This window comes from Coregonus lavaretus, assembly GCF_964263955.1.
Source record: "Coregonus lavaretus genome assembly, chromosome: 2".
NCBI lineage: Eukaryota > Metazoa > Chordata > Actinopteri > Salmoniformes > Salmonidae > Coregonus > Coregonus lavaretus.
In genome coordinates this window covers 2,142,429-2,214,517 of record NC_139989.1, presented here as the reverse complement: position 1 = coordinate 2,214,517, position 72,089 = coordinate 2,142,429, and the positions used below count along the sequence as shown (strand labels likewise).

General features: G+C 47.7%; 2 protein-coding genes across 2 annotated transcripts in view; both read right to left on the bottom strand.

Annotated features, from left to right (window-relative positions):
- LOC311099731 (kelch-like protein 40b) overlaps positions 1–363 on the bottom strand; it is a gene marked incomplete at its 5' end in the record, with an annotated part of 22,100 nt that extends 21,737 nt beyond the window's left edge. The window contains one exon of the mRNA XM_084140469.1: positions 1–363. This exon is cut by the window's left edge and continues 342 nt beyond it. Within this exon, the coding sequence (XP_083996595.1) occupies positions 1–363 (363 nt within the window).
- Positions 364–13,625: 13,262 nt separating this feature from the next.
- On the bottom strand, positions 13,626–65,643 carry LOC311100097 (protein-cysteine N-palmitoyltransferase HHAT-like protein; the record flags this gene model as incomplete). The annotated part of the gene is made up of 11 exons (XM_084140842.1): positions 13,626–13,840; positions 15,234–15,375; positions 15,797–15,998; positions 16,259–16,294; positions 16,384–16,528; positions 20,694–20,865; positions 21,423–21,632; positions 36,844–37,038; positions 37,633–37,746; positions 37,855–37,922; positions 65,538–65,643. 11 exons carry the CDS (start codon positions 65,641–65,643, stop codon positions 13,626–13,628), a joined length of 1,605 nt encoding a protein of 534 aa, XP_083996968.1.
- Positions 65,644–72,089: the final 6,446 nt, after the last annotated feature.

Here is a 72,089-nt window from a genome sequence, read left to right as displayed (position 1 = left end):
CACTGTGAAAATAGAAGGAATCTGGAACATGTTGGCGACAGAGAAGATGTCCTGGACATTCTGCTCTGTCACATTAATGGTGGAGGTGTAGAGGTACTTCAGAATCAGACCCATGACCCCCGGCTCTACATCCTCCAACACCACCTCTTGCTTCTTCTCCTCTTCCAGGTCTGACAGGAACAGGGCCCTAAAAAAGGAGGAGCAGGCACACAGCACCAGACGGTGGCAGGGGAACTCCTTGTCCTTGATCTTCAGGACACAGTCCACCAGCTTGTCATTCTCCAGTAGATCATAGAGACCGTCCTGCAACAGGGTCTGCTGGTACATCCTGGGCTCCTCGGCCGGGTCGATGGACAGAGCCATGGTGCCTCGGTCCAGGGGGACAACTTCCAGTCAATAAGCAGGAAACGAGAGGCCTAGGGCGTCCTGGTCCTTGGTGTCTGTCCTGTCTGTCTCCTGTCCACACAGCAGAGCTCCAAGATCAGGCTCTCTTCACTGTCCAGCCTGGAAAGAGGAGGTAGGGGTTCGGTCTGTGTGTTTATAAGTAGCCTGGGTCTGTGTGGTTTGAACCGTAAGGAGTGTACTCTGGGGCGGCTGGTCTCACTCCCTCAGCTGTCCCGTCCTTTTAACTCCTGCTCCAACTGGTAGTTTATATATAGGCTTGTCCTCAGTGTGGGGCACTCTGTGGAATCCATTCTGGAACATGTGAAATGTAATACACCCCTCACCACCACCCGCCGTCCCCCTCCCCACTCGGACAGCTGACACAATGCCTCATGCGAGATCAGTTATTTCTGAGTCATGTGGGGCTAAATTGGGTTCATATCAATAGTCTGAAGTGGCTTCCTCCTTCTTCTTCTCCCCTCCCTGCCTCCTTCCACACGGCTTCCCTGCCTCCTTCCTCAACTCCTTCCCTGTCTCCTTCCTCCACTCCTTCCCTGCCTCCTTCCTCAACTCCTTCCCTGCCTCCTTCCTACACGGCTTCCCTGCCTCCTTCCTCAACTCCTTCCCTGTCTCCTTCCTCCACTCCTTCCCTGCCTCCTTCCTCAACTCCTTCCCCGCTTCCTTCCTATACACCTTCCCGGCCTCCTTCCTCAACACCTTCCCTGCCTCCTTCACTCCTTCCCTGCCTCCTTCCTTCACTCCTTCTCTGTTTCCTTCCTCAACTCCTTCCCTACCTCCTTGCTCCACTCCTTCCCTGTCTCCTTCCTCCACTCCTTCCCTGTCTCCTTCCTCCACTCCTTCCCTACCTCCTTCCTTCACTCCTTCCCTGCCTCCTTCCTCCACTCCTTCCCTGCCTCCTTCCTCCACTCCACTCCTTCCCTGCTTCCTTCCTCAACTCCTTCCCCGTCTCCTTCCTCCACTCCTTCCCCGTCACCTTCCTCCACTCCTTCCCTGCCTTTTTCTTCCACTCCTTCCCTGTCTCCTTCCTCCACTCCTTCCCTACCTCCTTGCTCCACTCCTTCCCTGTCTCCTTCCTCCACTCCTTCCCTACCTCCTTCCTCCACTCCTTCCCTGTCTCCTTCCTCCACTCCACTCCTTCCCTGCCTCCTTCCTCCACTCCACTCCTTCCCTGCTTCCTTCCTCAACTCCTTCCCTGTCTCCTTCCTCCACTCCTTCCCTGCCTCCTTCCTCCACTCCTTCCCTGCCTCCTTCCTCAACTCCTTCCCCGCTTCCTTCCTACACACCTTCCCGGCCTCCTTCCTCAACACCTTCCCTGCCTCCTTCACTCCTTCCCTGCCTCCTTCCTTCACTCCTTCTCTGTCTCCTTCCTCAACTCCTTCCCTACCTCCTTGCTCCACTCCTTCCCTGTCTCCTTCCTCCACTCCTTCCCTGTCTCCTTCCTCCACTCCTTCCCTGTCTCCTTCCTCCACTCCTTCCCTACCTCCTTCCTCCACTCTTTCCCTGCCTCCTTCCTCCACTCCACTCCTTCCCTGCTTCCTTCCTCAAATCCTTCCCCGTCTCCTTCCTCCACTCCTTCCCCGTCACCTTCCTCTATTCCTTCCCTGCCTTTTTCTTCCACTCCTTCCCTGTCTCCTTCCTCCACTCCTTCCCTACCTCCTTGCTCCACTCCTTCCCTGTCTCCTTCCTCCACTCCTTCCCTACCTCCTTCCTCCACTCCTTCCCTGTCTCCTTCCTCCACTCCACTCCTTCCCTGCCTCCTTCCTCCACTCCACTCCTTCCCTGCTTCCTTCCTCAACTCCTTCCCTGTCTCCTTCCTCCACTCCTTCCCCGTCTCCTTCCTCCACTCCTTCCCTGTCTCCTTCCTCCACTCCTTCCCTGTCTCCTTCCTCCACTCCTTCCCTGTCTCCTTCCTCCAGTCCTTCCCTGCCTCCTTCCTCCACTCCTTCCCTTCCTCCTTCCTCCACTCCACTCCTTCCCTGCTTCCTTCCTCAACTCCTTCCCCGCTTCCTTCCTATACACCTTCCCGGCCTCCTTCCTCAACACCTTCCCTGCCTCCTTCACTCCTTCCCTGCCTCCTTCCTTCACTCCTTCTCTGTCTCCTTCCTCAACTCCTTCCCTACCTCCTTGCTCCACTCCTTCCCTGTCTCCTTCCTCCACTCCTTCCCTGTCTCCTTCCTCCACTCCTTCCCTACCTCCTTCCTTCACTCCTTCCCTGCCTCCTTCCTCCACTCCTTTCCTGCCTCCTTCCTCCACTCCACTCCTTCCCTGCTTCCTTCCTCAACTCATTCCCCGTCTCCTTTCTCCACTCCTTCCCCGTCACCTTCCTCCACTCCTTCCCTGCCTTTTTCTTCCACTCCTTCCCTGTCTCCTTCCTCCACTCCTTCCCTACCTCCTTGCTCCACTCCTTCCCTGTCTCCTTCCTCCACTCCTTCCCTACCTCTTTCCTCCACTCCTTCCCTGTCTCCTTCCTCCACTCCACTCCTTCCCTGCCTCCTTCCTCCACTCCACTCCTTCCCTGCTTCCTTCCTCAACTCCTTCCCTGTCTCCTTCCTCCACTCCTTCCCTGTCTCCTTCCTCCACTCCTTCCCTGCCTCCTTCCTCAACTCCTTCCCTGTCTCCTTCCTCCACTCCTTCCCTGCCTCCTTCCTCAACTCCTTCCCCGCTTCCTTCCTACACACCTTCCCGGCCTCCTTCCTCAACACCTTCCCTGCCTCCTTCACTCCTTCCCTGCCTTCTTCCTTCACTCCTTCTCTGTCTCCTTCCTCAACTCCTTCCCTACCTCCTTGCTCCACTCCTTCCCTGTCTCCTTCCTCCACTCCTTCCCTGTCTCCTTCCTCCACTCCTTCCCTGTCTCCTTCCTCCACTCCTTCCCTACCTCCTTCCGCCACTCCTTCCCTGCCTCCTTCCTCCACTCCACTCCTTCCCTGCTTCCTTCCTCAAATCCTTCCCCATCTCCTTCCTCCACTCCTTCCATGTCACCTTCCTCCACTCCTTCCCTGCCTTTTTCTTCCACTCCTTCCCTGTCTCCTTCCTCCACTCCTTCCCTACCTCCTTGCTCCACTCCTTCCCTGTCTCCTTCCTCCACTCCTTCCCTACCTCCTTCCTCCACTCATTCCCTGTCTCCTTCCTCCACTCCACTCCTTCCCTGCCTCCTTCCTCCACTCCAATCCTTCCCTGCTTCCTTCCTCAACTCCTTCCCTTTCTCCTTCCTCCACTCCTTCCCTGTCTCCTTCCTCCACTCCTTCCCTCGCTCCTTCCTCCACTCCTTCCCTGTCTCCTTCCTCCAGTCCTTCCCCGTCTCCTTCCTCCACTCCTTCCCTTCCTCCTTCCTCCACTCCACTCCTTCCCTGCTTCCTTCCTCAACTCCTTCCCTGTCTCCTTCCTCCACTCCTTCCCCGTCTCCTTCCTCCACTCCTTCCCTGTCTCCTTCCTCCACTCCTTCCCTGTCTCCTTCCTCCACTCCTTCCCTGTCTCCTTCCTCCAGTCCTTCCCTGCCTCCTTCCTCCACTCCTTCCCTTCCTCCTTCCTCCACTCCACTCCTTCCCTGCTTCCTTCCTCAACTCCTTCCCCGCTTCCTTCCTATACACCTTCCCGGCCTCCTTCCTCAACACCTTCCCTGCCTCCTTCACTCCTTCCCTGCCTCCTTCCTTCACTCCTTCTCTGTCTCCTTCCTCAACTCCTTCCCTACCTCCTTGCTCCACTCCTTCCCTGTCTCCTTCCTCCACTCCTTCCCTGTCTCCTTCCTCCACTCCTTCCCTACCTCCTTCCTTCACTCCTTCCCTGCCTCCTTCCTCCACTCCTTTCCTGCCTCCTTCCTCCACTCCACTCCTTCCCTACCTCCTTCCTCAACTCATTCCCCGTCTCCTTTCTCCACTCCTTCCCCGTCACCTTCCTCCACTCCTTCCCTGCCTTTTTCTTCCACTCCTTCCCTGTCTCCTTCCTCCACTCCTTCCCTACCTCCTTGCTCCACTCCTTCCCTGTCTCCTTCCTCCACTCCTTCCCTACCTCTTTCCTCCACTCCTTCCCTGTCTCCTTCCTCCACTCCACTCCTTCCCTGCCTCCTTCCTCCACTCCACTCCTTCCCTGCTTCCTTCCTCAACTCCTTCCCTGTCTCCTTCCTCCACTCCTTCCCTGTCTCCTTCCTCCACTCCTTCCCTGCCTCCTTCCTCAACTCCTTCTCTGTCTCCTTCCTCCACTCCTTCCCTGCCTCCTTCCTCAACTCCTTCCCCGCTTCCTTCCTACACACCTTCCCGGCCTCCTTCCTCAACACCTTCCCTGCCTCCTTCACTCCTTCCCTGCCTTCTTCCTTCACTCCTTCTCTGTCTCCTTCCTCAACTCCTTCCCTACCTCCTTGCTCCACTCCTTCCCTGTCTCCTTCCTCCACTCCTTCCCTGTCTCCTTCCTCCACTCCTTCCCTGTCTCCTTCCTCCACTCCTTCCCTACCTCCTTCCTCCACTCCTTCCCTGCCTCCTTCCTCCACTCCACTCCTTCCCTGCTTCCTTCCTCAAATCCTTCCCCATCTCCTTCCTCCACTCCTACCCCGTCACCTTCCTCCACTCCTTCCCTGCCTTTTTCTTCCACTCCTTCCCTGTCTCCTTCCTCCACTCCTTCCCTACCTCCTTGCTCCACTCCTTCCCTGTCTCCTTCCTCCACTCCTTCCCTACCTCCTTCCTCCACTAATTCCCTGTCTCCTTCCTCCACTCCACTCCTTCCCTGCCTCCTTCCTCCACTCCAATCCTTCCCTGCTTCCTTCCTCAACTCCTTCCCTGTCTCCTTCCTCCACTCCTTCCCTGTCTCCTTCCTCCACTCCTTCCCTGTCTCCTTCCTCCACTCCTTCCCTGTCTCCTTCCTCCAGTCCTTCCCTGCCTCCTTCCTCCACTCCTTCCCTTCCTCCTTCCTCCACTCCACTCCTTCCCTGCTTCCTTCCTCAACTCCTTCCCCGTCTCCTTCCTCCACTCCTTCCCTGTCTCCTTCCTCCATTCCTTCCCTACCTCCTTGCTCCAATCCTTCCCTGTCTCCTTCCTCCACTCCTTCCCTGTCCCCTTCCTCCACTCCTTCCCTGCCTCCTTCCTCCACTCCTTCCCTGTCTCCTTCCTCCACTCCACTCCTTCCCTGCCTCCTTCCTCCTCTCCACTCCTTCCCTGCTTCCTTCCTCAACTCCTTCCCTGTCTCCTTCCTCCACTCCTTCCCTGTCTCCTTCCTCCACTCCTTCCCTACCTCCTTGCTCCACTCCTTCCCTGTCTCCTTCCTCCACTCCTTCCCTGTCTCCTTCCTCCACTCCTTCCCTGCCTCCTTCCTCCACTCCTTCCCTGCCTCCTTCCTCCACTCCTTCCCTGTCTCCTTCCTCCACTCCTTCCCTGTCTCCTTCCTCCACTCTCTATTAGCCCACCCAACTACCTCATCCCCATATTGTTATTTATTTTGCTCATTTGCACCCCAGTATCTCTATTTGCACAACATCTTCTGCACATCTATCACTCCAGTGTTAATACGAAATTGTAACTATTTTGCACTATAGCCTATTTATTGCCTTACCTCCATAACTTACTACATTCACACACACTGTATATATATTTTCTGTTGTATTTTTGACTTTATGTTTTGTTTACCCCATATGTAACTCTGTGTTGTTGTTTTTATCGCACTGCTTTGCTTTATCTTGGCCAGGTCGCTATTGTAAATGAGAACTTGCTCTCAACTGGCTTACCTGGTTAAATAAAGGTGAAATAAAAAAAATGTTAAACTCCTTCCCTGTCTCAATCGCTGGAGAATAAACTGGACGAGCTCCGTTCGAGACTCTCCTATCAATGGGACATTATGAACTGTAATATACTATGGTTCAAGGACATGGATAATATACACTGAGTGTACAAAACATTAGGAGCACCTTCCCCCCCCCTTTTGCCTCAATTCGTCAGGGCATGGACTCTACAAGGTGTCAAAAGCGTTCCACAGGGATGCTGGCCCATGTTGACTCCCACAGTTGTGTCAAGTTGGCTGGATGTCCTTTGGGTGGTGGACAATTCTTGATACACACGGGAAACTGTTGAGTGTGAAAAACCCAGCAGCGTTGCAGTTCTTGACACACTCAAACTGGTGCACCTGGCACCAACTTTTGTCTGTACACACTGGGATGCCCACAGGTCCAACTAACTCTTGTCTCCAAGATCAGACCTCTCCCCCGGTACCAGTTGCTCTACGACCCCCACAAGCGTCTTGGCACTGATTGGAAGTCGCAACAGCCGATCTGCCAACTTCTGTCTGTAGCGTCCGAACGGATGCACCATTATGACCCCTCGGTGCAAAGGTGATACTAACACGAACACACACATATTGTTTTGATCTAGGACTCGTCAGAAGCTCACAGAACGGGACCGCGGAGAGCTGATGTCACGACTTCCGCCGAGGCTGCCTCCCCTCCTTGTTCGGGCAGGCTTCAGCGTTCGTCGTCACCGGCCTTCTAGCCACTGCCGCTCCTCATCTCATCATTCCATTTGTCTTGTATTGTCAATTACACACACCTGGTTCATATCCCCTCATTAGTATGTGTATAAGTGTTCCCTCTGCCCCCTTGTCCTTGTGGGTGATTGTTTTATGTGAGTTGAGTGTAGCTCGGTGGAGCTACTCGTACCTTGTATTGCCGGGGTAGATTGTTCCCCTGTGCCTGTATTTTGTTGTTGCTATCCAGCGCAACTGTGTACGATGGAATAAACTCTGTATTCGGTGATTTACCCTCCTGCGCCTGACTCCTTCTAATCACACTCATCACAGCTGAAGCACATAGCACGTAAAAATAGTCTGTCCTCAGTTGCAACACTCACTACCGAGTTCCAAACTGCCTCTGGAAGCACCGTCAGCACAACACTCACTACCGAGTTCCAAACTGCCTCTGGAAGCAACGTCAGCACAACACTCACTACCGAGTTCCAAACTGCCTCTGGAAGCACTGTCAGCACAACACTCACTACCGAGTTCCAAACTGCCTCTGGAAGCAACGTCAGCACAACACTCACTACCGAGTTCCAAACTGCCTCTGGAAGCAACGTCAGCACAACACTCACTACCGAGTTCCAAACTGCCTCTGGAAGCAACGTCAGCACAACACTCACTACCGAGTTCCAAACTGCCTCTGGAAGCAACGTCAGCACAACACTCACTACCGAGTTCCAAACTGCCTCTGGAAGCAACGTCAGCACAAGAACTGTTCGTCAGGAGCTTCATGAAATGGGTTTCCATGGCCGAGCAGCCGCACACAAGCCTAAAATCACCATGTGCAATGCCAAGCATCGGCTGGAGTGGTGTAAAGCTCATTGGACTCTGGAGCAGTGGAAACGCATTCTCTGGAGTGATGAATCACGCTTCACCATCTGGCAGTCCGACGGACGAATCTGGGTTTGGCGGATGCCAGGAGAACGCCACCTGCCCCAATGCACAGTGCCAACTGTAAAGTTTGGTAGAGGAGGAATAATTATCTTCTGCTGTTTTTCATGGTTCAGGCCCCTTAGTTCGAGTGAAGCAAAATCAATGCTACAGCATACAATGACATTCTAGACGATTATGTGCTTCCAACTTTGTGGCAACAGTTGGGGAAGCCCTTTCCTGTTTCAGCATGACAATGCCCCCTTGTAGAAAGCGATGTCCATACAGAAATGGTTTGTCAAGATCGGTGTGGAAGAACTTGACTGGCCTGCACAGAACCCTGACCTCAACCCCATTGAACACCTTTGGGATGAATTGGAACGCCAACTGCGAGCCAGGCTTAATCGCCCAACATCAGTGCCTGACCTCACTAATGCTCTTGTGGCAGAATGGAAGCAAGTCCCCGCAGCAATGTTCCAACATCTAGTGGAAAGCCTTCCCAGAAGAGTGGAGGCTGTTATAGCAGCAAAGGGGGGACCAACTCCATATTAATGGCCATGATTTTGGAATGAGATGTTCGACGAGCAGGTGTCCACATACTGTTGGTCACGTAGTGTATCTCTAAGATATAAGACAGACACTTCAGAACAAACTTCCTTTAGATTGTTTGTTGGGGACTGTCTGTTGTTCCATGTAGTGAATCTGTTATTCAATGTGTTTGTATGGGCTAATAGCAGTAAGGACTATCTGTTGTTCCATGTAGTGAATCTGTTATTCAATGTGTTTGTATGGGCTAATAGCAGTAAGGACTATCTGTTGTTCCATGTAGTGAATCTGTTATTCAATGTGTTTGTATGGGCTAATAGCAGTAAGGACTATCTGTTGTTCCATGTAGTGAATCTGTTATTCAATGTGTTTGTATGGGCTAATAGCAGTAAGGACTATCTGTTGTTCCATGTAGTGAATCTGTTATTCAATGTGTTTGTATGGGCTAATAGCAGTAAGGACTATCTGTTGTTCCATGTAGTGAATCTGTTATTCAATGTGTTTGTATGGGCTAATAGCAGTAAGGACTGTCTGTTGTTCCATGTAGTGAATCTGTTATTCAATGTGTTTGTATGGGCTAATAGCAGTAAGGACTATCTGTTGTTCCATGTAGTGAATCTGTTATTCAATGCGTTTGTATGGGCTAATAGCAGTAAGGCCAAATAAAATGTTTAATATGTTTGTTTTATATATATATATATATATATATATATATATATATATATATTTTTATACTTCAAGGGGTCTTAAAATTCAAGATCAAATAGCTAAAATGATCCTTGGTATGACCTTCTTAAAACAATTCCATATAGCTTAGTAGAACCCCTTCCCCGGTTTAGACTCTGGAGAAGAAAACGTTTAAAGTAGTTAACATCATTGGAAATGGTCCAAAATACATCAAAAGCATAGTGCATGACCTGGTTGATTTTGAGTTCTGATATTTGCCAAGCGTGGTAAGGAGTTCAGAAATCGCTCCTCCTGAGGCGATGTGTCCAATCTGATGGTGGGCCCACAGCTTGAACTCCGGCAACGCTGCTTGCAGCTGTAATGAGGGGTTCATGCGGTGAAACCCTATTGTAGATAGATATTGTTGCCGTTCATTTTTATTATTATTATGTTTATTTTTCTCCAGTTGGTGGCGGTAATGCACCATTAACGTTGGTTGTCAACAGCCAAAAAGAAGAACATTTTCTAACCACACACAGTCTGAGACTAAAAGAAAATACAAAATAACAACAAAATTAACACTTCTAAATCATCATTCAGCTTTGTGCACCTGTGAGCAAGGTAGGCTAACCATGGGAAGTCATACCAAAAATGAAGTGTTAAGCTTCAGTAATGATTTAAGATCAAATAAAGTTCTGTGTGTTGCCATTTAGGGAGTGTTATGTTTTACTGCTGTGTACTGTGTAGCTAACATGCTAACGGTAGCTAACTAGCTAGGTAATAACTAGCTATAGCAAGTTAGCTAGCTAGCTAACATCAGTTAACACGGTCGATTGTGCCTGGGTGGTTGTGCAAAATATAAAATGATGCTAACGTTAGCGTCAGAGGACATAATACTGTAGCTTAGATAGGCTATGGACCAAGTCCCCTGAGTCAGGGATAGGCTACTCTGAGGCTGAGGTGTTGTCCAGCTTGAACCCCGGCAATACTGCTAGAAGCTTTAATTATTATTATTATTTAAAAAAATAAAAAATAAAAAAATATATTTCTTTGGTTTTTAATAGCTAAATGAGTATAGATTAAGTTACATCTATTTTGTTCTGTTTTGTTCTCCTGACCCATGAGGAGGACTTCAATGGATTGCGAGCTGGCAGTGATTAATTCATCACTCAGTCTGAGGATTCCTCTGATGTTTTGTGCAGGCTATCATCGTTGAGTGAGTGGGAACTTAAGAACAAACTCGTACAAGACTAAGTCAACGGCTACGGAGAACTCGCAGTCAGAAGGGGGATTGGGGCCCACGCCTTCCGGAGTGTGTGGGTATGTGGCCCACGCCTTCCGGAGTGTGTGGGTATGTGGGCCACGCCAGCGAGAGCTTTGAGTCGAGGTCATCCTCCATACTAGAGGGTGTAAGTCTGGACCCTGAGTCAGTCGCACGATCTACTACAGTGACTCAGTCATATTTATAGTGTGCTTAAGCCTCTCTCCCTCTCTCTGTCCCTCACTGTCTCTCTCACGGTCTCTCTCTGTCCCTCACTGTCTCTCTCACGGTCTCTCTCTGTCCCTCACTGTCTCTCTCACGGTCTCTCTTTCTTCTCTCTCTTCTCTCTATTCTTTCTCAGAGAGTATTCTGAGCTACAGCATCAGAGAGGTCAAAGGTCACACAGTCTTTAAATGAGGACGAAGTAAAAGAGACAAAAAGTTGGAATCACAAAATCAGTAAATCGATCAATATATTATATTTGGATGTACAGTACATTTGACAGGGAAGGAGTGTCTGAGCTCCACAGAGTTTAAAACCACGTCTCCCAGATGTGTGTATCGTAGTTAAACCAGAGGTGTGTATCGTAGTTAAACCAGAGGTGTGTATCTTAGTTAAACCAGAGGTGTGTATCTTAGTTAAACCAGAGGTGTGTATCGTAGTTAAACCAGAGGTGGATATTAGTTAAACCAGAGGTGTGGATATTAGTTAAACCAGAGGTGTGGATATTAGTTAAACCAGAGGTGTGGATATTAGTTAAACCAGAGGTGTGTATCTTAGTTAAACCAGAGGTGTGTATCTTAGTTAAACCAGAGGTGTGGATATTAGTTAAACCAGAGGTGTGGATATTAGTTAAACCAGAGGTGTGGATATTAGTTAAACCAGAGGTGTGGATATTAGTTAAACCAGAGGTGTGGATATTAGTTAAAACCAGAGGTGTGTATCTTAGTTAAACCAGAGGTGTGGATCTTAGTTAAACCAGAGGTGTGGATATTAGTTAAACCAGAGGTGTGTATCTTAGTTAAACCAGAGGTGTGGATATTAGTTAAACCAGAGGTGTGGATATTAGTTAAACCAGAGGTGTGGATATTAGTTAAACCAGAGGTGTGGATATTAGTTAAACCAGAGGTGTGGATATTAGTTAAAACCAGAGGTGTGTATCTTAGTTAAACCAGAGGTGTGGATCTTAGTTAAACCAGAGGTGTGGATATTAGTTAAACCAGAGGTGTGGATCTTAGTTAAACCAGAGGTGGATATTAGTTAAACCAGAGGTGTGGATATTAGTTAAACTAGAGGTGTGTATTGTAGTTAAACCAGAGGTGTGGATATTAGTTAAACCAGAGGTGTGGATATTAGTTAAACCAGAGGTGTGGATGTTAGTTAAACCAGAGGTGTAGATATTAGTTAAACCAGAGGTGTGGATATTAGTTAAACCAGAGGTGTGGATATTAGTTAAACCAGAGGTGTGTATCGTAGTTAAACCAGAGGTGTGGATATTAGTTAAACCAGAGGTGTGTATCGTAGTTAAACCAGAGGTATGGATATTAGTTAAACCAGAGGTGTGTATCGTAGTTAAACCAGAGGTGTGTATCTTAGTTAAACCAGAGGTGTGGATCTTAGTTAAAACCAGAGGTGTGGATATTAGTTAAACCAGAGGTGTGGATCTTAGTTAAACCAGAGGTGTGGATCTTAGTTAAACCAGAGGTGTGTATCTTAGTTAAACCAGAGGTGTGTATCTTAGTTAAAACCAGAGGTGGATATTAGTTAAACCAGAGGTGTGGATATTAGTTAAACCAGAGGTGTGGATATTAGTTAAACCAGAGGTGTGGATATTAGTTAAACCAGAGGTGTGGATCTTAGTTAAACCAGAGGTGTGGATATTAGTTAAACCAGAGGTGTGGATATTAGTTAAACCAGAGGTGGATATTAGTTAAACCAGAGGTGTGGATCGTAGTTAAACCAGAGGTGGATATTAGTTAAACCAGAGGTGTGGATATTAGTTAAACCAGAGGTGGGTATTAGTTAAACCAGAGGTGGATATTAGTTAAACCAGAGGTGTGGATATTAGTTAAACCAGAGGTGGGTATTAGTTAAACCAGAGGGGGGTATTAGTTAAACCAGAGGTGGATATTAGTTAAACCAGAGGTGTGGATATTAGTTAAACCAGAGGTGGATATTAGTTAAACCAGAGGTGGATATTAGTTAAACCAGAGGTGGATATTAGTTAAACCAAAGGTGGATATTAGTTAAACCAGAGGTGGATATTAGTTAAACCAGAGGTGGATATTAGTTAAACCAGAGGTGGATATTAGTTAAACCAGAGGTGTGGATATTAGTTAAACCAGAGGTGGATATTAGTTAAACCAGAGGTGGGTATTAGTTAAACCAGAGGTGGGTATTAGTTAAACCAGAGGTGGATATTAATTAAACCAGAGGTGGATATTATTTTTCTTAGAGCACCACTTAGAGGGTTTACATTACAATACTTTTACATGATAAAAGCAATGAAACACAACTTCTGTTTAATATATTGTAGAAAATCTATATATCGATGACAGCACTGGCAGGGTGTTTAGGCAGTAGACTGAGTAGAAATCTTAGATATTGCTGCTTGTAAATATTACAGTAGATAGATATTGTTGCTTGTAAATATTACAGTAGATAGATATTGTTGCTTGTAAATATTAAAGTAGATAGATATTGCTGCTTGTAAATATTAAAGTAGATAGATATTGTTGCTTGTAAATATTAAAGTAGATAGATATTGCTGCTTGTAAATATTACAGTAGATAGATATTGCTGCTTGTAAATATTACAGTAGATAGATATTGCTGCTTGTAAATATTACAGTAGATAGATATTGCTGCTTGTAAATATTACAGTAGGTAGATATTGCTGCTTGTAAATATTAAAGTAGATAGATATTGCTGCTTGTAAATATTACAGTAGATAGATATTGCTGCTTGTAAATATTAAAGTAGATAGATATTGTTGCTTGTAAATATTAAAGTAGATAGATATTGCTGCTTGTAAATATTACAGTAGATAGATATTGCTGCTTGTAAATATTACAGTAGATAGATATTGCTGCTTGTAAATATTACAGTAGATAGATATTGCTGCTTGTAAATATTACAGTAGATAGATATTGCTGCTTGTAAATATTACAGTAGGTAGATATTGCTGCTTGTAAATATTACAGTAGGTAGATATTGCTGCTCAATATATTTTATTGCTATGAAGAACTTCTAAATATACCTTGTCTATTAACTGTAGCTCGCCATCTCCATGACGACACAGTAGCCTCGCCATCTCCATGACGACACGGAGGAAACCATGACTCGTAAAGACATTTGGGACTTTGACAGACACTGCCACCCTCCAATCACTACTCTGCTTTCTCCTTGCTGGGGTCCACCACCGGCTGAATGGGGGCTGTGGACGTGACCACAGTGGGTGTGGTGGGGGTGGGGGGAGGGACGGGGGCGGGGGGAGGGATGGGGTCGGGGTCGTCGATCAGAACCTGTCTTCTCTCTCTCTCCTTGATGAGCTGGACCAGACAGTAGGTCACTATGAGGACAGTGATGGTGGTGATGGGGAAGCCTGGAGGGGAAGGAACAAGTCAACATGGTATACTAATAACTATATTTATACAACGGGTGGGTCTAATCCTGAATCCTATTGGTTATAACCTTATTCCAGCTGGTGTTTATTCCACAAGTTACCACCAGCTAAATCTATGACGTAAAAATGCCTATAATAATAATATGCCATTTAGCAGACGCTTTTATCCAAAGCGACTTACAGTCATGCGTGCATACATTTTTGTGTATGGGTGGTCCCGGGGTTCGAACCCACTACCTTGGCGTTACAAGTGCCGTGCTCTACCAGCTGAGCTACAGAGGACCACCTATTTACTCTGTTGCATCTGACTGCCCAATCCACTGTCCCATCAGCCCAGCCAGGCAATTTATAAACTTGATCTCCACTATAAAAAGCATCTAGACATTTCTTTTAGACTAACATTTAGTTTTCAACAGCGGAGATTTGTATAGACCTTTCTGTCTGTTTTCCGACTTTTGCAACATTGTTTCAATATTCAACTTCGATCTCCAGCTGTCCCATAGTAATGAACGTGTTGGAGTCGGGACGAGACGGACAGACAGCGTTTCTCAGCCAGTCGAAATCATGAATCATCTGGCATCATTTTTATGGATATATCCAAATAAATGTCAATAGAAAACAGCTTAAACAAATGCAAATGTGGCTACTTTGATGTTATTCAGGCTGCACTTTTTGACGTAACTGTAAGTTAGCCGTAGTTGGCTAGCAAGCAAGGGATAAGAACGTTGCCAGCCAGTATGGCAATGGAACATTTAGAACGAACGACTGGGTCGTGTCCATAGATACAGAACAAAAAGACTGAAGGACTGGGTCGCGTCTCTGGCAACCAAACCGATAGAACAAACAACCAGCCGGCTTAGGTAGCAACCCTAGATTTGTGTCGGGACTATATCTTCTGGAAGGATGAAATAGTATGAATACATTCCTCAAAATAACGTTTTTAATGAAAATATGTCAATCATCATTTGAATATGTTGGTAACCCGTTGTATAAAAGTGATAATGCCCTCGAAGCCGTTGTTTGGAGGATATATTGGCACGGTTTGCCAGCCCTCGACTTCATCTCGGACCTAACAACACCTGTGCCAATATATCCAAACAACAGCTTCTCTGGCATTATCACTTATATCAAGGAACATACTAGTTATCAACACAGAGATGGTAGGATGGGAGGCCTTGAGGGGGAGGAACCAGTCATAGTGTGTCTACTGTTACTCAAGGTTATTATATAACATAGTATAGTGTGATCATAGTATGCCAGTACCACACCAAAGCAGTTGTGCATATTCAATATCATGTTCAGTATGAGTATCGCACATTCTTCAAAATCGAGATCAAGAGGCAGATCAGAAGGAAACCTAACTATCTGTTACCTTTGAGCAGCAGTCTCTTGGCGACCAGCTTAGTGAACTCCAGGCTGTTGAGAGCGATGACGTTGTATAGGATGATGGTCCAGAAGTTAAAGGTGTTGAACACAGCTCTGATCCTACGAGACATGGCAGGAGACATTGCCATCTGAGAGAGAGAGAGAGAGGGGACCATTAATGTTTACTGTTAATATTTATTGTTTATTTCACTTTTGTTTACGATCTACTTCACTTGCTTTGGCAATGTTAACATACGTTTCCCATGCCGATAAAGCCCTTAAATTGAATTGAAATTGAATTGAGAGAGAGAGAGATGTTGAGCAGAGCTCTGATCATACGAGACACAGCAGGAGACATCGCCATCTAGAGGAGGGATGGTGTTAAAGTGATTTCGTCAATGAGGCCCCTTTATCTACTTCCCTAGCGTCAGATGAACTCGTGGTGGATACCATTTTTATGTCTCTGTGTCCAGTATGAAGGAAGTTAGAGGTTGTTTGCGAGCCAATGCTAACCAGCGTTAGCGCAATGACTGGAAGTCTATAGGTATCAACTAGCATACGCTCTCTTACCTCTAGAGAAGCAAAGGGTTCCATGCAGAAGAACTTGGCGGTCCAGAGTTCAAAGTTGAGTCCGAAGCAGTTGAAGAAGGCCCAGATTAACACCACCTGACAGGGTCCCAGCCACAGGATAGTGATGCCAAAAGTACACAGCGTAGCAATGGCCTCATCCCACAAGTTGTCATGCTTCCCTCCCAGGTAATCATACACATACCTGGAGACGTAGATACAGACAGAGTTATGAGATTACAGCTCTGATGTTTATAATATAATATAAATATAATAATATGCCATTTAGCAGACGCTTTTATCCAAAGTGACTTACAGTCATGCGTGCATAAATTTTTACATATGGGTGGTCCCGGGGATCGAACCCACTACCCTGGCGTTACAAGCGCCGTGCTCTACCAGCTGAGCTACAGAGGACCACAGGACCATGTTTGGTATGAATGAAGTGACATGCTGGTGACTTACTTGCACAGCCAGTCGTTTATTCCTCTGTCAAAGTGCCTATAAGGGAGAAAAATAACAAATTACTTCATTTGTGAAAACACAAAGATGTTGAGAAGTGAGAAGGTCTGACAGGTCTGTTGACGTACGTCTCAGAGAAGACGTAGAGCATTGTGATACATTTAGGAGGTTGAGGAGGGTCCAGATGGTCCAGTCTAGACACAGTGTTGATCACCCCAAACATCACCGCTGCCTTCACCCAGTCATACACCAGGCTATAGTAGGCCAGACCAACTACAGGAGACAGAGAGAGAGACCAGTCATACACCAGGTTATAGAAGGCCAGACCAACTACAGGAGACAGAGAGAGACCAGTCATACACCAGGTTATAGAAGGCCAGACCAACTACAGGAGACAGAGAGAGAGACCAGTCATACACCAGGTTATAGAAGGCCAGGCCAACTACAGGAGACAGAGAGAGAGACCAGTCATACACCAGGTTATAGAAGGCCAGACCAACTACAGGAGACAGAGAGAGAGACCAGTCATACACCAGGCTATAGTAGGCCAGCCCAACTACAGGAGACAGAGAGAGACCAGTCATACACCAGGTTACAGTAGGCCAGACCAACTACAGGAGACAGAGAGAGAGACCAGTCATACACCAGGTTACAGTAGGCCAGACCAACTACAGGAGACAGAGAGAGAACAGTCATACACCAGGCTATAGTAGGCCAGACCAACTACAGGAGACAGAGAGAGAGACCAGTCATACACCAGGTTATAGAAGGCCAGACCAACTACAGGAGACAGAGAGAGAGAGATCAGTCATACACCAGGCTATAGTAGGCCATACCAACTACAGGAGACAGAGAGAGACCAGTCATACACCAGGTTACAGTAGGCCAAACCAACTACAGGAGACAGAGAGAGAGATCAGTCATACACCAGGCTATAGTAGGCCAGACCAACTACAGGAGACAGAGAGAGACCAGTCATACACCAGGCTATAGTAGGCCAGACCAACTACAGGAGACAGAGAGAGAGATTAGTCATACACCAGGTTATAGAAGGCCAGACCAACTACAGGAGACAGAGAGAGAGATCAGTCATACACCAGGTTATAGAAGGCCAGACCAACTACAGGAGACAGAGAGAGACCAGTCATACACCAGGCTATAGTAGGCCAGATCAACTACAGGAGACAGAGAGAGAGACCAGTCATACACCAGGTTATAGAAGGCCAGACCAACTACAGGAGACAGAGAGAGAGACCAGTCATACACCAGGTTATAGTAGGCCAGACCAACTACAGGAGACAGAGAGAGAGACCAGTCATACACCAGGTTATAGAAGGCCAGACCAACTACAGGAGACAGAGAGAGAGACCAGTCATACACCAGGTTATAGAAGGCCAGGCCAACTACAGGAGACAGAGAGAGAGACCAGTCATACACCAGGTTATAGAAGGCCAGACCAACTACAGGAGACAGAGAGAGAGACCAGTCATACACCAGGCTATAGTAGGCCAGCCCAACTACAGGAGACAGAGAGAGACCAGTCATACACCAGGTTACAGTAGGCCAGACCAACTACAGGAGACAGAGAGAGAGACCAGTCATACACCAGGTTACAGTAGGCCAGACCAACTACAGGAGACAGAGAGAGAACAGTCATACACCAGGCTATAGTAGGCCAGACCAACTACAGGAGACAGAGAGAGAGACCAGTCATACACCAGGCTATAGTAGGCCAGACCAACTACAGGAGACAGAGAGAGACCAGTCATACACCAGGTTACAGTAGGCCAAACCAACTACAGGAGACAGAGAGAGAGATCAGTCATACACCAGGCTATAGTAGGCCAGACCAACTACAGGAGACAGAGAGAGACCAGTCATACACCAGGCTATAGTAGGCCAGACCAACTACAGGAGACAGAGAGAGAGATTAGTCATACACCAGGTTATAGAAGGCCAGACCAACTACAGGAGACAGAGAGAGAGATCAGTCATACACCAGGTTATAGAAGGCCAGACCAACTACAGGAGACAGAGAGAGACCAGTCATACACCAGGCTATAGTAGGCCAGACCAACTACAGGAGACAGAGAGAGAGACCAGTCATACACCAGGTTATAGAAGGCCAGACCAACTACAGGAGACAGAGAGAGAGACCAGTCATACACCAGGTTATAGTAGGCCAGACCAACTACAGGAGACAGAGAGAGAGACCAGTCATACACCAGGTTATAGAAGGCCAGACCAACTACAGGAGACAGAGAGAGAGACCAGTCATACACCAGGCTATAGTAGGCCAGACCAACTACAGGAGACAGAGAGAGACCAGTCATACACCAGGCTATAGAAGGCCAGACCAACTACAGGAGACAGAGAGAGAGACCAGTCATACACCAGGCTATAGAAGGCCAGACCAACTACAGGAGACAGAGAGAGAGACCAGTCATACACCAGGTTATAGAAGGCCAGACCAACTACAGGAGACAGAGAGAGACCAGTCATACACCAGGCTATAGAAGGCCAGACCAACTACAGGAGACAGAGAGAGAGACCAGTCATACACCAGGTTATAGAAGGCCAGACCAACTACAGGAGACAGAGAGAGAGACCAGTCATACAGCAGGTTATAGAAGGCCAGACCAACTACAGGAGACAGAGAGAGAGACCAGTCATACACCAGGCTATAGAAGGCCAGACCAACTACAGGAGACAGAGAGAGAGACCAGTCATACACCAGGTTATAGTAGGCCAGACCAACTACAGGAGACAGAGAGAGAGACCAGTCATACACCAGGCTACAGTAGGCCAGACCAACTACAGGAGACAGAGAGAGAGACCAGTCATACACCAGGTTATAGAAGGCCAGACCAACTACAGGAGACAGAGAGAGACCAGTCATACACCAGGCTATAGTAGGCCAGACCAACTACAGGAGACAGAGAGAGAGACCAGTCATACACCAGGTTATAGAAGGCCAGACCAACTACAGGAGACAGAGAGAGAGACCAGTCATACACCAGGTTATAGAAGGCCAGACCAACTACAGGAGACAGAGAGAGAGACCAGTCATACACCAGGTTATAGAAGGCCAGACCAACTACAGGAGACAGAGAGAGAGACCAGTCATACACCAGGTTATAGAAGGCCAGACCAACTACAGGAGACAGAGAGAGAGACCAGTCATACACCAGGCTATAGTAGGCCAGACCAACTACAGGAGACAGAGAGAGACCAGTCATACACCAGGTTATAGTAGGCCAGACCAACTACAGGAGACAGAGAGAGAGACCAGTCATACACCAGGTTATAGAAGGCCAGACCAACTACAGGAGACAGAGAGAGAGACCAGTCATACACCAGGCTATAGAAGGCCAGACCAACTACAGGAGACAGAGAGAGAGACCAGTCATACACCAGGTTATAGAAGGCCAGACCAACTACAGGAGACAGAGAGAGAGACCAGTCATACACCAGGCTATAGTAGGTCAGACCAACTACAGGAGACAGAGAGAGAGACCAGTCATACACCAGGCTATAGAAGGCCAGACCAACTACAGGAGACAGAGAGAGAGACCAGTCATACACCAGGTTATAGAAGGCCAGACCAACTACAGGAGACAGAGAGAGAGACCAGTCATACACCAGGTTATAGAAGGCCAGACCAACTACAGGAGACAGAGAGAGAGACCAGTCATACACCAGGTTATAGAAGGCCAGACCAACTACAGGAGACAGAGAGAGAGACCAGTCATACACCAGGTTATAGAAGGCCAGACCAACTACAGGAGACAGAGAGAGACCAGTCATACACCAGGCTATAGTAGGCCAGACCAACTACAGGAGACAGAGAGAGAGACCAGTCATACACCAGGCTATAGAAGGCCAGACCAACTACAGGAGACAGAGAGAGAGACCAGTCATACACCAGGTTATAGTAGGCCAGACCAACTGCAGGAGACAGAGAGAGAGACCAGTCATACACCAGGTTATAGAAGGCCAGACCAACTACAGGAGACAGAGAGAGAGACCAGTCATACACCAGGCTATAGTAGGCCAGACCAACTACAGGAGACAGAGAGAGAGACCAGTCATACACCAGGCTATAGAAGGCCAGACCAACTACAGGAGACAGAGAGAGAGACCAGTCATACACCAGGTTATAGAAGGCCAGACCAACTACAGGAGACAGAGAGAGAGACCAGTCATACACCAGGCTATAGTAGGCCAGGCCAACTACAGGAGACAGAGAGAGAGACCAGTCATACACCAGGTTATAGAAGGCCAGACCAACTACAGGAGACAGAGAGAGACCAGTCATACACCAGGCTATAGTAGGCCAGGCCAACTACAGGAGACAGAGAGAGAGACCAGTCATACACCAGGTTATAGAAGGCCAGACCAACTACAGGAGACATACAGACATGTTAATATTACAGACCTACAGCCCAGTCAGACATGTGTTTGAGCAGCTTCATGTCCGTGGGGATGCTCAGGATGTACAGGAAGTGGAAGAGGATGTCCACCGTTAATATGGCCCCCAGTTGAACGAGACCCTGCAGAGATATGTTCCATATCGCCCCCTCCTTACGGGTCAAGTCAGCCTTGTTGACCTGGAGGAGACACGCACACACACACGCACGCACGCACGCACGCACGCACGCACGCACGCACGCACGCACGCACGCACGCACGCACGCACACACACACACACACACACACACACACACACGTGCACAGGTAAGATGAGCCTGTCGATGGCAGGAGACACCAACACTGTCAGTCACTGATGCTCTCTGCATTTTGCATTTGATATTATGTGAGCATTTACATAATATGTACCTGAACATAGAACTGAGTCTATAGGTTACATGTTGTGTACCTGAACATATAACTTGTTGAAGGTCATGATGTTTACCTGAACATAGAACTTGTCGAAGGTCATGATGTTTACCTGAACACAGAACTTGTCGAAGGTCATGATGTTTACCTGAGCGTAGAACTTGTCGAAGGTCATGATGTTTACCTGAGCGTAGAACTTGTTGAAGGTCATGATGTTTACCTGAGCGTAGAACTTGTCGAAAGTCATGATGTTTACCTGAACGTAGAACTTGTCGAAGGTCATGATGTTTACCTGAGCGTAGAACTTGTTGAAGGTCATGATAATTACCTGAACATAGAACTTGTCGAAGGTCATGATGGGTCCGAAGTAGAAGAAAGGCAGGTAGAAGTTGTACTTGAGGAGTTCCAGGATGCTGTAGTTTCCTTCTTTCTTCTCACAGTTCTCCAGAGCAAAACTCATACAGCGCATGATGGTGAACCCACAGCCACCGTAGAACAGGACGGAGCGCAGCTCAAAACCCCCCGTCATAAAACCAGCCTGGTGGAGAGGGAGAGGAAGAGGGAGAGGAAGAGGAGGGTTAGAGGAGAGGTGGGAGAGGAAGAGGAGGGTTAGAGGAGAGGTGGGAGAGGAAGAGGAGGGTTAGAGGGGAGGAGGGAGAGGAAAGAGGAAGAGGAGGGTTAGAGGAGAGGTGGGAGAGGAAGAGGAGGGTTAGAGGAGAGGTGGGAGAGGAAGAGGAGGGTTAGAGGAGAGGTGGGAGAGGAAGAGGAGGGTTAGAGGAGAGGTGGGAGAGGAAGAGGAGGGTTAGAGGAGAGGTGGGAGAGGAAGAGGAGGGTTAGAGGAGAGGTGGGAGAGGAAGAGGAGGGTTAGAGGGGAGGAGGGAGAGGAAAGAGGAAGAGGAGGGTTAGAGGAGAGGTGGGAGAGGAAGAGGAGGGTTAGAGGAGAGGTGGGAGAGGAAGAGGAGGGTTAGAGGAGAGGAGGGAGAAGGGGAGGGTTAGAGGGGAGGAGGGAGAGGAAAGAGGAAGAGGAGGGTTAGAGGAGAGGTGGGAGAGGAAGAGGAGGGTTAGAGGAGAGGTGGGAGAGGAAAGAGGAAGAGGAGGGTTAGAGGGGAGGAGGGAGAGGAAAGAGGAAGAGGAGGGTTAGAGGGGAGGAGGGAGAGGAAAGAGGAAGAGGAGGGTTAGAGGAGAGGTGGGAGAGGAAGAGGAGGGTTAGAGGAGAGGTGGGAGAGGAAGAGGAGGGTTAGAGGAGGGAGAGGAAAGAGGAAGAGGAGGGTTAGAGGGGAGGAGGGAGAGGAAGAGGAGGGTTAGAGGGGAGGAGGGAGAAGGGGAGGGTTAGAGGAGGGAGAGGAAAGAGATTTAAGGTAAAAAAGTATTTAGTCAGCCACCAATTGTGCAAGTTCTCCCACTTAAAAAGATGAGAGAGGCCTGTAATTTTCATCATAGGTACACGTCAACTATGACAGACAAAATGAGAAAAGAAAAATCCTGAAAATCACCTTGTAGGATTTTTAATGAATTTATTTGCAAATTATGGTGGAAAATAAGTATTTGGTCAATAACAAAAGTTTCTCAATACTTTGTTATATACCCTTTGTTGGCAATGACACAGGTCAAACGTTTTCTGTAAGTCTTCACAAGGTTTTCTCACACTGTTGCTGGTATTTTGGCCCATTCCTCCATGCAGATTTCCTCTAGAGCAGTGATGTTTTGGGGCTGTCGCTGGGCAACACAGACTTTCAACTCCCTCCAAAAATTTCTATGGGGTTGAGATCTGGAGACTGGCTAGGCCACTCCAGGACCTTGAAATGCTTCTTACGAAGCCACTCCTTCGTTGCCCGGGCGGTGTGTTTGGGATCATTGTCATGCTGAAAGACCCAGCCACGTTTCATCTTCAATGCCCTTGCTGATGGAAGGAGGTTTTCAATCAAAATCTCACGATACATGGCCCCATTCATTCTTTCCTTTACACGGATCAGTCGTCCTGGTCCCTTTGCAGAAAAACAGCCCCAAAGCATGATGTTTCCACCCCCATGCTTCACAGTAGGTATGGTGTTCTTTGGATGCAACTCAGCATTCTTTGTCCTCCAAACACGACGAGTTGAGTTTTTACCAAAAAGTTCTATTTTTGTTTCATCTGACCATATGACATTCTCCCAATCCTCTTCTGGATCATCCAAATGCACTCTAGCAAACTTCAGACGGGCCTGGACATGTACTGGCTTAAGCAGGGGGACACGTCTGGCACTGCAGGATTTGAGTCCCTGGCGGCGTAGTGTGTTACTGATGGTAGGCTTTGTTACTTTGGTCCCAGCTCTCTGCAGGTCATTCACTAGGTCCCCCCGTGTGGTTCTGGGATTTTTGCTCACCGTTCTTGTGATCATTTTGACCCCACGGGGTGAGATCTTGCGTGGAGCCCCAGATCGAGGGAGATTATCAGTGGTCTTGTATGTCTTCCATTTCCTAATAATTGCTCCCACAGTTGATTTCTTCAAACCAAGCTGCTTACCTATTGCAGATTCAGTCTTCCCAGCCTGGTGCAGGTCTACAATTTTGTTTCTGGTGTCCTTTGAGAGCTCTTTGGTCTTGGCCATAGTGGAGTTTGGAGGGTGACTGTTTGAGGTTGTGGACAGGTGTCTTTTATACTGATAACAAGTTCAAACAAGTGCCATTAATACAGGTAACGAGTGGAGGACAGAGGAGCCTCTTAAAGAAGAAGTTACAGGTCTGTGAGAGCCAGAAATCTTGCTTGTTTGTAGGTGACCAAATACTTATTTTCCACCATAATTGTGTCCTTCAAACTTTGCTTTCGTCAAAGAATCCTCCATTTGCAGCAATTACAGCCTTGCAGACCTTTGGCATTCTAGTTGTCAATTTGTTGAGGTAATTCGCAGTGCTAGCTGTGCCACTAGAGATCCTGGTTCGAATCCAGGCTCTGTCGTAGCCGGCCGCGACCGGGCGACCCATGGGGCGGCGCGCAATTGGCCCAGCGTCGTCCAGGGTAGGGGAGGGAATGGCCGGCAGGGATGTAGCTCAGTAGATAGAGCATGGCGTTTGCAACGCCTGGGTTGTGGGTTCGTTTCCCACAGGGGGTATGAAAAAAAAAAAAAAAAAAAAAATTATGCACTAACTGTAAGTCGCTCTGGATAAGAGCGTCTGCTAAATGACTAAAATGTAAATGTTAAAATGTAATCTGAAGAGATTTCATCCCATGCTTCCTGAAGCACCTCCCACAAGTTGGATTGGCTTGATGGGCACTTCTTACGTACCATACGGTCAAGCTGCTCCCACAACAGCTCAATAGGGTTGAGATCCAGTGACTGTGCTGGCCACTCCATTATAGACAGAATACCAGCTGACTGCTTCTTCCCTAAATAGTTATTGCCTAGTTTGGATGTCACGCCCTGGCTCTGGGGACTCTTATATGTTGAGCCAGGGTGTGTAGGGTCTATGTTTTGTGTTCTATGTTCAGTTTCTAGTTCATGTGTTTTCTAGGTTGGCCGGGGTGGTTCTCAATCAGAGGCAACGAGAATCAGCTGTTGCTTGTTGTCTCTGATTGGGAACCATACTTAGGCAGCCTGTTGTGCACTTGTGTTTTGTGGGATCTTGTTCCGTGTTGGTTTGTGTTCATGACCGACGACTTCACGTTTCGTTTTGTTGTTTTGTATTTTGTATCGTGTTGCTAGTACACTATTAAAGAAATGTACGCATATCACGCTGCGCCTTGGTCCAATCATTATGACGATCGTGACAGAAGATCCCACCAATACAGGACCAAGCAGCGTGTCCAGGAGCAAACGCCGGAGGTAACGTTAGTGGATGTCCTCCTCGGTTGGGGGCAGATCACGGAGGAGGAGGCCGTCCGTTACCGGAGGGCGATGAAGGGGGAGACCCAGGCAGGAGAGGAGAAGCGGCGCCAACCGGGCCGTCGTCGGACAGGCGAGAGGCACCCCCAATAATTTTTTTTGGTCCAATCATTATGACGATCGTGACATTGGAGCTGTGCTTTGGGTTATTGTCCTGTTGTAGGAGGAAATTGGCTCCAATCAAGCGCCGTCCACGGGGTATGGCATGGCATTGCAAAATGGAGTGATAGCCTTCCTTCTTCAAGATCCCTTTTACCCTGTACAAATCTCCCACTTTACCACCACCAAAGCACCCCCAGACCATCACATTGCCTCCACCATGCTTGAGAGATGGCATCAAGCACTCCTCCATCATCTTTTCCATTGGTCTGCGTCTCACAAATGTTGTTCTTTGTGATCTGAACACCTCAAACTTCGATTTGTCTGTTCATAACACTTTTTTCCAATCTTCCTCTGTCCAGTGTCTGTGTTTTTTTCCCCCATCTTAATCTTTTCTTTTTATTGGCCAGTCTGAGATATGGCTTTTTCTTTGCAACTCTGCCTAGAAGGTCAGCATCCCGGAGTTGCCTCTTCACTGTTGACGTTGAGACTGGTGTTTTGCGGGTACTACTTAATGAAGCTGCCAGTTGAGGACCTGTGAGGCGTCTGTTTCTCAAACTACACACTAATGTATTTGTCCTCTTGCTCAGTTGTGCACTGGGGCCTCCCACTCCTCTTTCTATTCTGGTTAGAGCCAGTTTGCGCTGTTCTGTGAAGGGAGTAGTGTACAGCGTTGTACGAGATCTTCAGTTTCTTGGCAATTTCTCGCAATGAATAGCCTTCATTTCTCAGAACAAAAATAGACTAACGAGTTTCAGAAGAAAGTTATTTGTTTCTGGCCATTTTGAGCCTGTAATTGAACCCACAATTGCTGATGCTCCAGATACTCAACTAGTCTCAAAAAGGCCAGTTTTATTGCTTCTTTAATCAGCACAACAGTTTTCAGCTGTGCTAACATTTGCAAAAGGGTTTTCTAATGATCAATTAGCCTTTTAAAATGATAATGTCATGAGCCTCTCACTCCACCGGGTTACCACCTTAATTTTCTTCCACTCTGCTCACCACTCTCTCTACTCAGCCTAACTAGCTCCACCTGTCCCTGCTCTGCTCTGCTCTAATTACTCTGCCAGCTGCGCTGCATTACCCACTACCTCTCCCAGTATTTAAGGCCCTGTCTTTCAGCTCTCCGGTGTCAGATCGTCTGCAAAGCTCACTCCCGGAACCTGTTTGCTCGCGCTTCTGGCTCACCCTGGTTTTGTGACCCCGGACCTGCCTGATTTTTGGATACTCTTCTGCCCCAGGAGATCCAGACCTGCTTCTGCCATTACGACTCCTGACTACTCTTCAATCCCGGTAACTCTGACCAGCCTTCTGCCTTGCTACTACGTATTTTGGATTTCCCTTGAACTGTACTGCTGCCTTGTTTCATTCCGCCCTGTTGTGTCTGTGTCTCCCCCCCCCAGGACTTCTGGACCACCCACCACCGGCTTCATAGGACGCATCGCTGCCACTGGGGGAGGCACAGACCCAGCACATTGGACGGGATCCCTGTTACCCCTGGAGCCTTCATTCACTCCCTACTTCCCTTTTCCCTTAAGTTTTAATAAACTTTCTGGTGTGACGCAATTGTGGTCCTCTGGTCGTCTGTCTGAACCGTGACAGTACGATCTGACCATTATGGACTCAGCGCACACTTTCCCCGACATGGAAACCGATGAGCATGAGCAGCAGTTCCAGCAGCAGCAACAACAACTCGCCATGATCATTCAACTCCTCACCAACCTTACCCCAGCCAGTCTGCCCACCAGCCCTGCCCCCGAGTTACCTGCCCCGGTCATTGCAGCCGCTGCTCCGGAACCCAAGATTGGAAACCCCGAGCGGTTCAACGGCGATTCAACCCAGGTCCGGCCATTCCTGACTAGCTGCCGACTTCAGTTCTCCTTGCAGCCAAGGACCTTCGCCACGGAGGGGGCTAAAGTTGGGTATGCCATCACTCACCTGACGGGCCGAGCTCGACTCTGGGGAACAGCAGAGTTCGAACGTCAAACCCCCGCATGTGCAACCTTCGACCTGTTTGCTGAGGAGATGCTGAAGGTGTTTGACCTGGATTCACCAACCGCAGAGGCGTCTCGTGAACTGTTCAGTATTCGACAAGGCAGACGTACAGTCGCAGACCATTCCATCAACTTCCGAACCCTGGCTAGACGAAGTTCTTGGAACACACCATCGTTGGTGGACGCGTTCTTCCATAGTTTGGCTGACTATATCAAGGACGAGTTGGTCTCCCATGAACTGCCTTCCACTCTTGATGAAGCCATCGCACTGACTGTCAGGATCGACAGAAGGATACAGACCCGTCGTCGTGAGAGGGGGCGCCAAGGTCCACCTACTACCGGCATTCGGAGAGATCCGACTGGGCTCCTGTCATCTACTGCCACTCACCCAGGTCAGCTTGATCAGTCTGAGCCTATGGAGATTGGGCGAGCCTCTCTCACTCCTGCAGAGCGCCAGCGCCGCTTCACTTCAAACCTCTGCCTCTATTGTGGAGGTGATGGACATCGTGTGGTAACCTGCCCTTTAAAGGGCCGAAGCTCACCGGGCATAGGGGGAGTCCGGTTGAGTTCAATGACCATCCAGTCCTCCGACCGCAAACCCCTGCTGCAAGTTCACCTCCGCCTCTCTGACTCAACTCACACCCTGGCTGCTCTGGTGGATTCTGGCGCCGAAGCCAACATAATGGACATCAAGCTGGCACGCCAACTGGGACTGGAGAACCTCCGTTTGACACCTCCTATTCCTGCCCGGGCACTGGACGGACACTTACTCGGATCGGTCACTCATGTCACGGCCCCGGTCTCGATGGGTCTGTCCGGAAACCATCAAGAAACTATCCAGTTTCACCTGCTCCCCTCTCCAGGCCAACCCCTCATCCTGGGTTACCCATGGCTCCGCCGGCACAACCCTCAGCTCGACTGGGTGACCGGGGTGATCAGGGAGTGGGGAGAGGACTGCCACCGAACCTGCCTGCTTGCTGCCGCACTACCCCCTCGGCCAGTACCTACTAACTCCGCTCCTGACCTCTCCAATGTCCCAGAATGCTACCATGGTCTCAGAGAGGTGTTTAACAAAGCAAGAGCCACATCTCTGCCCCCTCACCGACCGTACGACTGTGCCATCGACCTCCTCCCTGGAACAGCCCCTCCAAAGGGTCGTCTTTATTCGTTGTCTGCTCCTGAAAGAAAGTCCATGGAGGACTACATCAATGGCTCTCTGTCCGCAGGATTAATCCGTTCATCTTCATCTCCTGCTGGTGCTGGCTTCATCTTTGTGGGGAAGAAGGACGGATCTCTTCGCCCCTGCATCGACTACAGGGGACTCAACGACATCACAGTGAAAAACCGTTACCCTCTGCCTCTGCTCACCTCTGCTTTTGAGTTGCTCCAGGGAGCCACTGTTTTTACCAAGTTGGATCTCAGAAACGCTTACCACCTAGTGCGGATCCGGGAGGGAGATGAATGGAAAACCGCATTCAATACACCAACAGGCCACTACGAGTATCTGGTTATGCCTTTTGGCCTCACCAATGCTCCTGCTGTGTTCCAGGCTCTAGTGAATGATGTACTGCGGGACATGTTAAACAAGTTTGTCTTCGTTTACCTGGATGACATCTTAATCTACTCCAGAAACCTGTCTGAACACACCCGCCATGTCCAGCAAGTCCTTCATCGTCTTCTGGAGAATTCCCTCTACGCCAAGGCAGAGAAATGTGAGTTTCACGTCAAGACAGTGGCCTTCCTGGGGTACATAGTGGCAGAGGGAAGTATCCAAATGGATCCTGCCAAAGTATCAGCAGTCACTTCATGGCCAGTTCCGGAGAACAGAAAGAAGCTGCAACAGTTTCTGGGGTTTGCTAACTTCTATAGAAAGTTTATCCGGAACTACAGTACCGTTGCTGCCCCTCTCACTGCTCTAACCAGCACCAAGCAACCCTTCACCTGGACCCCAGCAGCCGACAAAGCCTTCAGTACCCTCAAGGTGAGGTTCACCTCCGCTCCCATCCTCCAGATGCCTGATGTGGACCGGCAATTCATTGTGGAGGTGGACGCCTCGGATGTGGGAGTTGGTGCTGTGATTTCTCAGTGGGCTGCGGAGGATAGGAAGCTCCATCCCTGTGCCTTTTTCTCACGTCGGTTGTCCCCCTCTGAGTGCAATTACAACATAGGGAACCGTGAGCTGCTGGCTGTGAAGCTTGCCTTGGAGGAGTGGCGTCACTGGCTGGAGGGGTCCACCATTCCATTTCTCGTTTGGACCGATCATAAGAACTTGGAGTACATCCGCACGGCCAAACGGTTGAACTCCAGGCAGTCCCGCTGGGCCCTGTTCTTCACCAGGTTTAATTTCACTCTGTCATACCGGCCTGGATCACGCAACACCAAGCCAGACGCCCTCTCCCGTCAATTCCAGAAGGATGACACCCCCTCCAAGGACCCTGTGTCGATTCTGCCAAGTCCCTGCATCGTTGCAGCTCTGACCTGGGCTGTTGAGGAACAGGTGCTGGAGGCTCTCCGTAACCAGCCAGGTCCCAGCACTTGCCCAGCTGACCGCCTTTTTGTCCCCGAAGACCTGAGGTCCCAGGTCGTTCAGTGGGGACATGACTCCCGCCTAGCTTGTCACCCTGGCTCCACCCGCACTTACAACCTGCTCGCCCAGAGGTTCTGGTGGCCCTCTCTGAGGAAGGATGTACGGGAATTCGTCCAAGCCTGCCCCATCTGCAACCAACACAAGTCGTCCTGCCAGCCCCCAGCCGGATTGCTGCAGCCCCTGCCTGTGCCCAGACGTCCCTGGTCTCACATCGCCCTTGACTTTGTCACGGGGCTGCCCCCTTCAAGTGGCATGACCGTCATTCTCACCATAGTTGACCGTTTCAGCAAGATGGCACACTTCATTCCCCTCCCCAAGCTCCCAACCGCCAAGGAGACCGCCCAGGTGGTCCTGGAACACGTCTTCCGGATCCACGGACTGCCAAAGGATGTAGTTTCTGACCGTGGTCCACAATTCTCCTCCGCTTTTTGGAAGGAGTTCTGTCACCTGCTGGGAGCCACAGTCAGTCTGACTTCCGGATTCCATCCCCAATCCAATGGGCAGTCAGAGCGGGCTAATCAGGAGCTCGAGAAGGCACTGCGATGCATGACTTCACGCAACCCCCACTCCTGGTCGCAGCAATTGACATGGGTGGAGTACGCACACAATTCTCTGACCTGCTCTGCCATCGGTATGTCCCCTTTCCAATGTGTTTATGGATACCAGCCTCCTCTATTTGCCAGCCAGGAAGAGGAGGTTACTTGCCCATCTGCACTTGCTTTTGCCCGTCGATGTCGCCGCACCTGGTCACAAGCCCGAGCCACACTCCTCAGATCCGTTGCCAGCTACACTACCGGGGCCAACCGTCGGAGAATTCCTGCTCCCACCTACCATGTTGGTCAAAGGGTGTGGTTGTCATCGAAGAACCTGCCACTCAGGGTGGAGTCGCAGAAGCTGGCACCTCGGTTCATTGGCCCATTCCCTATCATAAGAGTGATTAGCCCAACTGCTGTCCGGCTCCAACTGCCTAATTCCCTGAGGGTGCACCCCACTTTCCATGTGTCTAAGATTAAGCCCATCCATGAGAGTCCGCTGGTCCCTGCTGCGCCTTGTCCTCCTCCTCCACGGCTCGTCGATGGTGGTCTGGTTTACACCGTCCGCCGCCTGCTTCGGTCCAGACGGAGGGGTAGGGGTCTCCAGTACCTCATTGACTGGGAGGGCTATGGACCTGAGGAAAGGACCTGGGTGCCAGCTAGTCGGATTGTGGATAGGACTCTCATCACCGCTTTCCACCAACGGCATCCTGATCAACCTGCAATCCGTAGGGGCCGCCCCAGAGGGGTCCCTAACCGTCCTGCCCGCTCGGCTTCCTGTCCTGTGCCTGATCCTGTCTCGGGACCTGTCCCATCTCCCGACCACGGCCCTCCGGCTTCCTCCGAGGATGAGGACGTTCACTCGGACCGTTCGGAGGAGTTCTAGCCCTCCTCCGGCTCCCCTCCTCCCGCCCGGCGTGGTGTTGCTCTTGGGACTTCTGGGGCCGTCCCTTGGGGGGGGGGTTCTGTCATGAGCCTCTCACTCCACCGGGTTACCACCTTAATTTTCTTCCACTCTGCTCACCACTCTCTCTACTCAGCCTAACTAGCTCCACCTGTCCCTGCTCTGCTCTGCTCTAATTACTCTGCCAGCTGCGCTGCATTACCCACTACCTCTCCCAGTATTTAAGGCCCTGTCTTTCAGCTCTCCGGTGTCAGATCGTCTGCAAAGCTCACTCCCGGAACCTGTTTGCTCGCGCTTCTGGCTCACCCTGGTTTTGTGACCCCGGACCTGCCTGATTTTTGGATACTCTTCTGCCCCAGGAGATCCAGACCTGCTTCTGCCATTACGACTCCTGACTACTCTTCAATCCCGGTAACTCTGACCAGCCTTCTGCCTTGCTACTACGTATTTTGGATTTCCCTTGAACTGTACTGCTGCCTTGTTTCATTCCGCCCTGTTGTGTCTGTGTCTCCCCCCCCCCAGGACTTCTGGACCACCCACCACCGGCTTCATAGGACGCATCGCTGCCACTGGGGGAGGCACAGACCCAGCACATTGGACGGGATCCCTGTTACCCCTGGAGCCTTCATTCACTCCCTACTTCCCTTTTCCCTTAAGTTTTAATAAACTTTCTGGTGTGACGCAATTGTGGTCCTCTGGTCGTCTGTCTGAACCGTGACAGATAAACTTGGATTAGCAAACACAACGTGCCATTGGAACACAGAACTGATGGTTGCTGATAATCGGCCTCTGTACGCCTATGTAGATATTCCATAGAAAATATGCCGTTTCCAGCTACAATAGCCATTTACAACATTAACAATGTCTACACTGTATTTCTGATCATTTTGAAGTTATTTTAATGGAGAAAAATGTTGCTTTTCTTTCGAAAACAAGGACATTTCTAAGTGACCCCAACTTTTAAACGGCAGTGTATATACAGTGGGGAAAAAAAGTATTTAGTCAGCCACCCATTGTGCAAGTTCTCCCACTTAAAAAGATGAGACAGGCCTGTAATTTTCATCATAGGTACACGTCAACTATGACAGACAAAATGAGAAAACATTTTCCAGAAAATCACATTGTAGGATTTTTTATGAATTTATTTGCAAATTATGGTGGAAAATAAGTATTTGGTCAATAACAAAAGTTTCTCAATACTTTGTTATATACCCTTTGCTTGCAATGACACAGGTCAAACGTTTTATGTAAGTCTTCACAAGGTTTTCACACACTGTTGCTGGTATTTTGGCCCATTCCTCCATGCAGATCTCCTCTAGAGCAATGATGTTTTGGGGCTGTCGCTGGGCAACACGGACTTTCAACTCCCTCCAAAGATTTTCTATGGGGTTGAGATCTGTAGACTGGCTAGGCCACTCCAGGACCTTCAAATGCTTCTTACGAAGCCACTCCTTCGTTGCCCGGTGTGTTTGGGATCATTGTCATGCTGAAAGACCCAGCCACGTTTCATCTTCAATGCCCTTGCTGATGGAAGGAGGTTTTCACTCAAAATCTCACGATACATGGCCCCATTCATTCTTTCCTTTACACGGATCAGTCGTCCTGGTCCCTTTGCAGAAAAACAGCCCCAAAGCATGATGTTTCCACCCCCATGCTTCACAGTAGGTATGGTGTTCTTTGGATGCAACTCAGCATTCTTTGTCCTCCAAACACGACGAGTTGAGTTTTTACCAAAAAGTTATATTTTGGTTTCATCTGACCATATGACATTCTCCCAATCCTCTTCTGGATCATCCAAATGCACTCTAGCAAACTTCAGACGGGCCTGGACATGTACTGGCTTAAGCAGGGGGACACATCTGGCACTGCAGGATTTGAGTCCCTGGCGGCGTAGTGTATTACTGATGGTAGGCTTTGTTACTTTGGTCCCAGCTCTCTGCAGGTCATTCACTATGTCCCCCCGTGTGGTTCTGGGATTTTTACTGACCTTTCTTGTGATCATTTTGACCCCACGGGGTGAGATCTTGCGTGGAGCCCCAGATCGAGGGAGATTATCAGTGTTCTTGTATGTCTTCCATTTCCTAATAATTGCTCCCACAGTTGATTTCTTCAACCAAGCTGCTTACCTATTGCAGATTCAGTCTTCCCAGCCTGGTGCAGGTCTACAATTTTGTTTCTGGTGTCCTTTGACAGCTCTTTGGTCTTGGCCATAGTGGAGTTTGGAGTGTGACTGTTTGAGGTTGTAGACAGGTGTCTTGTATACTGATAACAAGTTCAAGCAGGTGCCATTAATACAGGTAACGAGTGGAGGACAGAGGAGCCTCTTAAAGAAGAAGTTACAGGTCTGTGAGAGCCAGAAATCTTGCTTGTTTGTAGGTGACCAAATACTTATTTTCCACCATAATTTGCAAATAAATTCATAAAAAATCCTACAATGTGATTTTCTGGATTTTTTTTCCTCATTTTGTCTGTCATAGTTGACGTGTACCTATGATGAAAATTACAGACCTCTCTCATATTTCTAAATGGGATAACTTGCACAATTGGTGGCTGACTAAACACTTTTTTCCCCCACTGTATATACACTACCGGTCAAAAGTTTAAGAACACCTACTCATTCAAGGGTTTTTCTTTATTTTTACTATTTTCTACATTGTAGAATAATAGTAAAGATATCAAAACTATGAAATTACACATATGTCACCTGTAATGCATTTCAATTAAAAGGTGAATTTATTTCCTTCTTAATGCGTTTGAGCCAATCAGTTGTGTTGTGACAAGGTAGGGGGGTATACAGAAGATAGCCCTATTTGGTAAAAGACCAAGTCCATATTATGGCAAAAACAGCTAAAATAAGCAAAGGGAAACAACAGTCCATCATTACTTTAAGACATGAAGGTCAGTCAATACGGAACATTTCAAGAACTTTCAAAGTTTCTTCAAATGCAGTCGCAAAAACCATCAAGCGCTATGATGAAACTGGCTCTCATGAGGACCGCCACAGGAATCGAAGACCCAGAGTTACCTCTGCTGCAGAGGATAAGTTCATTGGAGTTACCAGCTTCGGAAATTGCATCCCAAATAAATGCTTCACAGAGTTCAAGTAACAGACACATCTCAACATCAACTGTTCAGAGGAGACTGTGTGAATCAGACATTCATGGTCGAATTGCTGCAAAGAAACCACTACTAAAGGACACCAATAATAAGAAGACTTGCTTGGGCCAAGAAACATGAGCAATGGACATTAGACTGGTGGAGATTAGTCCTTTGGTCTGGAGTCCAAATTTGAGATTTTTGGTTCCAACCGCTGTGTCTTTGTGAGACGCGGTGTGGGTGAACGGATGATCTCCACATGTGTATATCCCACCGTAAAACATGGAGGAGGAGGTGTTATGGTGTGGGGGTGCATTGCTGGTTACACTGTCTGTGATTTATTTAGAATTCAAGGCACACTTAACCAGCATGGCTACTACAGCATTCTGCAGTGAAACGCCATCCCATCTGGTTTGGGCTTAGTGGGACTATCATTTGTTTTTCAACAGGACAATGACCCAACACACCTCCAGGCTGTGTATGGGCTATTTTACCAAGAAGGAGAGTGATGGAGTGCTGCATCAGATGACCTGGCCTCCACAATCCCCCGACCTCAACCAAGTTGAGATGGTTTGGGATGAGTCGAACCGCAGAGTGAAGGAAAAGCAGCCAACAAGTGCTCAGCATATGTGGGAACTCCTTCAAGACTGTTGGAAAAGCATTCCAGGTGAAGCTGGTTGCGGAAATGGTGTGCAAAGCTGTCATCAAGGCAAAGGGTGGCTTTTTTAAGTGTTTAACACTTTTTTGGTTACTAGATGATTCCATATGTGTTATTTCATAGTACAATGTAGAAAATAGTAAAAATTAGTAGGTGTTCTAAAACATTTGACCGGTAGTGTATATATATTTGTGTAAAAAAAATATATGGGGGATTGGAAGTGATGCAGACAATTACATTGATGGAAGTTACAATCTATCTGCATAATTAAAGCTGATCTACCCCCTAAAAATAAAATTTAAATAAAAATTTGTAATAGCAGCATAGTAGTAGCAGTGTAGTAATAGTATAGTGGTAGTATAGTAATAGTATAGTAATAGTATAGTAGCAGTATAGACATAGTATAGTGGTAGTATAGTAATAGTATAGTGGTAGTATATTAATAGTATAGTGGTAGTATAGTGGTAGTATAGTAGTAGTATAGTAGCAGTATAGTATTAGTATAGTGGTAGTATAGTAATAGTATAGTAGCAGTATAGTAATAGTATAGTGGTAGTATAGTAATATATTAATAGTATAGCAGCAGTATAGTAATAGTATAGTAGCAGTATGTTAATAGTATAGTAGCAGTATAGCAATAGTATAGTGGTAGTATAGTAATAATATAGTGGTAGTATAGTAATAGTATAGTGGTAGTATAGTAATAGTATAGTGGTAGCATATAATTATATTAATAGTATATTAGCAGTATAGTAGCAGCATAGTGGTAGTATAGTATTATATTAATAGTATAGTAGTAGTATAGCAATTGTATAGTGGTAGTATAGTAATAGTATAGTGGTAGTATAGTAATAGTATAGTGGTAGTATATTAATAGTATAGTGGTAGTATAGCAATAGTAGAGTGGTAGTATAGTAATATAGTAATAGTTCTGTAATAGTATAGTAATAGCATAGTAATGGTATAGTAATAGTATAGTAGCAGTATAGCAATAGTATAGTAGCAGTATACTAATAGCATAGTGGTAGTATACTAATAGTATAGTAGCAGTATACTAATAGTATAGTGGTAGTATAATATTATATTAATAGTATAGTAGCAGTATACTAATAGCATAGTGGTAGTATAGTAATAGTATAGTGGTAGTATATTAATAGTATAGTGGTAGTATAGTAATAGTATAGTAGCAGTATAGTAATAGTATAGTGGTAGTATAGTAATAGTATAGTAGCAGTATGGTAATAGTATAGTAACAGTATAGCAATATTATCGTGGTAGTATAGTAATAGTATAGTGGTAGTATAGTAATAGTATAGTGGTAGTATAGTAATAGTATAGTGGTAGCATAGCATTATATTAATAGTATAGTAGCAGTATAGTAGCAGCATAGTGGTAGTATAGTATTATATTAATAGTACAGTAATAGTATAGTAGCAGTATACTAATAGTATAGTGGTAGTATAGTATTATATTAATAGTATAGTAGCAGTATACTAATAGCATAGTGGTAGTATAGTAATATAGTAATAGTTATGTAATAGTATAGTAATAGCATAGTAATGGTATAGTAATGGTATAGTAGCAGTATAGTAGCAGTATACTAATAGCATAGTGGTAGTATAGTATTATATTAATAGTACAGTAATAGTATAGTAGCAATAGAGTAATAGTATAATAGTTTGTTGATAAATTGCACACAAGATCCAACCGAAATTTGACTTCCACTTTTAACCCAACCTCTCCGAAAGACACACATATACACATTTTTAGGAGAGGTGCGGGGGGCTGCCACACTGGGCGCCCGGGAGCTGTTGTTGTGGGGGGTTCAGTGCTTTACTCAAGGGCACAACGGAAGGCGATGGCATCTAGGATTTGATACCAGCAACCCTCCGCTTGTCAGCTCACTTCCCGTCAGATTGTTCCCCTCCAGTTGCTGGCTCTCCTCTCTTACCACCGGCTACCTGCCGCCCAGTACTAATGAATAGCAGTAACATAGTATAGTAGTGTATTCTTCATACCTGCCAGGATATGAATGGTTCCATCTTGAATGTGGACAGGATGGTGAGTCCAGCTAGGAAGCAGAGCCAGCGCAGTTTAACCAGAGAGATACTGTAGAGCAGTACACAGTGGGACAGGATCAGAGTGGTGAAGGTCCAACCCATAGAGACCAGCACCGCCAGGATACCATAACCCATGTACACCAGGGACCTATGCTGTGGACAGACAGAGAGAAAGAGTCAACATGTACACCAGGGACCTATGCTGTGGACAGACAGAGAGAAAGAGTCAACATGTACACCAGGGACCTATGCTGTGGACAGACAGACAGACAGACAGACAGACAGACTGAATGAATGAATGAATGAATTCATGAACATGTACATCCGGGACCTATGCTGTGGACAGACAGAGAGACAGACAGACAGACAAACAGACAGACTGAATGAATGAATGAATGAATTAATTAATGAATTAATTAATGAACATGTACATCCGGGACCTATGCTGTGGACAGACAGACAGGCTGTCCTTGATTCAGTCCTCTGGGTACATAATGATATTGGGTGTAGTTGATTCATTCAGAAGATGAACATAAATGTCATTAGATGGACATAAATGTCATTGATCATATTGTCAATGTGATGTGTTGCACCAATTAGAAGCTGTTTTCTCTTTTCTCGAAGGTCACAAGCATACACAGAGCAAAGTCTATGGATAGATCTTTATGTACTGTATATATTTAAACATATGGATATATATTTGACCATTCGACCATTTTGGACAGAGTGTTGCAGATGTAAACCCACCTGTGGAGCCAGCATGGAGCAGATCTTAGCGAAGATCACGTGACCAGACAGGGCGAAGAGGATGTGGTCCCGGAATGTAGAGAACCACATCACCCACTCAAAGTCAGCCGTATCCTGCAGCCAGACAAAATAGAGTAGTGATCAATCATATCAGAGTATGAGTTGTATCTATTTTTTACTACATATAAAAAGTTCAGCCTGAATCTAAAGCGTTCCTCTCACCATCTTCCTCCCGAGGTAGTACCACCCTGGTGTAAGGCTGGACTTGAACGTCTTTCTGTTTGCATTTGCTGGAAAAAAATACTTTGATTAGCTTAGATTTTAAAGTTTTTAAAATTTGACAAAAATGTCATTCCATAATGCTTAGGACAAGTTTATTTGATCATTTGATATATTTCTAAGAAAGGCCTGGCTGCCCACCAGATAAATGCTGGCTCATAGGGAATCCCAAGGCCATTAACCCAGAGGGGTTTAAGAAAGGATGGGTGGGTGGGCTCTACACTGTCTCAGGAAACCCTGTCTATATGAGGTATCACACTACAGGTCCTACAGGAAACCCTGTCTATATGAGGTATCACACTACAGGGCCTACAGGAAACCCTGTCTATATGAGGTATCACACTACAGGGCCTACAGGAAACCCTGTCTATATGAGGTATCACACTACAGGAAACCCTGTCTATATGAGGTATCACACTACAGGTCCTACAGGAAACCCTGTCTATATGAGGTATCACACTACAGGTCCTACAGGAAACCCTGTCTATATGCGGTATCACACTACAGGTCCTACAGGAAACCCTGTCTATATGAGGTATCACACTACAGGAAACCCTGTCTATATGAGGTATCACACTACAGGTCCTACAGGAAACCCTGTCTATATGAGGTATCACACTACAGGTCCTACAGGAAACCCTGTCTATATGAGGTATCACACTACAGGTCCTACAGGAAACCCTGTCTATATGAGGTATCACACTACAGGTCCTACAGGAAACCCTGTCTATATGAGGTATCACACTACAGGTCCTACAGGAAACCCTGTCTATATGAGGTATCACACTACAGGTCCTACAGGAAACCCTGTCTATATGAGGTATCACACTACAGGTCCTACAGGAAACCCTGTCTATATGAGGTATCACACTACAGGAAACCCTGTCTATATGAGGTATCACACTACAGGAAACCCTGTCTATATGAGGTATCACACTACAGGTCCTACAGGAAACCCTGTCTATATGAGGTATCACACTACAGGAAACCCTGTCTATATGAGGTATCACACTACAGGAAACCCTGTCTTTATGAGGTATCACACTACAGGTCCTACAGGAAACCCTGTCTATATGAGGTATCACACTACAGGTCCTACAGGAAACCCTGTCTATATGAGGTATCACACTACAGGAAACCCTGTCTATATGAGGTATCACACTACAGGAAACCCTGTCTATATGAGGTATCACACTACAGGAAACCTTGTCTATATGAGGTATCACACTACAGGTCCTACAGGAAACCCTGTCTATATGAGGTATCACACTACAGGTCCTACAGGAAACCCTGTCTATATGAGGTATCACACTACAGGTCCTACAGGAAACCCTGTCTATATGAGGTATCACACTACAGGTCCTACAGGAAACCCTGTCTATATGAGGTATCACACTACAGGTCCTACAGGAAACCCTGTCTATATGAGGTATCACACTACAGGAAACCCTGTCTATATGAGGTATCACACTACAGGTCCTACAGGAAACCCTGTCTATATGAGGTATCACACTACAGGTCCTACAGGAAACCCTGTCTATATGAGGTATCACACTACAGGTCCTACAGGAAACCCTGTCTATATGAGGTATCACACTACAGGGCCTACAGGAAACCCTGTCTATATGAGGTATCACACTACAGGTCCTACAGGAAACCCTGTCTATATGAGGTATCACACTACAGGAAACCCTGTCTATATGAGGTATCACACTACAGGTCCTACAGGAAACCCTGTCTATATGAGGTATCACACTACAGGGCCTACAGGAAACCCTGTCTATATGAGGTATCACACTACAGGTCCTACAGGAAACCCTGTCTATATGAGGTATCACACTACAGGAAACCCTGTCTATATGAGGTATCACACTACAGGTCCTACAGGAAACCCTGTCTATATGAGGTATCACACTACAGGTCCTACAGGAAACCCTGTCTATATGAGGTATCACACTACAGGGCCTACAGGAAACCCTGTCTATATGAGGTATCACACTACAGGTCCTACAGGAAACCCTGTCTATATGAGGTATCACACTACAGGTCCTACAGGAAACCCTGTCTATATGAGGTATCACACTACAGGGCCTACAGGAAACCCTGTCTATATGAGGTATCACACTACAGGTCCTACAGGAAACCCTGTCTATATGAGGTATCACACTACAGGAAACCCTGTCTATATGAGGTATCACACTACAGGAAACCCTGTCTATATGAGGTATCACACGACAGGAAACCCTGTCTATATGAGGTATCACACTACAGGAAACCCTGTCTATATGAGGTATCACACTACAGGTCCTACAGGAAACCCTGTCTATATGAGGTATCACACTACAGGTCCTACAGGAAACCCTGTCTATATGAGGTATCACACTACAGGAAACCCTGTCTATATGAGGTATCACACTACAGGAAACCCTGTCTATATGAGGTATCACACTACAGGGCCTACAGGAAACCCTGTCTATATGAGGTATCACACTACAGGTCCTACAGGAAACCCTGTCTATATGAGGTATCACACTACAGGAAACCCTGTCTATATGAGGTATCACACTACAGGAAACCCTGTATATATGAGGTATCACACTACAGGTCCTACAGGAAACCCTGTCTATATGAGGTATCACACTACAGGGCCTACAGGAAACCCTGTCTATATGAGGTATCACACTACAGGTCCTACAGGAAACCCTGTCTATATGAGGTATCACACTACAGGTCCTACAGGAAACCCTGTCTATATGAGGTATCACACTACAGGAAACCCTGTCTATATGAGGTATCACACTACAGGTCCTACAGGAAACCCTGTCTATATGAGGTATCACACTACAGGGCCTACAGGAAACCCTGTCTATATGAGGTATCACACTACAAGAAACCCTGTCTATATGAGGTATCACACTACAGGGCCTACAGGAAACCCTGTCTATATGAGGTATCACACTACAGGTCCTACAGGAAACCCTGTCTATATGAGGTATCACACTACAGGTCCTACAGGAAACCCTGTCTATATGAGGTATCACACTACAGGAAACCCTGTCTTTATGAGGTATCACACTACAGGGCCTACAGGAAACCCTGTCTATATGAGGTATCACACTACAGGTCCTACAGGAAACCCTGTCTATATGAGGTATCACACTACAGGTCCTACAGGAAACCCTGTCTATATGAGGTATCACACTACAGGAAACCCTGTCTATATGAGGTATCACACTACAGGTCCTACAGGAAACCCTGTCTATATGAGGTATCACACTACAGGTCCTACAGGAAACCCTGTCTATATGAGGTATCACACTACAGGAAACCCTGTCTATATGAGGTATCACACTACAGGAAACCCTGTCTATATGAGGTATCACACTACAGGAAACCCTGTCTATATGAGGTATCACACTACAGGTCCTACAGGAAACCCTGTCTATATGAGGTATCACACTACAGGAAACCCTGTCTATATGAGGTATCACACTACAGGGCCTACAGGAAACCCTGTCTATATGAGGTATCACACTACAGGAAACCCTGTCTATATGAGGTATCACACTACAGGAAACCCTGTCTAAATGAGGTATCACACTACAGGTCCTACAGGAAACCCTGTCTATATGAGGTATCACACTACAGGTCCTACAGGAAACCCTGTCTATATGAGGTATCACACTACAGGGCCTACAGGAAACCCTGTCTATATGAGGTATCACACTACAGGTCCTACAGGAAACCCAGTCTATATGAGGTATCACACTACAGGAAACCCTGTCTATATGAGGTATCACACTACAGGAAACCCTGTCTATATGAGGTATCACACTACAGGTCCTACAGGAAACCCTGTCTATATGAGGTATCACACTACAGGTCCTACAGGAAACCCTGTCTATATGAGGTATCACACTACAGGAAACCCTGTCTATATGAGGTATCACACTACAGGTCCTACAGGAAACCCTGTCTATATGAGGTATCACACTACAGGAAACCCTGTTTATATGAGGTATCACACTACAGGAAACCCTGTCTATATGAGGTATCACACTACAGGAAACCCTGTCTATATGAGGTATCACACTACAGGTCCTACAGGAAACCCTGTCTATATGAGGTATCACACTACAGGTCCTACAGGAAACCCTGTCTATATGAGGTATCACACTACAGGTCCTACAGGAAACCCTGTCTATATGAGGTATCACACTACAGGTCCTACAGGAAACCCTGTCTATATGAGGTATCACACTACAGGTCCTACAGGAAACCCTGTCTATATGAGGTATCACACTACAGGAAACCCTGTCTATATGAGGTATCACACTACAGGTCCTACAGGAAACCCTGTCTATATGAGGTATCACACTACAGGAAACCCTGTCTATATGAGGTATCACACTACAGGTCCTACAGGAAACCCTGTCTATATGAGGTATCACACTACAGGGCCTACAGGAAACCCTGTCTATATGAGGTATCACACTACAGGTCCTACAGGAAACCCTGTCTATATGAGGTATCACACTACAGGAAACCCTGTCTATATGAGGTATCACACTACAGGTCCTACAGGAAACCCTGTCTATATGAGGTATCACACTACAGGTCCTACAGGAAACCCTGTCTATTTGAGGTATCACACTACAGGGCCTACAGGAAACCCTGTCTATATGAGGTATCACACTACAGGTCCTACAGGAAACCCTGTCTATATGAGGTATCACACTACAGGTCCTACAGGAAACCCTGTCTATATGAGGTATCACACTACAGGAAACCCTGTCTATATGAGGTATCACACTACAGGTCCTACAGGAAACCCTGTCTATATGAGGTATCACACTACAGGGCCTACAGGAAACCCTGTCTATATGAGGTATCACACTACAGGAAACCCTGTCTATATGAGGTATCACACTACAGGAAACCCTGTCTATATGAGGTATCACACTAAAGGAAACCCTGTCTATATGAGGTATCACACTACAGGTCCTACAGGAAACCCTGTCTATATGAGGTATCAAACTACAGGAAACCCTGTCTATATGAGGTATCACACTACAGGAAACCCTGTCTATATGAGGTATCACACTACAGGTCCTACAGGAAACCCTGTCTATATGAGGTATCACACTACAGGAAACCCTGTCTATATGAGGTATCACACTACAGGGCCTAGAGGAAACCCTGTCTATATGAGGTATCACACTACAGGTCCTACAGGAAACCCTGTCTATATGAGGTATCACACTACAGGAAACCCTGTCTATATGAGGTATCACACTACAGGTCCTACAGGAAACCCTGTCTATATGAGGTATCACACTACAGGTCCTACAGGAAACCCTGTCTATATGAGGTATCACACTACAGGAAACCCTGTCTATATGAGGTATCACACTACAGGTCCTACAGGAAACCCTGTCTATATGAGGTATCACACTACAGGAAACCCTGTCTATATGAGGTATCACACTACAGGAAACCCTGTCTATATGAGGTATCACACTACAGGAAACCCTGTCTATATGAGGTATCACACTACAGGTCCTACAGGAAACCCTGTCTATATGAGGTATCACACTACAGGGCCTACAGGAAACCCTGTCTATATGAGGTATCACACTACAGGAAACCCTGTCTATATGAGGTATCACACTACAGGTCCTACAGGAAACCCTGTCTATATGAGGTATCACACTACAGGTCCTACAGGAAACCCTGTCTATATGAGGTATCACACTACAGGTCCTACAGGAAACCCTGTCTATATGAGGTATCACACTACAGGAAACCCTGTCTATATGAGGTATCACACTACAGGAAACCCTGTCTATATGAGGTATCACCCTACAGGTCCTACAGGAAACCCTGTCTATATGAGGTATCACACTACAGGGCCTACAGGAAACCCTGTCTATATGAGGTATCACACTACAGGTCCTACAGGAAACCCTGTCTATATGAGGTATCACACTACAGGTCCTACAGGAAACCCTGTCTATATGAGGTATCACACTACAGGTCCTACAGGAAACCCTGTCTATATGAGGTATCACACTACAGGTCCTACAGGAAACCCTGTCTATATGAGGTATCACACTACAGGAAACCCTGTCTATATGAGGTATCACACTACAGGGCCTACAGGAAACCCTGTCTATATGAGGTATCACACTACAGGTCCTACAGGAAACCCTGTCTATATGAGGTATCACACTACAGGAAACCCTGTCTATATGAGGTATCACACTACAGGAAACCCTGTCTATATGAGGTATCACACTACAGGTCCTACAGGAAACCCTGTCTATATGAGGTATCACACTACAGGTCCTACAGGAAACCCTGTCTATATGAGGTATCACACTACAGGTCCTACAGGAAACCCTGTCTATATGAAGTATCACACTACAGGTCCTACAGGAAACCCTGTCTATATGAGGTATCACACTACAGGTCCTACAGGAAACCCTGTCTATATGAGGTATCACACTACAGGTCCTACAGGAAACCCTGTCTATATGAGGTATCACACTACAGGTCCTACAGGAAACCCTGTCTATATGAGGTATCACACTACAGGGCCTACAGGAAACCCTGTCTATATGAGGTATCACACTACAGGGCCTACAGGAAACCCTGTCTATATGAGGTATCACACTACAGGAAACCCTGTCTATATGAGGTATCACACTACAGGAAAACCTGTCTATATGAGGTATCACACTACAGGAAACCCTGTCTATATGAGGTATCACACTACAGGGCCTACAGGAAACCCTGTCTATATGAGGTATCACACTACAGGAAACCCTGTCTATATGAGGTATCACCCTACAGGTCCTACAGGAAACCCTGTCTATATGAGGTATCACACTACAGGGCCTACAGGAAACCCTGTCTATATGAGGTATCACACTACAGGTCCTACAGGAAACCCTGTCTATATGAGGTATCACACTACAGGTCCTACAGGAAACCCTGTCTATATGAGGTATCACACTACAGGTCCTACAGGAAACCCTGTCTATATGAGGTATCACACTACAGGTCCTACAGGAAACCCTGTCTATATGAGGTATCACACTACAGGTCCTACAGGAAACCCTGTCTATATGAGGTATCACACTACAGGAAACCCTGTCTATATGAGGTATCACACTACAGGTCCTACAGGAAACCCTGTCTATATGAGGTATCACACTACAGGTCCTACAGGAAACCCTGTCTATATGAGGTATCACACTACAGGAAACCCTGTCTATATGAGGTATCACACTACAGGAAACCCTGTCTATATGAGGTATCACACTACAGGTCCTACAGGAAACCCTGTCTATATGAGGTATCACACTACAGGGCCTACAGGAAACCCTGTCTATATGAGGTATCACACTACAGGTCCTACAGGAAACCCTGTCTATATGAGGTATCACACTACAGGAAACCCTGTCTATATGAGGTATCACACTACAGGTCCTACAGGAAACCCTGTCTATATGAGGTATCACACTACAGGTCCTACAGGAAACCCTGTCTATATGAGGTATCACACTACAGGTCCTACAGGAAACCCTGTCTATATGAGGTATCACACTACAGGTCCTACAGGAAACCCTGTCTATATGAGGTATCACACTACAGGAAACCCTGTCTATATGAGGTATCACACTACAGGAAACCCTGTCTATATGAGGTATCACACTACAGGGCCTACAGGAAACCCTGTCTATATGAGGTATCACACTACAGGGCCTACAGGAAACCCTGTCTATATGAGGTATCACCATACAGGTCCTACAGGAAACCCTGTCTATATGAGGTATCACACTACAGGAAACCCTGTCTATATGAGGTATCACACTACAGGAAACCCTGTCTATATGAGGTATCACACTACAGGTCCTACAGGAAACCCTGTCTATATGAGGTATCACACTACAGGGCCTACAGGAAACCCTGTCTATATGAGGTATCACACTACAGGGCCTACAGGAAACCCTGTCTATATGAGGTATCACACTACAGGTCCTACAGGAAACCCTGTCTATATGAGGTATCACACTACAGGTCCTACAGGAAACCCTGTCTATATGAGGTATCACACTACAGGGCCTACAGGAAACCCTGTCTATATGAGGTATCACACTACAGGGCCTACAGGAAACCCTGTCTATATGAGGTATCACACTACAGGAAACCCTGTCTATATGAGGTATCACACTACAGGAAACCCTGTCTATATGAGGTATCACACTACAGGAAACCCTGTCTATATGAGGTATCACACTACAGGTCCTACAGGAAACCCTGTCTATATGAGGTATCACACTACAGGAAACCCTGTCTATATGAGGTATCACACTACAGGTCCTACAGTAAACCCTGTCTATATGAGGTATCACACTACAGGGCCTACAGGAAACCCTGTCTATATGAGGTATCACACTACAGGAAACCCTGTCTATATGAGGTATCACACTACAGGAAACCCTGTCTATATGAGGTATCACACTACAGGGCCTACAGGAAACCCTGTCTATATGAGGTATCACACTACAGGGCCTACAGGAAACCCTTTCTATATGAGGTATCACACTACAGGAAACCCTGTCTATATGAGGTATCACACTACAGGTCCTACAGGAAACCCTGTCTATATGAGGTATCACACTACAGGAAATCCTGTCTATATGAGGTATCACACTACAGGAAACCCTGTCTATATGAGGTATCACACTACAGGTCCTACAGGAAACCCTGTCTATATGAGGTATCACACTACAGGAAACCCTGTCTATATGAGGTATCACACTACAGGTCCTACAGGAAACCCTGTCTATATGAGGTATCACACTACAGGAAACCCTGTCTATATGAGGTATCACACTACAGGAAACCCTGTCTATATGAGGTATCACACTACAGGTCCTACAGGAAACCCTGTCTATATGAGGTATCACACTACAGGAAACCCTGTCTATATGAGGTATCACACTACAGGTCCTACAGGAAACCCTGTCTATATGAGGTATCACACTACAGGTCCTACAGGAAACCCTGTCTATATGAGGTATCACACTACAGGTCCTACAGGAAACCCTGTCTATATGAGGTATCACACTACAGGTCCTACAGGAAACCCTGTCTATATGAGGTATCACACTACAGGAAACCCTGTCTATATGAGGTATCACACTACAGGTCCTACAGGAAACCCTGTCTATATGAGGTATCACACTACAGGGCCTACAGGAAACCCTGTCTATATGAGGTATCACACTACAGGAAACCCTGTCTATATGAGGTATCACACTACAGGAAACCCTGTCTATATGATGTATCACACTACAGGTCCTACAGGAAACCCTGTCTATATGAGGTATCACACTACAGGTCCTACAGGAAACCCTGTCTATATGAGGTATCACACTACAGGGCCTACAGGAAACCCTGTCTATATGAGGTATCACACTACAGGAAACCCTGTCTATATGAGGTATCACACTACAGGTCCTACAGGAAACCCTGTCTATATGAGGTATCACACTACAGGTCCTACAGGAAACCCTGTCTATATGAGGTATCACACTACAGGTCCTACAGGAAACCCTGTCTATATGAGGTATCACACTACAGGAAACCCTGTCTATATGAGGTATCACACTACAGGGCCTACAGGAAACCCTGTCTATATGAGGTATCACACTACAGGAAACCCTGTCTATATGAGGTATCACACTACAGGAAACCCTGTCTATATGAGGTATCACACTACAGGAAACCCTGTCTATATGAGGTATCACACTACAGGAAACCCTGTCTATATGAGGTATCACACTACAGGAAACCCTGTCTATATGAGGTATCACACTACAGGAAACCCTGTCTATATGAGGTATCACACTACAGGGCCTACAGGAAACCCTGTCTATATGAGGTATCACACTACAGGGCCTACAGGAAACCCTGTCTATATGAGGTATCACACTACAGGAAACCCTGTCTATATGAGGTATCACACTACAGGTCCTACAGGAAACCCTGTCTATATGAGGTATCACACTACAGGAAACCCTGTCTATATGAGGTATCACACTACAGGAAACCCTGTCTATATGAGGTATCACACTACAGGTCCTACAGGAAACCCTGTCTATATGAGGTATCACACTACAGGTCCTACAGGAAACCCTGTCTATATGAGGTATCACACTACAGGTCCTACAGGAAACCCTGTCTATATGAGGTATCACACTACAGGAAACCCTGTCTATATGAGGTATCACACTACAGGGCCTACAGGAAACCCTGTCTATATGAGGTATCACACTACAGGAAACCCTGTCTATATGAGGTATCACACTACAGGAAACCCTGTCTATATGAGGTATCACACTACAGGTCCTACAGGAAACCCTGTCTATATGAGGTATCACACTACAGGAAACCCTGTCTATATGAGGTATCACACTACAGGTCCTACAGGAAACCCTGTCTATATGAGGTATCAAACTACAGGAAACCCTGTCTATATGAGGTATCACACTACAGGGCCTACAGGAAACCCTGTCTATATGAGGTATCACACTACAGGAAACCCTGTCTATATGAGGTATCACACTACAGGAAACCCTGTCTATATGAGGTATCACACTACAGGAAACCCTGTCTATATGAGGTATCACACTACAGGTCCTACAGGAAACCCTGTCTATATGAGGTATCACACTACAGGAAACCCTGTCTATATGAGGTATCACACTACAGGAAACCCTGTCTATATGAGGTATCACACTACAGGTCCTACAGGAAACCCTGTCTATATGAGGTATCACACTACAGGAAACCCTGTCTATATGAGGTATCACACTACAGGTCCTACAGGAAACCCTGTCTATATGAGGTATCACACTACAGGTCCTACAGGAAACCCTGTCTATATGAGGTATCACACTACAGGTCCTACAGGAAACCCTGTCTATATGAGGTATCACACTACAGGTCCTACAGGAAACCCTGTCTATATGAGGTATCACACTACAGGAAACCCTGTCTATATGAGGTATCACACTACAGGTCCTACAGGAAAGCCTGTCTATATGAGGTATCACACTACAGGGCCTACAGGAAACCCTGTCTATATGAGGTATCACACTACAGGAAACCCTGTCTATATGAGGTATCAAACTACAGGAAACCCTGTCTATATGATGTATCACACTACAGGTCCTACAGGAAACACTGTCTATATGAGGTATCACACTACAGGTCCTACAGGAAACCCTGTCTATATGAGGTATCACACTACAGGGCCTACAGGAAACCCTGTCTATATGAGGTATCACACTACAGGAAACCCTGTCTATATGAGGTATCACACTACAGGTCCTACAGGAAACCCTGTCTATATGAGGTATCACACTACAGGTCCTACAGGAAACCCTGTCTATATGAGGTATCACACTACAGGTCCTACAGGAAACCCTGTCTATATGAGGTATCACACTACAGGAAACCCTGTCTATATGAGGTATCACACTACAGGGCCTACAGGAAACCCTGTCTATATGAGGTATCACACTACAGGAAACCCTGTCTATATGAGGTATCACACTACAGGAAACCCTGTCTATATGAGGTATCACACTACAGGAAACCCTGTCTATATGAGGTATCACACTACAGGAAACCCTGTCTATATGAGGTATCACACTACAGGAAACCCTGTCTATATGAGGTATCACACTACAGGAAACCCTGTCTATATGAGGTATCACACTACAGGAAACCCTGTCTATATGAGGTATCACACTACAGGGCCTACAGGAAACCCTGTCTATATGAGGTATCACACTACAGGGCCTACAGGAAACCCTGTCTATATGAGGTATCACACTACAGGAAACCCTGTCTATATGAGGTATCACACTACAGGTCCTACAGGAAACCCTGTCTATATGAGGTATCACACTACAGGAAACCCTGTCTATATGAGGTATCACACTACAGGAAACCCTGTCTATATGAGGTATCACACTACAGGTCCTACAGGAAACCCTGTCTATATGAGGTATCACACTACAGGTCCTACAGGAAACCCTGTCTATATGAGGTGTCACACTACAGGTCCTACAGGAAACCCTGTCTATATGAGGTATCACACTACAGGAAACCCTGTCTATATGAGGTATCACACTACAGGGCCTACAGGAAACCCTGTCTATATGAGGTATCACACTACAGGAAACCCTGTCTATATGAGGTATCACACTACAGGAAACCCTGTCTATATGAGGTATCACACTACAGGTCCTACAGGAAACCCTGTCTATATGAGGTATCACACTACAGGAAACCCTGTCTATATGAGGTATCACACTACAGGTCCTACAGGAAACCCTGTCTATATGAGGTATCACACTACAGGAAACCCTGTCTATATGAGGTATCACACTACAGGAAACCCTGTCTATATGAGGTATCACACTACAGGTCCTACAGGAAACCCTGTCTATATGAGGTATCACACTACAGGTCCTACAGGAAACCCTGTCTATATGAGGTGTCACACTACAGGTCCTACAGGAAACCCTGTCTATATGAGGTATCACACTACAGGAAACCCTGTCTATATGAGGTATCACACTACAGGGCCTACAGGAAACCCTGTCTATATGAGGTATCACACTACAGGAAACCCTGTCTATATGAGGTATCACACTACAGGAAACCCTGTCTATATGAGGTATCACACTACAGGTCCTACAGGAAACCCTGTCTATATGAGGTATCACACTACAGGAAACCCTGTCTATATGAGGTATCACACTACAGGTCCTACAGGAAACCCTGTCTATATGAGGTATCACACTACAGGAAACCCTGTCTATATGAGGTATCACACTACAGGGCCTACAGGAAACCCTGTCTATATGAGGTATCACACTACAGGAAACCCTGTCTATATGAGGTATCACACTACAGGTCCTACAGGAAACCCTGTCTATATGAGGTATCACACTACAGGTCCTACAGGAAACCCTGTCTATATGAGGTATCACACTACAGGTCCTACAGGAAACCCTGTCTATATGAGGTATCACACTACAGGTCCTACAGGAAACCCTGTCTATATGAGGTATCACACTACAGGTCCTACAGGAAACCCTGTCTATATGAGGTATCACACTACAGGGCCTACAGGAAACCCTGTCTATATGAGGTATCACACTACAGGGCCTACAGGAAACCCTGTCTATATGAGGTATCACACTACAGGGCCTACAGGAAACCCTGTCTATATGAGGTATCACACTACAGGTCCTACAGGAAACCCTGTCTATATGAGGTATCACACTACAGGAAACCCTGTCAATATGAGGTATCACACTACAGGTCCTACAGGAAACCCTGTCTATATGAGGTATCACACTACAGGTCCTACAGGAAACCCTGTCTATATGAGGTATCACACTACAGGTCCTACAGGAAACCCTGTCTATATGAGGTATCACACTACAGGAAACCCTGTCTATATGAGGTATCACACTACAGGAAACCCTGTCTATATGAGGTATCACACTACAGGAAACCCTGTCTATATGAGGTATCACACTACAGGTCCTACAGGAAACCCTGTCTATATGAGGTATTACACTACAGGAAACCCTGTCTATATGAGGTATCACACTACAGGAAACCCTGTCTATATGAGGTATCACACTACAGGTCCTACAGGAAACCCTGTCTATATGAGGTATCACACTACAGGAAACCCTGTCTATATGAGGTATCACACTACAGGTCCTACAGGAAACCCTGTCTATATGAGGTATCACACTACAGGGCCTACAGGAAACCCTGTCTATATGAGGTATCACACTACAGGAAACCCTGTCTATATGAGGTATCACACTACAGGTCCTACAGGAAACCCTGTCTATATGAGGTATCACACTACAGGAAACCCTGTCTATATGAGGTATCACACTACAGGAAACCCTGTCTATATGAGGTATCACACTACAGGAAACCCTGTCTATATGAGGTATCACACTACAGGTCCTACAGGAAACCCTGTCTATATGAGGTATCACACTACAGGGCCTACAGGAAACCCTGTCTATATGAGGTATCACACTACAGGGCCTACAGGAAACCCTGTCTATATGAGGTATCACACTACAGGAAACCCTGTCTATATGAGGTATCACACTACAGGTCCTACAGGAAACCCTGTCTATATGAGGTATCACACTACAGGTCCTACAGGAAACCCTGTCTATATGAGGTATCACACTACAGGAAACCCTGTCTATATGAGGTATCACACTACAGGGCCTACAGGAAACCCTGTCTATATGAGGTATCACACTACAGGGCCTACAGGAAACCCTGTCTATATGAGGTATCACACTACAGGGCCTACAGGAAACCCTGTCTATATGAGGTATCACACTACAGGTCCTACAGGAAACCCTGTCTATATGAGGTATCACACTACAGGTCCTACAGAAAACCCTGTCTATATGAGGTATCACACTACAGGTCCTACAGGAAACCCTGTCTATATGAGGTATCACACTACAGGTCCTACAGGAAACCCTGTCTATATGAGGTATCACACTACAGGTCCTACAGGAAACCCTGTCTATATGAGGTATCACACTACAGGAAACCCTGTCTATATGAGGTATCACACTACAGGTCCTACAGGAAACCCTGTCTATATGAGGTATCACACTACAGGAAACCCTGTCTATATGAGGTATCACACTACAGGAAACCCTGTCTATATGAGGTATCACACTACAGGAAACCCTGTCTATATGAGGTATCACACTACAGGGCCTACAGGAAACCCTGTCTATATGAGGTATCACACTACAGGAAACCCTGTCTATATGAGGTATCACACTACAGGGCCTACAGGAAACCCTGTCTATATGAGGTATCACACTACAGGAAACCCTGTCTATATGAGGTATCACACTACAGGTCCTACAGGAAACCCTGTCTATATGAGGTATCACACTACAGGGCCTACAGGAAACCCTGTCTATATGAGGTATCACACTACAGGAAACCCTGTCTATATGAGGTATCACACTACAGGAAACCCTGTCTATATGAGGTATCACACTACAGGGCCTACAGGAAACCCTGTCTATATGAGGTATCACACTACAGGTCCTACAGGAAACCCTGTCTATATGAGGTATCACACTACAGGTCCTACAGGAAACCCTGTCTATATGAGGTATCACACTACAGGGCCTACAGGAAACCCTGTCTATATGAGGTATCACACTACAGGAAACCCTGTCTATATGAGGTATCACACTACAGGGCCTACAGGAAACCCTGTCTATATGAGGTATCACACTACAGAAAACCCTGTCTATATGAGGTATCACACTACAGGGCCTACAGGAAACCCTGTCTATATGAGGTATCACACTACAGGGCCTACAGGAAACCCTGTCTATATGAGGTATCACACTACAGGGCCTACAGGAAACCCTGTCTATATGAGGTATCACACTACAGGTCCTACAGGAAACCCTGTCTATATGAGGTATCACACTACAGGTCCTACAGGAAACCCTGTCTATATGAGGTATCACACTACAGGTCCTACAGGAAACCCTGTCTATATGAGGTATCACACTACAGGAAACCCTGTCTATATGAGGTATCACACTACAGGAAACCCTGTCTATATGAGGTATCACACTACAGGTCCTGTACTCTACTCTACTGTACTCGACTTGACTCGACTGTACTGTACCCTACTCTACTCTACTCTACTCTACTGTACTCTACTGTACTCTACTCTACTCTACTCTATTGTACTCTACTGTACCCTACTCTACTCTACTCTACTGTACTCTACTGTACTGTACTCTACTCTACTCTACTATATTGTACTCTACTGTACCCTACTCTACTCTACTCTACTCTACTGTACTCTACTGTACTGTACTGTACTCTACTCTACTCTATTGTACTCTACTGTACCCTACTCTACTCTACTCTACTCTATTGTACTCTACTGTACCCTACTCTACTCTACTCTACTCTACTGTACTCTACTGTACTGTACTCTACTCTACTCTACTCTACTGTACTGTACTGTACTGTACTCTACTCTACTGTACTCTACTATACTCTACTCTACTCTACTCTACTCTACTCTACTCTACTGTACTCTACTCTACTCTACTCTACTGTACTCTACTCTACTCTACTCTACTCTACTCTACTCTACTCTACTCTACTATACTCTACTCTACTCTACTCTACTCTACTGTACTCTACTATACTCTACTCTACTCTACTGTACTCTACTCTACTCTACTGTACTCTACTCTACTCTATTGTACTCTACTCTACTCTACTCTACTCTACTATACTGTACTCTACTCTACTCTACTCTACTCTACTCTACTCTACTCTACTCTACTCTACTGTACTCTACTGTACTGTACTCTACTCTACTCTACTCTACTATATTGTACTCTACTGTACCCTACTCTACTCTACTCTACTCTACTGTACTCTACTGTACTGTACTGTACTGTACTCTACTCTATTGTACTCTACTGTACCCTACTCTACTCTACTCTACTCTATTGTACTCTACTGTACCCTACTCTACTCTACTCTACTCTACTGTACTCTCCTGTACTGTACTCTACTCTACTCTACTCTACTGTACTGTACTCTACTCTACTCTACTGTACTCTACTATACTCTACTCTACTCTACTCTACTGTACTCTACTGTACTCTACTCTACTCTACTCTACTCTACTCTACTCTACTCTACTCTACTCTACTCTACTCTACTATACTGTACTCTACTCTACTCTACTCTACTCTACTCTACTCTACTCTACTGTACTCTACTATACTCTACTCTACTCTACTCTACTGTACTCTACTCTACTCTACTGTACTCTACTCTACTATATTGTACTCTACTCTACTCTACTCTACTATACTGTACTCTACTCTACTCTACTCTACTCTACCCTACTCTACTATACTCTACTCTACTCTACTCTACTCTACTCTACTCTACTGTACTCTACTATACTATACTCTACTCTACTCTACTCTACTCTACTCTACTCTATTGTACTCTACTTTACTCTACTCTACTGTACTGTACTCTACTCTATTGTACTATACTGTACTCTACTGTACTCTACTGTACTCTATTGTACTCTACTCTACTGTACTCTAATGTACTGTACTGTACTCTACTCTACTGTACTCTACTGTACTGTACTCTACTCTACTCTACTCTACTGTACTCTACTCTACTCTACTGTACTCTACTGTACTGTACTCTACTCTACTCTACTCTACTCGACTCTACTCTACTCTACTCTACTCTACTCTACTCTACTCTACTGTACTCTACTGTACTGTACTGTACTCTACTCTACTCTACTGTACTCTACTCTATTGTACTATACTGTACTCTACTCTACTCTACTGTACTCTACTCTACTCTACTGTACTCTACTCTACTCTACTGTACTGTACTCTACTCTACTCTACTCTACTCTACTCTACTCTACTCTACTGTACTCTACTCTACTGTACTGTACTCTACTCTACTCTACTGTACTCTACTCTATTGTACTATACTGTACTCTACTCTACTCTACTGTACTCTACTCTACTCTACTCTACTCTACTGTACTCTACTCTACTCTACTCTACTCTACTGTACTCTACTCTACTATACTCTACTCTACTCTACTCTACTATACTGTACTCTACTCTACTGTACTGTACTGTACTCTACTCTACTGTACTCTACTCTACTCTACTCTACTCTACTATACTGTACTCTACTCTACTCTACTGTACTGTACTCTACTCTACTCTACTGTACTGTACTCTACTCTACTCTACTCTACTCTACTCTACTCTACTCTACTGTACTCTACTCTACTATACTGTACTCTACTCTACTCTACTCTACTCTACTCTACTCTACTCTACTCTACTCTACTGTACTCTACTCTACTGTACTGTACTCTACTCTACTCTACTGTACTCTACTCTATTGTACTATACTCTACTCTACTCTACTGTACTCTACTCTACTCTACTCTACTGTACTCTACTGTACTCTACTGTACTCTACTCTATTGTACTCTACTCTACTCTACTCTACTCTACTCTACTCTACTGTACTCTACTCTACTCTTTTGTACTATACTGTACTGTACTGTACTCTACTCTACTCTACTGTACTCTACTCTACTCTACTGTACTCTACTCTACTCTACTCTACTCTACTCTACTCTACTCTACTCTATTGTACTCTACTCTACTCTACTCTACTCTACTCTACTGTACTCTACTCTACTCTATTGTACTCTATTGTACTATACTGTACTCTACTCTACTCTACTTTACTGTACTCTACTCTACTGTACTCTACTATACTGTACTCTACTCTACTCTACTGTACTCTACTCTACTCTACTCTACTGTACTCTACTCTACTCTACTCTACTGTACTCTACTGTACTGTACTCTACTCTACTCTACTGTACTGTACTCTACTCTACTCTACTGTACTCTACTCTACTGTACTCTACTATACTGTACTCTACTCTACTCTACTGTACTCTACTCTACTCTACTCTACTGTACTCTACTCTACTGTACTCTACTGTACTGTACTCTACTCTACTCTACTCTACTCTACTCTACTCTACTGTACTCTACTCTATTGTACTCTACTCTACGGTACTCTACTCTACTCTACTCTACTGTACTGTACTCTACTGTACTGTACTCTACTGTACTCTACTGTACTGTACTCTACTATACTCTACTGTACTCTACTCTATTGTACTCTACTCTACGATACTCTACTCTACTCTACTCTACTCTACTCTACTCTACTGTACTCTACTCTACTGTACTCTACTCTACTCTACTGTACTCTACTGTACTCTACTCTACTCTACTGTACTATACTCTACTATACTGTACTCTACTCTGCTCTACTCTACTCTACTCTACTCTACTATACTGTACTCTACTATACTCTACTGTACCCTACTCTATTGTACTGTACTGTACTGTACTCTACTGTACTCTACTCTACTCTACTCTACTCTACTCTACTCTACTCTACTCTACTGTACTCTACTCTACTCTACTCTACTCTACTCTACTCTATTGTACTCTACTCTACTCTACTCTACTGTACTCTACTCTACTCTACTGTACTCTACTCTACTGTACTCTACTCTACTGTACTCTACTATACTCTACTATACTGTACTCTACTCTGCTCTACTGTACTCTACTATACTGTACTCTACTATACTCTACTGTACTGTACTGTACTGTACTCTACTCTACTCTACTCTACTGTACTCTACTCTACTCTACTCTACTCTATTGTACTCTACTCTACTCTACTCTACTCTACTCTACTCTACTCTACTCTACTCTACTCTACTATACTCTACTCTACTCTACTGTACTGTACTCTACTCTACTCTACTGTACTCTACTCTACTGTACTATACTCTACTATACTGTACTCTACTCTGCTCTACTGTACTCTACTCTACTGTACTCTACTCTACTCTACTCTACTATACTGTACTCTACTCTACTCTACTGTACCCTACTCTATTGTACTGTACTGTACTGTACTGTACTCTACTCTACTGTACTCTACTCTACTCTACTCTACTGTACTCTACTCTACTCTATTGTACTCTACTGTACTCTCCTCTACTCTACTACAGGACTCCCCCTATGTACCGCCATACACCAACATCCTGCCCAGGACCTAGCTATGGAGGCACATGCCTGCCTCCTCCTTCTCATAGCTCCCTGCCTCCTCCTCCTCATAGCTCCCTGCCTCCTCCTCCTCATAGCTCCCTGCCTCCTCCTCCTCATAGCTCCCTGCCTCCTCCTCCTCATAGCTCCCTGCCTCCTCCTCCTCATAGCTCCCCGCCTCCTCCTCCTCATAGATCCCCGCCTCCTCCTCCTCATAGCTCCCTGCCTCCTCCTCCTCATAGCTCCCTGCCTCCTCCTCCTCATAGCTCCCCCCTCCTCCTCCTCATAGCTCCCTGCCTCCTCCTCCTCCTAGCTCCCTGCCTCCTCCTCCTCATAGCTCCCTGCCTCCTCCTCCTCATAGCTCCCTGCCTCCTCCTCCTCATAGCTCCCTCCCTGCCTCCTCCTCCTCATAGCTCCCTGCCTCCTCCTCCTCCTAGCTCCCTGCCTCCTCCTCCTCATAGCTCCCTGCCTCCTCCTCCTCATAGCTCCCTGCCTCCTCCTCCTCATAGCTCCCTGCCTCCTCCTCCTCATAGCTCCCTGCCTCCTCCTTCTCATAGCTCCCTGCCTCCTCCTCCTCATAGCTCCCTGCCTCCTCCTCCTCATAGCTCCCTGCCTCCTCCTCCTCATAGCTCCCTGCCTCCTCCTCCTCATAGCTCCCTGCCTCCTCCTCCTCATAGCTCCCTGCCTCCTCCTCCTCATAGCTCCCTGCCTCCTCCTCCTCATAGCTCCCCGCCTCCTCCTCCTCATAGCTCCCTGCCTCCTCCTCCTCATAGCTCCCCGCCTCCTCCTCCTCATAGATCCCCGCCTCCTCCTCCTCATAGCTCCCTCCCTCCTCCTCCTCATAGCTCCCTGCCTCCTCCTCCTCATAGCTCCCTGCCTCCTCCTCCTCCTCATAGTTCCCTGCCTCCTCCTCCTCATAGCTCCCTGCCTCCTCCTCCTCATAGCTCCCCGCCTCCTCCTCCTCATAGATCCCCGCCTCCTCCTCCTCATAGCTCCCTGCCTCCTCCTCCTCATAGCTCCCTGCCTCCTCCTCCTCATAGCTCCCTGCCTCCTCCTCCTCATAGCTCCCCCCTCCTCCTCCTCATAGCTCCCTGCCTCCTCCTCCTCCTAGCTCCCTGCCTCCTCCTCCTCATAGCTCCCTGCCTCCTCCTCCTCATAGCTCCCTGCCTCCTCCTCCTCATAGCTCCCTGCCTCCTCCTCCTCATAGCTCCCTGCCTCCTCCTCCTCATAGCTCCCTCCCTGCCTCCTCCTCCTCATAGCTCCCTGCCTCCTCCTCCTCATAGCTCCCTGCCTCCTCCTCCTCATAGCTCCCTGCCTCCTCCTCCTCATAGCTCCCTCCCTGCATCCTCCTCCTCATAGCTCCCTGCCTCCTCCTCCTCATAGCTCCCTGCCTCCTCCTCCTCATAGCTCCCCGCCTCCTCCTCCTCATAGCTCCCTGCCTCCTCCTCCTCATAGCTCCCCCCTCCTCCTCCTCATAGCTCCCTGCCTCCTCCTCCTCATAGCTCCCTGCCTCCTCCTCCTCATAGCTCCCTGCCTCCTCCTTCTCATAGCTCCCTGCCTCCTCCTCCTCATAGCTCCCCCCTCCTCCTCCTCATAGCTCCCTGCCTCCTCCTCCTCATAGCTCCCTGCCTCCTCCTCCTCATAGCTCCCTGCCTCCTCCTTCTCATAGCTCCCTGCCTCCTCCTCCTCCTCATAGCTCCCTGCCTGCTCCTCCTCATAGCTCCCTGCCTCTTCCTCCTCATAGCTCCCTGCCTCCTCCTCCTCATAGCTCCCTGCCTCCTCCTCCTCATAGCTCCCACTTCTCCTCCTCCTCATAGCTCCCTGCCTCCTCCTCCTCATAGCTCCCTGACTCCTCCTCCTCATAGCTCCCTGCCTCCTCCTCCTCATAGCTCCCTGCCTCCTCCTCCTCATAGCTCCCTGCCTCCTCCTCCTCATAGCTCCCTGCCTCCTCATAGCTCCCTGCCTCCTCCTCCTCATAGCTCCCTGCCTCCTCCTCCTCATAGCTCCCTGCCTCCTCCTCCTCATAGCTCCCTGCCTCCTCCTCCTCATAGCTCCCTGCCTCCTCCTCATCATAGCTCCCTGCCTCCTCCTCCTCATAGCTCCCTGCCTCCTCCTCCTCATAGCTCCCCGCCTCCTCATAGCTCCCTGCCTCCTCCTCCTCATAGCTCCCTGCCTCCTCCTCCTCATAGCTCCCCCCTCCTCCTCCTCATAGCTCCCCCCTCCTCCTCCTCATAGCTCCCTGCCTCCTCCTCCTCATAGCTCCCTGCCTCCTCCTCCTCATAGCTCCCTGCCTCCTCCTCCTCATAGCTCCCTGCCTCCTCCTCCTCATAGGTCCCTGCCTCCTCCTCCTCATAGCTCCCTGCCTCCTCCTCCTCATAGCTCCCTGCCTCCTCCTCCTCATAGCTCCCTGCCTCCTCCTCCTCATAGCTCCCTGCCTCCTCCTCCTCATAGCTCCCTGCCTCCTCCTCCTCATAGCTCCCTGCCTCCTCCTCCTCATAGCTCCCTGCCTCCTCCTCCTCATAGCTCCCTGCCTCCTCCTCCTCATAGCTCCCTGCCTCCTCCTCCTCATAGCTCCCTGCCTCCTCCTCCTCATAGCTCCCTGCCTCCTCCTCCTCATAGCTCCCTGCCTCCTCCTCTTCATAGCTCCCTGCCTCCTCCTCCTCATTGCTCCCTGCCTCCTCCTCCTCCTCATAGCTCCCTGCCTCCTCCTCCTCATAGCTCCCTGCCTCCTCCTCCTCATAGCTCCCTGCCTCCTCCTCCTCATAGCTCCCTGCCTCCTCCTCCTCATAGCTCCCTGCCTCCTCCTCCTCATAGCTCCCTGCCTCCTCCTCCTCATAGCTCCCTGCCTCCTCCTCCTCATAGCTCCCTGCCTCCTCCTCCTCATAGCTCCCTGCCTCCTCCTCCTCATAGCTCCCTGCCTCCTCCTCCTCATAGCTCCCTGCCTCCTCCTCCTCATAGCACCCTGCCTCCTCCTCCTCATAGCTCCCTGCCTCCTCCTCCTCATAGCTCCCTGCCTCCTCCTCCTCATAGCTCCCTGCCTCCTCCTCCTCATAGCTCCCTGCCTCCTCCTCCTCATAGCTCCCTGCCTCCTCCTCCTCATAGCTCCCTGCCTCCTCCTCCTCCTAGCTCCCCGCCTCCTCCTCCTCATAGTTCCCTCCTTGCCTCCTCCTCCTCATAGCTCCCTGCCTCCTCCTCCTCACAGCTCCCTGCCTCCTCCTCCTCATAGCTCCCTGCCTCCTCCTCCTCATAGCTCCCTCCCTGCCTCCTCCTCCTCATAGCTCCCTGCCTCCTCCTCCTCATAGCTCCCTGCCTCCTCCTCCTCATAGCTCCCTGCCTCCTCCTCCTCATAGCTCCCTCCCTGCCTCCTCCTCCTCATAGCTCCCTGCCTCCTCCTCCTCATAGCTCCCTGCCTCCTCCTCCTCATAGCTCCCCGCCTCCTCCTCCTCATAGCTCCCTGCCTCCTCCTCCTCATAGCTCCCTGCCTCCTCCTCCTCATAGCTCCCTGCCTCCTCCTCCTCATAGCTCCCTGCCTCCTCCTCCTCATAGCTCCCTGCCTCCTCCTTCTCATAGCTCCCTGCCTCCTCCTCCTCATAGCTCCCCCCTCCTTCTCCTCATAGCTCCCTGCCTCATCCTCCTCATAGCTCCCTGCCTCCTCCTCCTCATAGCTCCCTGCCTCCTCCTTCTCATAGCTCCCTGCCTCCTCCTCCTCCTCATAGCTCCCTGCCTGCTCCTCCTCATAGCTCCCTGCCTCTTCCTCCTCATAGCTCCCTGCCTCCTCCTCCTCATAGCTCCCTGCCTCCTCCTCCTCATAGCTCCCTGCCTGCTCCTCCTCATAGCTCCCTGCCTCCTCCTCCTTATAGCTCCCTGCCTCCTCCTCCTCATAGCTCCCTGCCTCCTCCTCCTCATAGCTCCCTGCCTGCTCCTCCTCATAGCTCCCTGCCTCCTCCTCCTCATAGCTCCCTGCCTCCTCCTCCTCATAGCTCCCTGCCTCCTCCTCCTCATAGCTCCCTGCCTCCTCCTCCTCATAGCTCCCTGCCTCCTCCTCCACATAGCTCCCTGCCTCCTCCTCCTCATAGCTCCCTGCCTCCTCCTCCTCATAGCTCCCTGCCTCCTCCTCCTCATAGCTCCCTGCCTCCTCCTCCTCATAGCTCCCCCCTCCTCCTCCTCATAGCTCCCTGCCTCCTCCTCCTCATAGCTCCCTGCCTCCTCCTTCTCATAGCTCCCTGCCTCCTCCTCCTCATAGCTCCCCCCTCCTCCTCCTCATAGCTCCCTGCCTCCTCCTCCTCATAGCTCCCTGCCTCCTCCTCCTCATAGCTCCCTGCCTCCTCCTCCTCCTAGCTCCCCGCCTCCTCCTCCTCATAGCTCCCTCCCTGCCTCCTCCTCCTCATAGCTCCCTGCCTCCTCCTCCTCATAGCTCCCTGCCTCCTCCTCCTCATAGCTCCCTGCCTCCTCCTCCTCATAGCTCCCTGCCTCCTCCTCCTCATAGCTCCCTCCCTGCCTCCTCCTCCTCATAGCTCCCTGCCTCCTCCTCCTCATAGCTCCCTGCCTCCTCCTCCTCATAGCTCCCCGCCTCCTCCTCCTCATAGCTCCCTGCCTCCTCCTCCTCATAGCTCCCCCCTCCTCCTCCTCATAGCTCCCTGCCTCCTCCTCCTCATAGCTCCCTGCCTCCTCCTCCTCATAGCTCCCTGCCTCCTCCTTCTCATAGCTCCCTGCCTCCTCCTCCTCATAGCTCCCCCCTCCTCCTCCTCATAGCTCCCTGCCTCCTCCTCCTCGTAGCTCCCTGCCTCCTCCTCCTCATAGCTCCCTGCCTCCTCCTTCTCATAGCTCCCTGCCTCCTCCTCCTCCTCATAGCTCCCTGCCTGCTCCTCCTCATAGCTCCCTGCCTCTTCCTCCTCATAGCTCCCTGCCTCCTCCTCCTCATAGCTCCCTGCCTCCTCCTCCTCATAGCTCCCTGCCTCCTCCTCCTCATAGCTCCCTGCCTCCTCCTCCTCATAGCTCCCTGCCTCCTCCTCCTCATAGCTCCCTGCCTCCTCCTCCTCATAGCTCCCTGCCTCCTCCTCCTCATAGCTCCCTGCCACCTCCTCCTCATAGCTCCCTGCCTCCTCATAGCTCCCTGCCTCCTCCTCCTCATAGCTCCCTGCCTCCTCCTCCTCATAGCTCCCTGCCTCCTCCTCCTCATAGCTCCCTGCCTCCTCCTCCTCATAGCTCCCCGCCTCCTCATAGCTCCCTGCCTCCTCCTCCTCATAGCTCCCTGCCTCCTCCTCCTCATAGCTCCCCCCTCCTCCTCCTCATAGCTCCCCCCTCCTCCTCCTCATAGCTCCCCCCTCCTCCTCCTCATAGCTCCCTGCCTCCTCCTCCTCATAGCTCCCTGCCTCCTCCTCCTCATAGCTCCCTGCCTCCTCCTCCTCATAGCTCCCTGCCTCCTCCTCCTCATAGCTCCCTGCCTCCTCCTCCTCATAGCTCCCTGCCTCCTCCTCCTCCTCATAGCTCCCTGCCTCCTCCTCCTCATAGCTCCCCCCTCCTCCTCCTCATAGCTCCCCCCTCCTCCTCCTCATAGCTCCCCCCTCCTCCTCCTCATAGCTCCCCCCTCCTCCTCCTCATAGCTCCCTGCCTCCTCCTCCTCATAGCTCCCCCCTCCTCCTCCTCATAGCTCCCTGCCTCCTCCTCCTCATAGCTCCCTGCCTCCTCCTCCTCATAGCTCCCTGCCTCCTCCTCCTCATAGCTCCCCGCCTCCTCATAGCTCCCTGCCTCCTCCTCCTCATAGCTCCCTGCCTCCTCCTCCTCATAGCTCCCTGCCTCCTCCTCCTCATAGCTCCCTGCCTCCTCATCCTCATAGCTCCCCGCCTCCTCATAGCTCCCTGCCTCCTCCTCCTCATAGCTCCCTGCCTCCTCCTCCTCATAGCTCCCCCCTCCTCCTCCTCATAGCTCCCCCCTCCTCCTCCTCATAGCTCCCTGCCTCCTCCTCCTCATAGCTCCCTGCCTCCTCCTCCTCTTAGCTCCCTGCCTCCTCCTCCTCATAGCTCCCTGCCTCCTCCTCCTCATAGCTCCCCCCTCCTCCTCCTCATAGCTCCCTGCCTCCTCCTCCTCATAGCTCCCTGCCTCCTCCTCCTCATAGCTCCCTGCCTCCTCCTCCTCATAGCTCCCTACCTCCTCCTCCTCATAGCTCCCTGCCTGCTCCTCCTCATAGATCCCTGCCTCCTCCTCCTCCTCATAGCTCCCTGCCTCCTCCTCCTCATAGCTCCCTGCCTCCTCCTCCTCATAGCTCCCTGCCTCCTCCTCCTCCTCATAGCTCCCTGCCTCCTCCTCCTCATAGCTCCCTGCCTGCTCCTCCTCATAGCTCCCTGCCTGCTCCTCCTCCTAGCTCCCCGCCTCCTCCTCCTCATAGCTCCCTGCCTCCTCCTCCTCATAGCTCCCTGCCTGCTCCTCCTCATAGCTCCCTGCCTCCTCCTCCTCATAGCTCCCTGCCTCCTCCTCCTCATAGCTCCCTGCCTCCTCCTCCTCATAGCTCCCTGCCTCCTCCTCCTCATAGCTCCCTGCCTCCTCCTCCTCATAGCTCCCTGCCTCCTCCTCCTCATAGCTCCCTGCCTCCTCCTCCTCATAGCTCCCTGCCTCCTCCTCCTCATAGCTCCCTGCCTCCTCCTCCTCATAGCTCCCTGCCTCCTCCTCCTCATAGCTCCCCGCCTCCTCCTCCTCATAGCTCCCTGCCTCCTCCTCCTCATAGCTCCCTGCCTCCTCCTCCTCCTAGCTCCCTGCCTCCTCCTCCTCATAGCTCCCTGCCTCTTCCTCCTCATAGCTCCCTTCCTCCTCCTCCTCATAGCTCCCTGCCTCCTCCACCTCCTAGCTCCCTGCCTCCTCCTCCTCATAGCTCCCTGCCTCCTCTTCCTCCTCATAGCTCCCTGCCTCCTCCTTCTCATAGCTCCCCGCCTCCTCCTCCTCATAGCTCCCTGCCTCCTCCTCCTCATAGCTCCCCGCCTCCTCCTCCTCATAGCTCCCTGCCTGCTCCTCCTCATAGCTCCCTGCCTCCTCCTCCTCCTGCCTGCCCGAGGAGGATGAAGGACAACAGATGTAATATGTAGCGTATAGTGACTCAATTGATTGTATTTGTTGTCTGGCTGTATTTCCACATCATAAACAGATTAGGAGATTCATACATGCAAATGTACAGATTTTAAATGTCAGCATGTTATTACAATGCTATAATGAAGCTAATTATGATCTTTGATGACAATAAGCCATTCTAAATCCCCAAAAGAAAAAGAGAGAGAGAGAAAGAGAGAGAGAGTCTGTGTGTGCGTGTGTGCGTGTGTGCGTGCGTGTCTGTGTGTGCGTGTGTGCGTGCGTGTGTGTGTGTGCGTGTGTGCGTGCGTGTCTGTGTGTGTGTGTGTGTGTGCGTGTGTGTCTGGTTGTGTGTGTGTGCGTGCGTGTCTGTGTGTGTGTTTGTGTGCGTGTGTGTGTGCGTGTCTGTGTGTGTGTGTGTGCATGCGTGTGTGTGTGTGTGTGTGCGTGCGTGTCTGTGTATGTGTGTGTGCGTGCGTGTCTGTGTGTGTGTGTGTGTGTGTGTGTGCGTGTTTGTGTGTGTGTGTGTGTGCGTGCGTGTCTGTGTGTGTGTGTGTGCGTGCGTGTCTGTGTGTGTGTGTGCGCGTGTCTGTGTGTGTGTGTGTGTATGTGTGTGTGCGTGTTTGTGTGTGTGTGTGTGTGCGTGCGTGTCTGTGTGTGTGTGTGTGTGTGCGTGTGTGTGTGTGTGTGTGTGCGCGTGCGTGTCTGTGTGTGTGTACTTACAGTTGGACACGTCAAAGATCCAGCTGGCAGCCCACAATAAGCCCAGATAGACCACTGTCTTATAGAAGTACAGCTCATATCTGGGCAGGGCTGCCTTAATCCTCATGGTGACCAATCAGCTGGTTGAACACACAGACACCCACTCAGAACCTGTAGGGTAGAAACAGACACCCAATATCAGTTAACATCACTAACATCAGTTAACATAACTAACATCAGTTAAATCATTTAGCATCACTAACATCACAAACAACAGTTAACATCAGTTAACACCACTAACATCAGTTAAATCAGTTAACATCACTAGCATCAGTTAACATCACTCACATCACTAACACCAGTTCAATCGTTTAACATCACTAACATCAGTTATCAGTTAAATCAGTTAACATCAGTTAACATCAGTTAACATTACTAACATCAGGTAAATCAGTTAACATCACTTACTATCCCTAATATCAGTTAACATCAGTTAACATCACTAACATCAATAAATATCAGTTAACATAGGTTAACATCACTAACAGCAATAAATATCAGTTAACATAGGTTAACATCTAGTTAACATCAGTAACATCAGTTAACATCACTAACATCAGTTAAATCAGTTAACATTACTAGCATCAGTTAAATCAGTTAACATCAGTTAATGTCCCTAACATTGCTGAATAAAATATAAATATTTTCTCCAAATGATTTGAGGGAGTGTGCCTATGTGACTATTCTGTGTTGAGCGGTTAACAAAGAAACAGGTCCTTCTATATGCTTAATATAGAGTTATTAATGTAACTTTAGTTGTTCTACAAACGTTGGGCTATATGTTTTGATTTTTTATACATTGTAAGGCTGCATGATGAGACTCTAAGTGATGATTTGAAAAAAGTTGCATGAAAGCCATGAGCTCTGCTTTGTTTTTTGCGCAGGCTGTACACACTCCAATAGTATCTCATTCATAATTGAACAAGCATTTGATAACGCATCGAATTTCACGGCGGCATCCCCTTTGTGTGGCCGTAAGGCACCCTAAAAATAATCCATGCCTTTTGAGGCACGGAGTGCTGCGTTGTGCCCTTCTCCCTGACCGTGCTGCGCAATCCGAAACGTCTCTCACTCACAATGCTCTCCGTCAAGTGATCAGGTCTTTCTCACTGGCTACAAGTTAAGACAGACACATCGGGGACTCAACTTGCCCACGTCCTTGTCCAATTCCGAGGTGCATATTGAAGATATGGGAAGAACTGTCCACATGTACATTTCGTCAGCCAACAAGCTGAGTAGGCCTAACGAACAGCAAAAGCACTAGCCTATGTCAATCTACTATCCCCCATAGTACAAAAGTCAACCTATTCTATTCCCTGCGAGAAATAAATATTCCAAACATAGTTGTGGGATGCAATAGATCCCAAATTAATACAACCACTAGCATCAAAAAACCTTTTGTATGCAATGTGGCTGACACAACAGATCAGAACATTTAACTTAAAATGTTGATGAACTATTCGGCTATTTCTTCACATTATAAGTGCAGCAATAGGCTATAAGCGTGAAAACACCATTATTACATTTTAGTCATTTAGCAGACGCTCTTATCCAGAGCGACTTACAGTTAGTGAGTGCATACATTATTATTATTTTTACCAACTGAGCTACATCCCTGCCGGCCATTCCCTCCCCTACCCTGGATGACGCTGGGCCAATTGTGTGCCGCCCCATGGGTCTCCCCCAAACTTGAAACTCACAGCACTGCTTATATATCTACATCCCTTGTAAAGCGGATTAATGTGCTTAATTTTAAGAAGTTTAGTTGTGATACAAACCTTATTAAAACATATAGGCCTATGGGCTAGGCTACATGAGGTGTGAGACTAGGATTAGAAAAAGTAGCAAAAAAAGTATGTTTCTTATGCTGGGCATCATTCACAAGTGATAATATATCATTCACAAGTGATAGTCTAATATTGTCACCCATCAGACAATTCTTGATTTAATCGTGTCTTTACATAACATATACTAAACAATATATTTGTGAAATTTGTTTTGATTTATAATGGACCATTAACATGCACCTGTCTTGAAACAGGGGCAGTGGGAAAAAATACATGTCATTTACATTTTACATTTTAGTCATTTAGCAGACGCTCTTATCCAGAGCGACTTACAGGAGCAATTAGGGTTAAGTGCCTTGCTCAAGGGCACATTTACGTCATTTAGCAGACGCTCTTATCCAGAGCGACTTACAAATTGGTGCATTCACCCTATAGCCAGTGGGATAACCACTTTCCAAATTTTTTATTTTTATTTTTAATTTTTAAAAAAAAAATTTTGGGGGGTAGAATGATTACTTTATCCTATCCCAGGTATTCCTTAAAGAGGTGGGGTTTCAAATGTCTCCGGAAGGTGGTGAGTGACTCCGCTGTCCTGGCGTCGTGAGGGAGCTTGTTCCACCATTGGGGTGCCAGAGCAGCGAATGGAGGACTCTTTTCCCTGTGGTTTATTTTCATGCCAGCCAGGTAGACTATACTCCTGTTGTAAATATAAGCAATGTGCTTAATATTAGGAAAGTTTAGAAATAAATATAGTAGGCCTAGCCTATAGAAAGCTGATGGGATCCTCCTCTTTTTAATAGAGGCCATCACTCTGTTTTCTCCCGCTACTCCATAGCCTGTAGAAATGTTGCGCAACATGAGCTCATGGCCTCTCACGAAGTGTTTCATTCCATTTTTTTCGAATGCATTTGCATTGATGTCAGAGTGATTAGAGAGATAGAGTGCTGAGTACCAGGCAGTTAGCAAGTTTGGTAGCTTGGAGAAGCCTAATTACCTTGACTAAATGGTAATGTGGAAACTGACTGCCTTCATGACTCGTGACCACCGGTGTAGCGTAACTGCAATAGCCCTGCTAACACTACATCAGTTAACATCAGGACTGTTGTGACCAAGTGGACTGGGATATCTTCCAGGTCGACTCTGAGAATAACATTGATGATTACACTGATTCAGTCACTAGGTTCATCAGGATAGAGGATGTTCTTACAGTGAAGATTAGAACATATCCAAACCAAAAACCGTGGATAGTTGGCAGCATTTGCACAAAACTGAAAGAGCGAACAACTAGATTTAACCAGGGCAAGGTGACTGGGAATATGGCCGAGTACAAACAGTCCAGTTACGCCCTTTTGAAGGCAATTAAAGAGGCAAAACATCAGTACAGAGACAAAGTGTTGTCGCAATTCAACAGCTCAGACACGAGACGTATGTGGCAGGGACACCAGACACTCACGTCTTCTTCCCAGACAAGCTAAACACCATCTTCGTCCGCTTTGAGGAAAACACAGTGGAGAGGGTCAAAACCTTAAAGTTCCTTGGCGTGCACATCACCGAGGACATGAAATGGTCCCACCATACAGACACCATGGTGAAGAAGGGTGCAACAGTGCCTTTTCAACCTCAGGAGGCTGAAGAAATTTGTCTTGGCCCCAAGACCCTCAGGAACAGATTCATCATCAAGAGCATTCTGTCAGGCTGTATCACTGCCTACCCTCCAGGACATCTACAGCACCCAGTGTCACAGGAAGGCCAAGAAGATCATCAAGGTCCTCAGTCATCAGAGCCACGGCCTGTTCACCCTGCTACCATCTAGCAGACGTAGACCGTTCAGGTGTTGCAAAGCCGTGACCAAGAGATTGATAAAAAAGACCACCGCCCGGTACTCTGCCCAGCACCTTAGACACTGTCACTAGCCGGACACCGCCCGGTACTCTGCCCTGCACCTTAGACACTGTCACTAGCCGACCACCGCCCAGTACTCTGCCCTGCACCTTAGACACTGTCACTAGCTGACCACCGCCCGGTACTCTGCCCTGCACCTTAGACACTGTCACTAGCCGGACACCGCCCGGTACTCTGCCCAACACCTTAGACACTGTCACTAGCCGACCACCGCCCAGTACTCTGCCCTGCACCTTAGACACTGTCACTAGCTGACCACCGCCCGGTACTCTGCCCTGCACCTTAGACACTGTCACTAGCCGACCACCGCCCGGTACTCTACCCTGCACCTTAGACACTGTCACTAGCTGACCACCGCCCGGTACTCTGCCCAGCACCTTAGACACTGTCACTAGCTGACCACCGCCCGGTACTCTGCCCAGCACCTTAGACACTGTCACTAGCCAGCCACCGCCCGGTACTCTGCCCTGCACCTTAGTCACTAGCCAGCCACCGCCCGGTACTCTGCCCTGCACCTTAGACACTGTCACTAGCCGACCACCGCCCGGTACTCTGCCCTGCACCTTAGTCACTGTCACTAGCCGACCACCGCCCGGTACTCTGCCCAGCACCTTAGACACTGTCACTAGCCGACCACCGCCCGGTACTCTGCCCTGCACCTTAGACACTGTCACTAGCCGACCACCGCCCGGTACTCTGCCCAGCACCTTAGACACTGTCACTAGCCGACCACCGCCCGGTACTCTACCCTGCACCTTAGACACTGTCACTAGCCGACCACCGCCCGGTACTCTGCCCTGCACCTTAGACACTGTCACTAGCCGACCACCGCCCGGTACTCTGCCCAGCACCTTAGACACTGTCACTAGCCGACCACCGCCCGGTACTCTGCCCAGCACCTTAGACACTGTCACTAGCCAACCACCGCCCAATACTCTGCCCAGCACCTTAGACACTGTCACTAGCCGACCACCGCCCGGTACTCTGCCCTGCACCTTAGACACTGTCACTAGCCGACCACCGCCCAATACTCTGCCCAGCACCTTAGACACTGTCACTAGCCGACCACCGCCCGGTACTCTGCCCAGCACCTTAGACACTGTCACTAGCCGGACACCGCCCGGTACTCTGCCCAGCACCTTAGACACTGTCACTAGCCGACCACCGCCCGGTACTCTGCCCAGCACCTTAGACACTGTCACTAGCCGGACACCGCCCGGTACTCTGCCCAGCACCTTAGACACTGTCACTAGCCATGATTTTGGAATGAGATGTTCGACGAGCAGGTGTCCACATACTTTTGGTCACATATATATATATTCCGGACTCTGATATTACTGGCTGATATTTCTGCTATTTGTAACGTTTTGGATGATGTGTGTATTGTTATTGTGTTGTTACATATTACTGCTCTATTGGCGTTAGAAACACAAGCATTTCACTGCACCTGCGATAACAGGTAACTTTGATGTTGCACCTGCGATAACAGATAACTTTGATGTTGCACCTGCGATAACAGATAACTTTGATGTGATTTGAACATCTGCAAATCTGTGTAGGTGACCAATAAACTTTGATTTGATTGGACTTCCTCTTTCCTAAACCTTTTCTGACCTTAGGGCTCTATTCAATCCGTATAAATTCAGCTTTATAGTGAGATTAATGGCAATGTTCCCATGGTTGCGGAGACTACATTGACGGTAAACGCTGCATATGTCGACTCAATGGGAAATGACCTTTACATTCCTAGCGGGAAATCTGTTACGCTTCAGTGATCCAGATTGAATAGAGCCGTCAGTCTCTCTCTCTCTCTCAAAGTGGACAAATGTCACATCGTAGCTCAGCTATCCATAAAGCTAGCATTTCTCTCTGTTAGCACCAGCCCCATGCGGTCAACAGGCTAGATCTATTTCCCAAATCGCACCCTATTCCCTATAGGCCTTGGTCAAAAGTAGTGCACTATATAGGGAATAGGGTGCCATTCTCTGGTCTAAATTAGTGCACTATATAGGGAATAGGGTGCCATTCTCTGGTCTAAAGTAGTGCACTATATAGGGAATAGGGTGCCATTCTCTGGTCTAAAGTAGTGCACTATATAGGGAATAGGGTTCCATTCTCTGGTCTAAAGTAGTGCACTATATAGGGAATAGGGTACCATTCTCTGGTCTAAAGTAGTGCACTATATAGGGAATAGGGTACCATTCTCTGGTCTAAAGTAGTGCACTATATAGGGAATAGGGTACTATTCTCTGGGCTAAAGTAGTGCACTATATAGGGAATAGGGTACCATTCTCTGGTCTAAAGTAGTGCACTATATAGGGAATAGGGTACCATTCTCTGGTCTAAAGTAGTGCACTATATAGGGAATAGGGTACCATTCTCTGGTCTAAAGTAGTGCACTATATAGGGAATAGGGTACCATTCTCTGGTCTAAAGTAGTGCACTATATAGGGAATAGGGTACCATTCTCTGGTCTAAAGTAGTGCACTATATAGGGAATAGGGTGCCATTCTCTGGTCTAAAGTAGTGCACTATATAGGGAATAGGGTACCATTCTCTGGTCTAAAGTAGTGCACTATATAGGGGATAGGGTGCCATTCTCTGGTCTAAAGTAGTGCACTATATAGGGAATAGGGTACCATTCTCTGGTCTAAAGTAGTGCACTATATAGGGAATAGGGTGCCATTCTCTGGTCTAAAGTAGTGCACTATATAGGGAATAGGGTGCCATTCTCTGGTCTAAAGTAGTGCACTATATAGGGAATAGGGTGCCATTCTCTGGTCTAAAGTAGTGCACTATATAGGGAATAGGGTACCATTCTCTG